We start from the raw sequence: 72,089 nt of genomic DNA, 5'->3' as shown, positions 1-72,089 counted from the left end.
GAAATTAAAACACAATTCTATTGAACAGGTGCTTGAAAATGCACAGGCAGCTTTTGATTAGAGAGTTTGCGTTCGCTGCTTTCTCTGCGTCATTTGATGTTTGACAGTGAACAACTAAGATGTCTCTTTCCAAAACGAAAAAAAAAAAAAAAGTGGATCATGAACACGGACAGTTTCAAGACAGATGGACATGACAGTATGTTGCAGTATGTTGCAGTTGAAGCAAGTTGTGTTGTGAGTGAATTAATCGTGAAAGCAGGAAAGCCATTCACCGAAGGACAGTTTCTGAAGGATTGCATGTCTGCAAGTCGCTGATATTCTATGTCCAGAAAAGAAGAGCTTGAGCTTGAAAAAAATATATCTCTGTCGCCAAACACAGTGGCAGAGCGGATTAGCGGGTTATCAAGTGACATTTATGATTAGTTACGCAACAAAAGCTAGAGCTTTCACTGCATATTCTGTGGCATTGACAAAAGCACAGACAAAACCAACAATGCTCAGCTAGCCTTTTTCTTCAGGGGCATTAATGACCAATTCAAAGAGTTGCTCAGTTTGTGTCCAATGCGCAGCCATACCACAGGCAAGGATATATTTCACCAGCTGTGCGATGCAATTGAGTGTGCTGGTTTGCCATGGAACAGACTGGTAGGCATTACTACTGATGGAGCCCCATCCATGACAGGCAAAAGACGGACTGGTATGTCTGTGTAAATGTATCAATGACATCAGGTCCAGGAGTTTACACCACCGCCAGTTCCGGGCCTTTTTAGAAGAAATTGAGTCAGCATATGGTGATGTACTTTACATTAGGTACATAATGAATAATGAGGTATAATGAATAGAAATAGATATTGAAGTATTGAAAAAAGATTTGTTCTATACATGTAACGTATACCTGTAACGAATGTTACAGGTATAGAAACTGCTGTTGTTTGATGAAATATGATGAAAATATGTTGATTTGATTTATTATTTTACAAATAAAAGTCAGCAATACTCACAGCCTCAGGTTTTGGTGAACGTCACAAACCACATGACAAAGAAGAAACATCCACACACAACAATAAATAACAGAAATAGAAGCAGAAATACTCAGTTCGGAGTACCAGTGGTAACTACACAAATCTAATGCGTATGATGTGTTGGCCCACGCTCTCTTTGTTTTGGCCCGCCAATGGCATTTGACTAATGCGAGGAATAAAACTGGGGTTAAATGTGTCGATACTAGGCCTACCGGTAAATTCTATGACCGTTTGTGAACAGGTGCTGTCCTGGATTGTCAAGAAAAACAATTTTATAAAAATGTATTATATTATTATTATTATTATTATTATTATTATTATTATTATTATATTATTTCCCAAAAAGAGTGGGAACCCTGCAATGGTGGCATGTCTGGTGGGGTATGTGTGTGCATCAGAGCTGTGTGTAAGCTGTCTATACAGACTAGGGTTTTAGAACATTAAAAACATTTTCAAAATGAAAGAAGTGATACTTTTAACCTCTCATCATCTTTAAGCCAGAAGAGTCGGTCATGCATGTCATTTATATTTGCTGCAGGGCAAGCGGATCATCTAACCATGAGTCATCGCAAGAAAAGTAATCTCTGCTCGGACCAGGGGCCATTGGCCGTCATAATGCTAGAAGTCATAATTTTTTAAATATACAGTAGAGAAACTGAACAGGGTGATGGAGAGGTTTCAGGAGAGACAGTTAAGGTGTAGCCTGAAGAGATGGAGGTCTTCAGTCTACGGCGGAAGATAGGGAGTAACTCTGCAGTCACACATATAAGAACATGGGTTTGTGGATGTGCTCCAGGTGTTCCAGGGTTGATCACTGCAGACATGGTCAAGGTGGGGGCAGCGGTGATCGACGTGGGCATCAACCGCGTAAAGGACCACAGCACCGGGAGGGTCCGCCTGGTGGGAGATGTGGACTTCGAGGGTAAATCAGCTGAAATCACCAAACTGTATGAGTTTGAATTCTGTCCATTCAGGAAAAGGATGGAAAGTTTCAGTCAAGACTTGAAATGTATCTTCTTTCTTTTTTTGGTATTGTTACTATATTTCAGTTTGTCACTGTATTAACCCCTCAATGACCACTATTCTGTAATGACCACCCACACACAGGCTAACATTACTAAATTGTGTTACGATTGCCAGGAAGTTTTGATATGCTTGTCTTGATTGGTGTATTAACTGACCTGTCCATCCTCTCTAGGGGTGAAGGAGAAGGCGGGCTTCATCACTCCAGTCCCAGGAGGGGTGGGGCCAATGACTGTCGCCATGTTGATGAAGAATACTGTGACTGCTGCCAGAAATGCACTGACACACTAAAACATGCACACACACAGACACACACACACACATACACACACACACACACACACACCCACACACACACCTTGTCCCCAGGCTATTGCTCACAGCACATACAGTATAAGCCTGGAATGACAACGACTCAGGCCTGGCCTTCGTGGGAATCACACGGCTGCAAGGCTTGGCTCAGGATCAGACACGTGTGTTGAGCACTGGGGGGGTGTTGTGTGTTGAGCACTGGGGGGGTGTTGTGGGTATTTGGTAAAGGAAGGCCAAGTTTGTAGCATTGGTCCATCAGATCTTCTGAGCATTTTTGGTCAGAAGTATCTAGGAGCAAGATTGCACGCACGCGCACACACACACACACACACACACACACACACACACACACACACACACACACACACACATTCACTTACACTAACAGTACATACTCATTTTCAGGAAAACACACACAAATAAACACATTCATTATGCACCAACACACACTCCATATGTCCTGGGATGCTTGCTTGTTGCTTTATTTAACGTTGACAGTTTGTTTTTTCATATTTAAGTTGATTTTTTAGATTTTTATTTTTTTCTACTGAATCTGTTTGTGTTTTGTTCAAAGTATTGAATATTCCAGATTGTTTGACTGGAAAAAGGGAGAAAATAAAAATAGGTTTTATGTTGTATAAGTCCATAGCCTACTGTTTTACTATCTTATATAAGTGCCCTACATATGTTATGCACCTTCTTTGCTGTGTTACAGAGGCCAATGTGAAAGTATCACTGCCACAATACCCCCACTGTCTTGTGTATTTATCGGAACTTCTGCTTTTTCACTTCATGAACCATCTAGGTAGGCATTGTCGACAGTGTATAGTATACGGTATACTATACGGTAATACTCTCCAGGTTTACAAAGCCTTTCAACTAGTAAAAAGTTTGCGTTCGTTATTTATAGAGGAATACAATTAAGTCATCCTTCACTGAAATATCTTAACTCAGGGGTGACCAGCCTGATTAGCCGGGAGCTGGTAGATGTAGGCTTTTTGCTCCAACCAAGCAGTAAAATCAGATTCAACCAAGCAAAAACTGGTGTTACTACTACTGGGAAACTAACGCCTGCGCTCCCACTGACCCACAGCAGATAAGAGGGATACCTATGTCTTATACCTCTTCCTTTTTAGTCCTAAATTGCAATCCCTCTGGAAAGTAGCGGGTGCAAAGTCGGCACTTACGCAAACGCTAAAGAAACCTGGCCACGAATCAACAGGATCCCAATGTGAACACCCTCTTTCCCCTGAACCCAAACTCACTTTCACAACAGCTGCCTTGAGCCAACATTGTTCTGCTTTGATGTAACACTCTAATGAAAGACACGGTACTGGCATGCTTCATTAAAACCTGTGATCTCCAGAGGCTTGCGTGAGCTCACAGACTTCCAACGAAAAGCCGTCACACACCTCTATCCTCATCCCCCGGGGTGAATACCTGCCCCCACCACCTAGGCCAGGCGGCTGTCTCTGCATGCAGGTAACCGGGGGGAACAGGACAGGAAATGATGCGCAAGCGTCAGTGGACCATGCCATTTTGGGGAAAGGAAATACTTATTTTCGCTAAATTCCAAGCATGCGATTGGCTGTGCAAGTCATGACAGGGATGCGTCGAAGGTGTAGGCCTATAAAAATGTGCCACTTTCACTGCACTGCACGCACAACTGAAAGGGAGACACCTAAAGGACTTATTGTCATCAAACTGTCCTCTAACACCCAGAGAAAGACCACACGATGTCAACACTAAGACAGACCGACTGCCTGCAGAAGGGTGAGTATCCTGCTACTTTGTGCTATGTACTGTATGTAGAACTTACAGAAAGAAGTTGCTCTTAACATCACTGGTGTACTCCAAATACAATCTAATACAATCAATCATACAGTGTGCACAGGATATAGATGAAGACGAGCAACCTCCCAACAGTCAACAATGTAGTGTAAATAAAGTGATAGGGATCAAAGAGAATAATAACAAATACACTAGGCAAAAAGTAAATAACTCCTCTAGCCAACTAATGTATAGCCACAGTTGGTTGGCTAATATATACTGTAGCCAATGGACACATTATTTATCAATATCATATATTTGGGCATATTGTGTACTGTATATGGCTTCAACCCAGACACTGCACATGTGTACATCCAGATCTTAGTTGTGATTCAATAGCGGTTAGTTAGCTTGTTGGGTTGAGTGGAAGTGAACAGTGAGTGTCAATGGGGAAGAATATACCTGTAGCCTACTTTCACATGACTAGGGACGGGAATCGGCTCCAGTTGAGAACCGGTAACAAATTGTTCGATGCATCGGAATCGTATGCCTCCGAGGTTATCTATTCCTCTTATCGATGCCGGCATGTTTTGTGCATGCACTGACAGTTGCGCATTGCAAAAACATGTGCGTCATGATGACGTCAAACTCTGAAACTTGCAACAAGGAGTGATGGCGGAGTCTAGGAAGAGACAGAGAAACGTGGCCTCATTTCACAAAGAAACAACATTGCTACTTGTAAAATTATAATTTCAAGTAAGGGTGGAAACACCAGCAATATGTTAAAACATCTTTCGACATGGGCTAAAATTACAGGAATATCATGTTAATGCAAATAATAGCACCACGCAGGCAGGCTTAGCAGATTTTTTAGTAATAGCAAGATTTACTCAAATGTTAGCTTTGTACATTATGAGGACGTTTTGCCTCCCACATTGTTTATGGTCCCGGCATACCATCTAGAGCAGTGTTTCCCAACCGGGGGTACGCGGACCCCTAGGGGTACGTGAGGGGATTGCAGGGGGTACGTGGAAAGATTTGGAATTATAATTTATTTCCCCTTCCAAAAAAATAAATAAATATACAAGTCATTTCATAAACCTGTTGTTAAAATGGTACGCTGCAACTTAAGTTCCTCCCCGACAGGTGAGGACTGTAACACAAGTGGTAGTCACGTCACATTTAAATCATGTTCACGATCATTTTCGCGCGCAAGTCAGCTAGGCCTGTCAGTTGGCAACCTACCGCAAAGATGGCCAGATGGTTAAAACGACCAGCTACAGTAACGGTCAAGAAAACTGAGGCAAAAAAGAAAAAAGGACCCCGCTATTATCTGGAAACATATGTTTTGTGGGGATTTACATGTACACCGGCTGATCCACCACAGCCACAGTGCTTTTTCTGCTGCGAAGTCCTGGCTAATAATTCAATGAAGCCATCCAATTTACAGCGACACCAGAGCACCAAACACCTAGCAACTGTTGGTAAAACTGACGACTTTTTCAAGCGAAAACTGTCAGAGTTCAAGTCAAGTCAGGCTACACTGAAGGAAGCGGCAAGTGTGTCAAGCAAAGCACTGGAGGCGTCCTATGCAGTTTCATTACTGGTGGCTAAGTAAAAAAAAAAAAAATTCAATCACCGAAGATCTGATTTTGCCTGCCGCTATGATTTTGGCTAAAACTATGCTGGACAAGAAAGCAGCTGACGCGTTCAAGTTGGTACCATTATCAAACAATACCGTCTCCCGTCGGATTGATGATATGTCCATAAATATTGTCGGACAAGTGGTGGATAAAATGAAGCAAGCAGGTCAGTTCGCTTTGCAATTAGATGAAATGACCTAGGTTAGTGGGGAGGCTCAGCTGCTGGCTTTTGTGCGTTATAAAGAAGAGTCTGACATAAATGAGCATATCTTGTTTTGCAAGACGCTGCCAGGAAAGACAACTGGCGAGGGAATATTTTAGATTATTGACAGCTTCTTCAAAGACAACGATCTGGAGTGGAAATCCTACAGTCACATCTGTACCGATGGAGCGGCAGCAATGACGGGTAAGGTGCTTGCTTGGGCGTGTGATGAAGGTGAACCCCGAAATTAAGTGGATGCACTGTATTATTCACCGGGAGGCACTCGCCAGCAAAAGGATGAGCCCCGAGTTAAGTGCAGTTATGGATGACGCAGTTAAGGTGATTAACTTAATTCAGTCCCGGCCAATGAACCACAGATTGTTTCAAACTCTTTGTCATGGCAGCGGGTCAGAGCATGAGCAGCTACTGCTTCACACAGACGTTCGCTGGCTGTCTCGTGGCAGTGTGTGTGTGTGTGTGATGAATGAATTAACCATTGAGGTGTTTGGTGGCACATGTATTGGCCAATTAGCTCATGTAGTCTAATTTTGAATGGCAGTGTTTTGAAATGGCAAACATGTGACTTTATGTCAGATTGTTGTGTCTTAGGCAGAGAACCGTGTTAAGTGCATTTAAAAAGTGCAATTTTGAATAGCAAAATGTGTGTAAAGCAGAACATGTGTTTAGAGTTTTGGAGACTTGAGAAGAGGTTTTGCTCTCTGTGTGTGTCAGTTTAAATAATTGTGCTATGCATGTCATTTTATTGTGTTAGCAATTGGAAAAAACTGTAATAGAACACATGTGCTGTGGACAGATAGGCTAGTTAAAAGTCCCAGTGCTGTTATACTGTATATCGGCACTCATGGAATGCCTCTTGTCCAATCAAATTACTTGGTCGGAACTAACTGTTGTATAATAAATGTTATATTTGCAAGTTAGTGTTTAATTGAACATATTTGGAAATAATCAACACGCATGAGTGAGGGGGTACTTCTGGCATGGCAAAACAGCTCAAGGGGTACACAAGACAAAAAAGGTTGGGAACCACTGATCTAGAGGCCTGAGTTGACCAATGGGGAGGGACATGCATGTGCAGGAAATCCGCTTGTCATTATTCATCTTCTGAATCTGTCATCATCTCCCCGACACAAAATGCGTTGTCTTCTAGAGGCTTGCTGACATTAGCTGTCTGCATTAGCTATAGAGATGGATTTCATTAGCTATAGAGATGGATTTCAGGGACGCTTAGGTGGCGTAACAGGTTAAGCGTCGACCACCTTCCCGGTTCGATTCTGGACGTGGACATATCCTGCATGTCATCCCTTCTCTCTCTCTCACCCATCTTTCAATATGAGTGGGACGCCCCCACTCAGAAAAAATTACTTAAAAGAAAAAAGAGAGGGATTTCAATGTATAGAGAGTGCAATTCCCACCTTCATTCTGAGCCTCACCTACCCAAACTCGTCATTGTTGTCTGTCTGTAGATTTGTTTCTCCCTTCTCGAAGTTCTCAAAAGCTGGATCCATTATGTTCACAAGCACCTAATTCGCTTGATACTACATAGTAGAGACTACAGACTGGGGCGGCTGTGGCTCAGGAGGTAGAGCCGGTGTCTAATGATCGCAAGGTCTGCAGTTTGGCGGTTGAAACCCTGGCTGGCCACATGTCGAGGTGTCCTTGAGCAAGGCACCAAACCCCTGATTGCTCCAGGGTCGCCGTCTACGGCAGACCCCTTGCCTAGAGCATAAAATATCAAATTCCAACAATTGACTGACAAGTCGATTAAAAAAAAAAACTATTATTATTACATACCAAGAAAATGACTCTATAGAAAAAGGCTCTATAGGCTTTATACAACAGTGATATGACAAATGACATAATACTAAGCAACAAAACAACTTAAAGAGCTGATATCCCACACTGAACACCAATGTAGAACATGAGTGTGTTAAAACCCAAGTGAGACTTGAAGCCAGGATTTTAGAGCTGGAAATCTGACACCTGGGACATTATGAATCACAGCTTGATGCCATATTTCACTCCCCTTCTTATTCCAGCTATCTCCTTATTGGCCACAGTGCTGATACTGGCACAGTCCGCAGTGACACAGTCTGCAGAACCGTCAGACAACATTCATCTCACACCACCAATGAACACCACAGATCTATCAGGACCCACGGTGACAACGCTAATGGTCAATGGTGAGTGAGTTTACAATTACATTTACATTTTTGGCATTTAGCAGACGCCTTATTCCAAAGCGACTTACAATCAATACATTTGACTAAGCAAGTGAATCCTCAATCCACCAGTCGTAGCAGGAAGAATAATCCAGCTCAGGCCCGGGGCCATTGGCAGTCTCTGTGATAGAGGAAGATTTTTCCTTCTATCACCTTCATACCCAGCCATCACCTTGTCTCGAGACGTCTTAAGACACATTTGTCAATTAATTAAGACATCTTAAGACATCTCAAGACAAGGTGATGGCTGGGTATGTTCTTCTAAACTTTTTTTTATTTTTTAAAATAAAGACTCTGGAGAAACAGAGAAACAGTACAATGGGGGCAATAGAAGTTTAGGGGACACAGTAAAGGGGAAAAGCGGGTGTCTTCAGTAGACGCAGTGCTGGGGGGTAGTAGATGTCTCAGGAGGAGCAGTTAAGGTGTAACCTGAAGAGATGGGTCTTCAATCTCAGACGGAAGATGGGTTTCAAGCATTCATATTCTGATATTCCAAACAAGACACCTTTTCTCACAGGGGAACCTTTGAGAACATTACTACAGATATGGGGTATGAAATATGAAATATCTTGTGCCATCTTGGACACTGGTTCTGTTGGCTGAGCTGATAAGTTGGGAAATGGGAGATTTCTTCTAACTACTGATTAGGTCAGAATTGCCTGTTGTTGCTCTGGATAAAAGTGTCTGCTTTATTTATGTTGAGACAGTCATTTGAGCAAATCATCTTTTAATGCGAAAAGCTGCTTTCATATTTTCTAGTTAATTAATTTTAAAGCATGATGTGTCTGCAATATTGTGTAAATTAAGTGTTACGTTAATTCAGTTTTTTCCGGTGTTTTGTGTGTGTGTGTGTGTGTGTGCGTGTGTGTGTAGGAAGTGTGGAGGGGCCTCGTGTTCTAAGGATGCGAAGACCCTGCAAAGAAGAGGACGCCACCTACTGTGTGAATGGCCAGTGCATGTACCCCCCCGACAGTGATACCCCTGCCTGCATGTAAGACATGAGCTCTCACCTCAACACAGCACACACACGCACACACAAACATACCCACACTGACTTTCACATCAAAAACAAGACACAGGCAAAGTGAGACAAAATGAGTTAATTGACTCTTTGTGTGTGTGTGTGTGTGTGTGTATGTGTGTATGTGTGTGTGTGTGTGTGTGTGTGTGGGTGTGTGTGTGTGTGTGTGTGGATAGGTGTGAGCCCTCCTACGGTGGGTCTCGCTGTATGTTCATCCAACAGCCCTCCCTGACGAAGAGCAGTCATGAGGAGATCATTGGCATCAGTGTGGGTTTGTGTCTGCTGGTCTGCTGCCTCGCCATCCTGCTGTACTGCTGCCTCCGGAGAAGGTGAGCCAAACACAGCCAATCAGGGCCTGACACAGCAGGGGGCCATTCCACTAAAGGTGGATCAGTATAGCGGCGATTGAAATAAATGCGGCGATCAGGCAACTCGAGATTGGAATTCAAGCCTCAGGTGATTCCTCGAACGAGGATCAGGCTTGTGTGATGAGTGTTCACAGAAGACAGGCTTACAAATCTTCGATATGGGCACGTGCACGCAGACATAAAGAGCCCCGAAGAGTCGATCTGTCGAAATGAAGATACTCCACTCTGCAGGGGTCCTACATTTGCGCAGCATTCCGAATTATTGATTTTTATGAAGACGGAAAAATAAGATGTAAAATAGTGCAATACTGCCGCAATTAACAAGGCGAGGGAAATGGTTTGGCAAGAAATTGCTGACCGATTAAATGCGTAGGTCATACTAGCCTCAGTTATTGTTATATGTTCATATTTTAATAAATGAATATTTACTACTGTGGTGATATCAGCAGCAGGCTACAAACCGTCATATCGCCACAATGGCCTAGTGGTATCGACCGCTGCCATAGGATTTATTCGTCATTTTATATCGGTGGTTCAAATCCCTCTTCAGACGCACTTTTTACTGCATTTCGTTGTCTGAATCTAATCTAAGATCTCATCTAAAAAAGTATGTAGGCTATAAAATTATGGTGCAGGCTAATTTACAAGAACTGACACGATTACAATGGTGTTTGAAACCTTTGCATGAAATCTTCGGTTAAATGTAAAAAAAAAAAGAAAAAAGAATCACTTAGTCAAGTCTCGAACTCGCAACCTTTGGAACTCTAGCCAGCTGCCTTAACCACTGCGCCAGCCAGACCACTGTGATGACAGCAATGCAAGTTGAGACAATTACTTTTTTTTTTACACTCTTTTCTTTATTGATCTATCGATCTATCTATCACACTTTCAAAATATCAAGTTATCTATCACACAATCAAACTATCTATCGATCGATCACACTTTAAAAATATCAAATTATCTATCTATCACACAGTCAAACTATCTAATCTATCTATCTCGTGTGAAGTGGGAACTAATATTTCCTAAAAGACACATGAGGAACTGTCGTTCGGGGATGTAGTTTCCGCCTGTGAGCCTTTTTTGACGCACGTCTTACTTTAGCCTGTGTTTTAGCCTGGTCGCGACCAGGCTAATTATATCTGACTCAGAAGGAGCTCAACCAAGCAGCGAATTATTTGAGCCACATTGATGGAACCGAACGCAAGCTAACATTATCGAGGCTTAGAACTTTATCGAGGCTTAGAACTTTATCGAGCTTCGTGGAATAGCCCCCAGATGTTGTTATTGGAGTCGTTATTTCGTAGATTTCAGGTTTTATTTAAGTTACATTCACAAGCAGAGTATTGAAATATGTGCTCCCCTTACTGTGATATCTTTTTTTTTCTTTTAGATGTGACAAACCATCTCCACCGTATAAAACGTATGGCTCAGAGAACTCTGTTTGACCCTACTGGGTCATCATCATCATCAGCAGCAGCAACAGCAACATCATCATCAACAGCATCAACAATAACAACAACAATAACTGCCATCCTCATCAATATCATCATTAACAACATAACAATTATTCTCATCTTGTTCTGCTTCTCCTAAAACTCTGGTCTGCTGGTCTCTTTATAATGTCTTATAGTAACACATTTGTTGTATTTATTGACTGATCTAAAGTATGTTATTTAATGTGTATTTAATAGTTTTGTAATACATCTATGTATAAACTTATGTCAGCACTTAATATGTAGATTTTCAAACGTTACCATCAATACTGTAGTATGTTGGTCTATGGAAAGTGGTAGTATTGGAACTTTAAGTCTTAGTGACTTAATAAATGAATGAATGAATGGTCTTTATGAATGGTCTTTATTGTCATTGATATAGTACAGGTACCAAACAACGAAATTTGGGAGGGGGGGCTCCCCTGGTGCTAGGAAAAGAAAAAGAAAAAAAAGAAGAAGAAGGGAAAAGAGCTGGTTTACATAAATAAAGGCTATGTACACTATCCACTATACTATACTATACAAATAAAACACTGTGCTGTACTCTATGCTATGCTATACCTATTCTAACATTTCCTATTCTCTGAACCTTATGTACCCTAGGGTTGTCATATTGCACATAGTGTTATTGCACATTCATTTAAAGTGTCGCAGTTTGCAGGTTTGAAATGTACACAGTTGTGTTTCAGTATTACACTTGATTTCAATCTAGTAGCTGCCATCAATTTGTCTAGAATGTCCAGGGCCTAGAACCTAGGTCTTTGCTGTGTTCAGGGCCTGAATGGCCCTGGGGTAGAAGCTGAGCTTCAGTCTGTTTGTCCTTGCGAACATGGTCCTGAACCGCCTGTTCGAGGGCAGCCGAGCAAAGTGTTCGTACCCAGGGTGGGATGGGTCTCTGGAGATCTTGGAGGCCTTCCTGAGGCAGCGTGTGTTGTACAGCTCTTCCAGAGAGGGGAGGGGGGCGCCGGTGATGTTCTGGGCCGATCTCACGACTCTCTGTAGCGCATTCCTCTCTGCGGCTGTGCAGCTGGAGAACCAGATGCAGATGCAGTAGGTGAGGATGCTCTCCACTGCGCAGCGGTAGAAGGTCACCAGCATCTCCTGTCCGATGTGGTCTTTCCTGAGGACTCTCAGGAAGTAGAGCCGCTGTTGTGCCTTCTTGATGATGGCTGCTGTGTTGTTCTTCCAGGACAGGTCATCCTGTATGTGCACCCTCAGGAATCGGAGGGTTGAGACTCTCTCCACGCTCCCTCCATCGACGAGCAGGGGCTGGACCTCAGATTTTTTCCTCCTGAAGTCCAAGATGATTTCTTGGGTCTTTGACTGGTTCAGCAGCAGGTTGTTAACCTTGCACAGCTTGCTCAGCTGCTCTACCTCATCCCTGTACGCCGCCTCGTCCCCCCCCGAGATGCAGCCCACCACGGTGGTGTCGTCTGCAAACTTTACGATGGAGTTGCTGGGGTGGACGGGGGTGAAGTCGTAGGTGTAGAGGTTGTAGAGGATGGGGCTTAGCACGCAGCCCTGGGGGGACCCAGTGCTGAGTCTGAGGGCTGTGGAGGTGTGGGAGCCCACCCGCACCCTCTGGGGGCGGTCAGACAGGAAGTCCTTGATCCATGCACATATAGGGCCCTATTATGCACTTCATCAATAAGACGAGGCGGTAGATCTAAACTTAAGACGTGGAGGCGTGGTCAAGGCCACTTTGCTATTATGCGTGCTGTAGTGGGCGCCTAAAACCCGGCGCTAAGCAAAGAAATTAGTCATGGGTGTGTTTTGGGCGTCTTCTCAATCAACCCAATCAGCGTGCCAGGTGCCATTCCCTTTAAGAACCGGCTGCGTTGAGTCATTAGCGCTATGCTATTATGGAAGTCCTGAGAAGGAGGTCAGCGCGCTTCTCTGCCTCTCCCTTCTGAAATAAAGCATTTATACTGTGACCGTAATTGACGTCTTGCCGTGGAGCCACGTGCGTGTTCATGTGTGCCCACATGCATGCGCAAACCGCGGAGGCGCGCTCGTGTTTCAAAACGTGCATGAAGTCTAAACTTAAGAACTTTTCAAACCACTTCTTAGCGATAGGAGCAAAGTCAGATCGCATAATAGCAGGGGCGCCTAGTGCACTTCATTAACATATGAACACTCCCACAATGAGCAATATATGCACGGGAGTTTTACGTCTTATGTGTGGGCGCCTATCGACACCTGCATAATAGCAGTAGCGCGTATGAAGCGCATAATAAGGGTAGGTCTTAACCTGGCGGTGCGTCTTAATTAACACTTAAGACGGCAAGTTAAGAAGTGCATAATAGGGCCCATTGAGTGTGATAGTCCCAGGTCTAGTAGTTTGGTCACTAGCCTGTCTGGAAGGATGGTGTTGAAGGCAGAGCTGAAGTCCACAAAGAGCAGTCTCGCGTAGCTGTTTCCCCTCTCCAGGTGGGATAGAGTGGAGTGGAGTGGAGAGTCGTCGCGATGGCGTCCTCTGTGGACCTGTGGGCTCTGTAGGCGAACTGGTATGGATCCAGGTTGGGCGGGAGGCGTGTGACTATGTGGGCCCGGACTAGTTTCTCGAAGCACTTCATGATGATTGGTGTGAGTGCCACCGGGCGGTAGTCGTTTAGGCAGCTCACCGTGCTTTTCTTCGGGACTGGGATGATAGTTGAGGTTTTCAGGCAGGGTGGGATGGTGGCCTGGGACAGGGACTGGTTGAAGATGTTGGTAAAAACCCCGGCCAGCTGGTCGGCGCAGTCCCTCAGCACCCGTCCCAGGACGCCATCCGGCCCTGAGGCTTTCCTGGGGTCCACCGCCTTCAGCACGCGTCTCACTTCATGCTCTGTGAGGGTGAGGCTGCTGAGAGCTGGAGAGAGTGGTGTTTGTGTTGTGGTTACCTCCGTTCGCCCCTCGTCGAACCGGGCGTAGAAGGAGTTCAGCTTTTCCGCCAGCAGGGGGTCGTCCTCCGCGGCTGTGAGCCTGTTGGCTCTGAAGTTTGTCATGTGCTGAACCCCCTGCCACACCCGCCTGGAGTCGTTGCTCAGGAAGCATTCTCAGGGAAGTACAGCAGTGTGCCCTTCCCTGAGAAGGCGTTGTCCCTCTCCTTGAGCAGTTTTTGGACCTTCCCAGTCATCCATGGCTTCGTGTTGGGGTAGACCCGGACCCGTTTGTCCACGGTGGCTGAGTTGGTGCAGTTCACTATGTGGTTCAGAACCGACGACGTGAACTGTTCCAGGTCCTCATGCTCATATTCCTGCCATGAGGTGTCATTCAGGCAGATCTGCAGTGGAGCGGACCCTGCTGGCCAGGTTCTGACAGTCTTAGTGGTGATGGGAGCACTTTTCCTCATGGGAGTGTAGGCTGGGATCAGGTTCAAGATTCAATTCAAGTCATGAATGACGTGACCTATCCCTGATTCTCATGAAGGACGTTCTCCTTCCCAGATTGTTAGCATCCACATCTGTGGCTCTTAAGTGAAGAGAATTAACAGCTTCAGGTTTCTTGGCGTCCACATCACTAAGGATCTAACATGATCACTCCACACCCACACAGTCATTAAGTCGCACGCCAGTGTCTGTTTCTCCTCAGGTGACGGAGGAGATGTGGCATGTTCCTCCAGATCCTCCCAAACTTCTACAGGTGCATGACTGAGAGCATCCTGGCCAAGGCATCACTGCTCTGCCTCAGGCATTTCGTAGCATTTTATACTAGACTTGACTTGACTTGTAAGCTGAGAATAAGGCACGATCACCATGATACTTTGGAATTTCCAATTTAAAACACCTATCTTGTACCTACAACAGTTTACAAGGCCTCGCAAAAATAATGTCTATGTAGTTTACACAGAGGGGGATATATTTCAAAACATTACCTTATAGTTGAATAACCTTAGTGAACCACTGGTATATTAGCAATCACTATCTTATTTATATATTTTGTTGTCTTGCCCATTTAAAAAAAATAAATAATAATAATAATATATGATGATGCAGTCAATTAGCCCATGGCACCAGGGTCCATATGACATTGTTCCAAAAGGACGACCACTGCTACCAATTTATCCATAATAGGTTTGTTCATTTATAATCTGTGAATGGGCGTTGTGAGGTGGTGGTGAAAAAGAAAGAAAACGTTGGTGTTTTTCATAATGTTAATGCGTGTTATTGGAATGATAGGCTAAATCATATTCAATCATAATCATCTGCCACCCAAAATGAGCACTGGTTGATCTTGGCCACCCGATTTTCAAATTCCTGGAAATTTCCATCAAAAATCCTGAACATCCATTAATTATACATACTAAATCCCACTCAATCACAGACCAGCCCTGGTCAGGTCATTGAAATTACGCATAAAGGAAGATCATTCCATTCTTAATCCACCGAAGGCGACTGTGAGTTGGCTTTTCATACAAGCTCTTACCTGATTGATGCGACGATTACATGAGGCTATTATCATTACCGACCACACCCCATATTGAACCATCTATTTACAGGTCGGTTTTTCACCGTCAGAAAAAAAAGCAGTGTATTGTTGCTCGTCTGGTCTTGGGCTCGTAATACTAAACATGTGTTTGACAGGTCGGAAGTGCCTGTAATCACGATAAAAGCATACCTGTCGGCCCACAGGCGCGCTTCATGGCGCAGGACGTCACGGTCCAGCATGTCTCCTTCCTCCTTGGCACAGCCTCAGACAACGATGAGGAACCTGAAAAAGTTAGTGCTCCTGTCATTTCTAGGTAAGTTAAATTATGACTTTAAATGTGGAAATTATTCGAAAATATTACCATAGGTAGACAGCTGCCTTAAAAGTTCCAAGGAAAAGCCTGCCGACTTTGCGATCGCGGACGACAGAGCAAATATTGTCCACGCCGACTGCCTGCACCACATAATAAACATCTTAGTTAGATGACGACGTTAGCTTGATCTAGACATAATATAGACATATATCTAGACATTCATATACTGTACCGGAAATATTAAAACGTTTTTCATTTGATGCCGTCTTACAAATGAATGTATAAAAAAGATGCATAGCCTATTTGCAATAATACATAATTATATTCTTACAACCCATCTTAAGTGCGTGGGAATATTTAAATAATTGTTATAATATTAACAAACATGTAATCAACAAGGGTATAACATGATTCACAATCATTACTGAAATAGTAATTAATCATCATTGCAAAAGTTGAGTATTATAACATGAATATTCGTGGTATAATAATTAGCATAATTAGTCATCATGAAACTGCTTTGGAGGAACACGAGTCATAAGTGTAAGGCGATATCATTGTTATTTCATTAGCATTTTCTTTGTCAACTATTACACTTAAGACTTACTTAAACTCTTAACACACTTTCTGTCAGATCAGGAACACTATCTGACAAGGGAACACTATCTCATAAGACACCGGTCCATTAGGGTGTCAATTGGTCAAAAATAACAGAATAAAACATTAGAATAACTAATAAAAAATATTTTTTCACAAATATATTTTATAAATTCTGTTTAAAATGCTAATAAAAGTGTTTCCATTTCATGGTTTGAATATAATATAATGTTTCAAAATGTCCAGTTTTTTCAGTAGGCCTATAATAGCTTTATAGAGGCAGTTTGTAGCACCCAGGACAGTTACATAGGGTTACATTGACAGGACAGTTACATAGGGTTACATGACAGGACAGTTACACAGTTATGATTACATTGACAGCTAGTGGTTCTGAGGAGAACTGCACTGCTACTTGAAGTCTATTGCTCCTCTTGGGGCATGGAGTTGGGATGATATTACCAGACAACGAACCCACGAAATCCACAGGAACAATCGATTGCAGAATGCAACAATAGTCTTGATCATCCAAATCATTAGCATTTCTGATGAGTGTGCAGAGGACTCATACCACTGCCCTACCCTTTTACAAAGATTTCCCAGATCTGACATTTTCTCTGCTGCCAATCGTCGTTCAGCCTCCATTGTTTCATCTTGCACAGCATATTATTTTTCCAGATGTCTGACCCTCAAGTAGAGCATGTCTAAGTCTTTTTTGAGAACATCCAATCCAATGGATCTTCTTTATCTGCCATAGGATTCTTCTACATGTCCAGTCTTTAACATGCAAGTTACTCACAGGATTCCTTATTTCTTTGTTTGTCAAATAGGAGTTCGGAATAGAGACCTTTATGCTTAGGATGATATTACCCCAGCTGTTGAACCTTCCTCAGATTGTTCTTCGATTGAAGAAAATGTCGATCCTCAAAGAGTTCCGTTTCATGTTGTGAAGAAAACATTTAACTCCAGACCTCCCCCCTCTTCATCCAATGCTGTCTCCCGAATTATGTGGGAATGTCACCCTTGTGAAATAAGATGTCTTGCAGTTCCAAAAGCGCTTAGTTAAGTAACATGTTTTTTGTAAATTAATTAATGATCTTTATTGTCATTGTAACGGGTACAACGAAATTTAAATGCAAACCCTAGGTGATAACAATCAACACAGTCCTAAGATAATAAAAAAGAAGAATGAGACATAAATAGACATAAATAGTCTTAAAAAGGGGGCCAAGTGATCAGTAGGAATTTGAGAATGTATCTATTATGTAAACTTACTCACTATATACCCTATTCACATGGGGTAGGGGGGAGTTAGCATGTAACTGTGTACTTTTATAAACATATAAACATATGAACTGGTAACTTATATACAGTATATGAAAACCTAAACAAGAATGTAAACATATTGCACATTTATGTTGTTTACATTCTTGTTTGTCCAAGTATTATAATAGTATTGTACAGTATTCCTAGTATACCAGATAATGTAAACCAGTTCACATACCCCTACATGTTTAAGAGACATACATTTTGTACAAGTGATGCCAAAAGTGCGGGTAGTGTACCTGAAAGTGGGAGTGGTTCACAATAGCCTTTCTGTCCGCCATTCAAGTGACAGAGGTGTCTCTGAGGCCCTTATTCACCATTCCCATATGGCGCCGCTTCCCCACTACCGTCCCGTACCGTACCAGAACCCGTGCGCCCGCTTTGTTTTGCTTTCTCCACTGCCAACTGGGCCGTACCAGGCCGTAGTACCCGTACTGATTGTAGCTACTGCTCCTGAGCCGGAGCGAAAGGTACTATCCGTGCTGCGAGGTGACGCTGCAGACCGTTGATTCGTTTGATTGATAAGTGACACGTCATACAGCTGTTGTTTATAATGGTCCGAGAAGCTTGAGACCGAAAGCTGCACAGTGTGCAAATACTGCTTTTTTGCACTCTATTTAATACTCTTCAGCTGCAGCACCCCAGCTAAGTCTGATCACGAATGAGCGGTGGTATTTTCACTATATTGGGAATTTACATGGTGAAATCCATTCTTAGACATGACTACGTCGTCATGAGTACAAAGATGCCACTTGAAATGCATGAAACCCAAGTTTATTTGTATCTTACGCACACGTTTGCCTAGTATTTGACTGCTTGTAGCCCAATCACGAATGGTCCCAGTATAGCTTCGGACAGAACAATTTGGTTGTTATTGCGCTTGCTAGCCCACGATATGTTATTGCTCATATATATTTATTTTAATCCTGTTCTTTTACCAACCGCTAAGACCACAAAATAGACCACAATATAGTAAGCTAGTTACTTTAGCTAGCTAAAGATATTGGCCCCCCAAATCATTTTACAACTTGTTTAGCAATTATGTTACGATGTTTCTGTCGAACCCCGCAGTGAAGTGGGGAAAAAACTGATCATCAAACAGTCAGATCATATATATAAACAGGTTATTTTGATAAACTGGACACATTTTGGCAATATATATGTTACTTTCTCGCCTGAAAACATATTAAAACTTAATAAAATGACATATTAACACTTGAGCCAAAAACCCCTGCAGTAGGATGCCCTCCTCGCATTGGAAGGGAACTTCCCTTCTCTGCTGAGTCACACGTGCTCCTATCCTGGTTGTGTGGGAAGTTAACTTCAGCCAAAGTGGAGCAGTTTGTCAACATGCCGCAGATAACCTTTCCCCATTTTATAGCCTGTCATTACATGCGCCGCAAAATTGTTGTAACCCTCCTTTGGGGATGGCATACCTTGTTAGCATCACTTCCGTTGTTATATATAGACAGTAGACCATGATAGCATCATTAGCATACTGTACAAGCAGGTGTGTTTCAGACATTTAGCATTATTAACACACTGTTTTACAGTATAGTTTATCTTTATTACTACAAAGATGACTCGATTGAATTCATACTCTTCCTGCATGTGGTCTGGGGTAGGTTTACGTGCAGTCATGCCAGTTATATAGCTAGATTTTATTTGATCATCAATCTGTTTCTATTGACTACTCCTAATTTCCTGTGTGGAATAAAAAAAACAGTTGAAAATAGTTTTGCTACCATAGCAGCCAACATACGTAGTCCCCGGGAATGTTTACCTGTGAAGAAGGATTGGCTGTGCTTCTTTGGCTACTATGGCACTTGTTACCTGGTTACATTTGTGTACCTGCACACTGTATGACAAAGCCTATTTGTGTCGTACCCCTTAGAACAGTAGAGGTCTAGACATGCCACATTATTAAGGCTGTCACAGGAATGTGGTGTGGACAAGCAGAGCCACGCCATGTCCCATGAGGCACCCAAACAAAACAGCTTGAGTGCTTGGCAAGCGGGGTGTGCCAGTCTGCCAAGAATGTTCACAACATGAGCTTGAGGTACGATATGGATACGTTTCCATCTTGATCTCAAAGTTATTTTATAGGTATATTAGGCAGTGAGTGAACAGTCAGTTCTTGAAGTTGATGTGTTGGATGCTGGAGAAATGGGCAGGAGTAAACACATGCGGGGGAAGATTTCAACGACTACCCCTGGAAAAAGTGGTGTGTCACTAGTAGGCAGGTGGTCATGATGTTTTGGCTCATCAGTGTATGTTCTGGTTGCTGTTGGGGTTTAGGTTAGGGTGACTTTGCATTTCTGCTTTAATGGGATAGAGACAGTAGAGATTGACAGGAAGGATGGGTGAGAGAGAGGAGGGATGACATGCAGGATATGTCGATGGCCGGAATCGAACCGGGGACCCTGCGATTACATGGCTGGTGCCGTAGGCCCAATCCCATTTCTTATTTTTACCCCTACCCCGCTTTTTCAAGTGCCCCTCGCTTTTTGACTTGCCCCTTGGAGTTACAAGGGGTAGTGGTTGAAATCTTCCCCAATGAAATGGGATACCCCTTCAAGACCCTGATACGTCATCAGTAGTAATCATAGAAAATCATGGACACTCACGATTCGTTCACAACTTATACATTTCACACTATCAATCAATCAAACAAGTCATCAAAAAACATTCATTACCAGGCCAGTTCATGACAGAATAGCAGTGGGTTAGCAATACATGCTCTTTCCCCGCAGTCTACATTGGTATTAGAGAAGTGCAACAACTTCACTGCTGGACTTTAGTTACATTTTGGCTGTCTTTTATTTTTTGTTCTGCTTGTTATAAAGAAAAGGTCTATAATACATTGAAATTACATTAAACTTCGATAATACAATGGTTATTATAACTTTTAAAATCTTTATTAACAAAGAAAATAATTAAATTTGTGGTTTTCTTTTATTGCTTCTTCACCACTATCTTGCAAATGATTCGCAAGGCATTTGAGTGTGTCTCTGTAAAAACTCTGTTTGGTGGGCTACGTAGCGCTGTTGATTTTTTTTTACATATCGCTAGTCAACTAACACAGCTTGTTTTGTGAGCCTGCTAACAATGTAAAGTGGTGTTATAGTTAACTAAGTAGTAGTGGGGATTACTCACCGAATTCATTGCATTGCAACATTTTGGCTTGACTAGCGAGTGTGTCATTGATTTTATAATTTAATTCAACAACGTTGAAATTAATTTCGAATGTTCAGAATAAAAGTCTGAACATTTTGATTGGTTGGTGAGTACTTGCTGTCACATTTTGTCTCTCTCTTACAGGCGTCTTGTTGGTCTGTCCTTATGTGCATACCACAAGTGTCCCCTCTTCACACCAAGCTCTGACCAACCCCCCCATCCCCTGCCAGTCAGGGCTCTGCTCAACAACAGGTACTTACTATACTGTAATAACCTCTGTGCACACCCCCTCCTCTGAGGCCTTCTATATAAACACCACACTTCATAAGAACTTTCCTTGCATCATGTAGAATCCCTTTTCCCCCTGCCCCAAGCCTGCCCAAATTGGGGGACATGAAAATAAAAACAACGATGATACTTCTACTTACTGTACAGCAATTTATCATTCCGTGCTAGGTACATATAATTATTACATACATACACATATACACACATATAGACACTTATCATTTCCAACCACTGCTTGTATTGGGTTTAGAAGTGAATTGGTTAATCAATGATGTATTATAATGTTAATTACATCCTCAGATGTCCACAGGTTAACCCATCTCTCCCAGTATACTACCATTTACTAGAGGTCTCTATTTGTTTAATTTATACCAAAATGTCCCTAAAAATGAAGATGTATGTAAGAGTATAATATTTCCCCCAATGAATGGGCCTGGTCCCTCAGATCCCAACAATATTGATCTGCACACGGATCCTTTTTGGTAGCCAAGCTATGCTTTGCTGTGCTCAGCTTTGCTGCACTGATTAGTGTAGTGTAGTGCACTCTGCTGGTCCTTATTCTGGAGTGTTTTATGTTTACCCTAACCCTAAACCTAGTTGTTTGGTGTTGATGCTTTACTTGTTCTTCTCTGGTGGTAGTTTAATGATTTTTAATTTGCTGATCCTTACCCTCTTTGCACTGTATCTTTGATTGCATTTGTCCATCCTGTCATTCTGTCTGTAATGTATTTCAATGGAACACAACAGGGATGACAGACAGTCATTCTCTTATCTATCTGATCCTGCATGTGGTATAACACATTGTTATGATGGATTATGACCTACATTGTGAACAGAAAGTCATGTCAGAATTTGTTGTGTTGACTTGTCATTGTTACGTAATGACCCAGCCCAGGAGGACCACCGGCGCCTGGAGAGGCTGATGGTGCAGAAGTGTGACCCAGGTCTGGAGAGCTACTGCCTCCATAACGGGGAGTGTATGCTGCTACTGGATCTCAATGAGCACCACTGCAAGTGAGAGCAAACTATTACAAATTATGTGTGTGTGTGTGTGTGTGTATATGTGTGTGTTTGTGTGTGTGTGTGTTTAATGGCATTTGCATAAACATAGAACAATGTCGTATCTCTGTGGTCTGTACTCTGTGACGTGGATGACATCATCTCTTCTCCAGGTGTGAGCGGGGTTACTATGGTCCCAGGTGTGCTCACCTGGAGCTGGTTTCCCAGCCAATGAGAGAAGAGCACGTCATTCTCACTGTGGTGTGTGTTGGCTTACTAATCATAGGCATGGCTGGAACCCTCTATTTCTGCTGTACATGGTAAGAGAATGTGGATGTCTGTTTTATACATGATCTGTGTGTGTGCGTGTGTGTGTGTGTGTGTGTGTGTGTTAATTGCTTGTCTCTTTATTACAGGTACAAGAGGAATAGATGTCCACCACAACAGAAACAACAGCGGTACCAGGGAGTACAGATGGCTTGATGTATGTGTGTGTGTGTGTGTGTTTGTGTGTGTGTTTGTGAGTGTGTTTGAGAGTTTGAGACACACAAACACACACACTCACACTCTCTCTCTCTCTCTCTCACACACACACACACACACACACACACACACACACACACACACACACACACACACACACACACACTTGTATTTATTTACTTACTTTTTATTTCATTGTTATTATTATTATTATTATTATTGTCATTTTTATTTTATTTTTTATTGTTGATCTTTCTTTTTTTAATGTTGTCTTTTGCTTCCTTTGACTTTATGTTTATTGTGATATTTTTGTCTGCGCTGTTCTCTGCTGTTCTCTAGGAGAAGGAGGGAGGGGGGTTAGGTGGGGATGCATATTCATGATTGTTTTGTTATGTTGAGTAATTGAATGGTTGCATTACTATGCTGAACAATTCTAAAAGCCAATAAACAGATAAAACAGAAAGAGGAAACAAACAAAAAAAACTCTGATTCCTCTAACCAGTTTGTCATGCATTTCTTTATTCCAACACCATTGATTCATTTCTTTATTCCAACACTCTGGCACATTCATGCCTACCGCTTGGAGAGTGATCCTGGTCTGTGGGACCGTTGTTCTACCTCCTGGAGAGGGTTCCTGATCTGAGGGACAGTTGTTCTATACCTACTAGAGAGTGTTCCTGATCTGAGAGACAGTTGTTTTGGGATGCTTCATAATTATGGTGAGGATTTTTCGGTCATCCACTATAGAAGTCTTGGGATCCCAGCCCAGTGATCGCTGAGCTCACCAATGCTTTTCTTCTTTTTAACACTAGGAAAGCCGTGGGGTGTCATAGGGCACCAGTGAGTACCAAAATAAATCTACCTTTGCACTCGATCAAATGTCAGGACCCTCCTTTCATGACTTTTCCTAGATATGTGCGTTCTACCACCCAGCATCTTTACATTTTCAAAATCGAGTTAGTATAAAGCGATGTTGCAGTATTTCTGTGTGTGTCTGTGTATTTGCCTTGGAATTCGGCTACCATCTTTTTTCTCCAAGGCTGCAATTCTCTTTTATCAGCAGAGGTAGCAAGGGGACACACACTGTGCTCAAACTTCAGGCTTCAGTGCTGAATTAGATACAGTGGATAAGACTGATAAGTATGTAACATAATGTGTTTATATATAGGCTATATATAGCAATGGGGATACATAAGATATGTATATGTACAGACAGTTATGAAAATTATAAACTGTACAGTTGTCTCCCAATCCCTTCAGATTTGTTGGAGCTGAGTTTTTTTTTTCCACAGCGGGTTTACCCAAGTTCCATGCAATAGTGATAAGATATTATGATATGTGTAGCCTATGTACAGTTATGAATGATACACTGCACAGTATGTACCTATCAAGTTGTGTGGTACATGCATAGCTACCGCAGCAAAGTAATTGCAGTAGCCTACATTTGATTATGCATGTACTCATCAACGAATATTATATAACAAACGGATATTTATAATATTGTATATAATGTATTACTATTACAATTAGTAGTCTCCTAATCTCGCTACAGTTTGAGCGAGTCTGTAACTACTTTTGTTTCAGCCCATTCTTGCCTATAGACAACTGTACAATCATTCATATTGAGTTTATTCACCCAATAAAGTAAAGATTAACAATACTGCAATAGGCTACATAGGAATAAGTGTGTTCATATGCAAACATACTCAATGGGATGTAATTAGTAGGCCAATGTTTATCAAAGATGAATCCTGACAATTGAATGCCATTTGAGATTGAGACTCGGTAGCATAATAGTGATAATGAGTTCAATCTGTAAACTGTTATCATCTCAATAGGACGGCCAATGTAATGGGTTGTTTTTTTGATTTTGCATTCCTTGTTTCGTGGTAAACTAATCTCTTTCTGATCGTCCCGTTCACAAAAACCTAAGGTGCCTAAAAAGGTCACGTAATATGGCGAAATAAATGTTCGTTCAGACAATACAAGATATATTGAAAAATATGATGATGAATACATGTGGGATGGAGGTACGGGGATGATATGTGGCATGTCCGCTCGCCAACTAAAGCCCATTCTTTCCTATAGACAACTGTACAATCATTCATATTGAGTTTATTCACCCAATAAAGTAAAGATGAATAATACTGCCCTTCACCTTATTATCAGATGTTCATAGACCTGTGTCGGCAATAATAATAATACACAACAGGCAAGAGGGTTGTACCATAGATATATACGCAGATTAATATTTGTAGATTCGTTTTCGAACATTAGATAGGCCTAGTTGATTTTGGCAACATTGTACATTGTAGTAGCCAATTGTCCGCTCGCCAACTAAAGCACTTGATTGTAAACATACTAGGCTCTGTTTCTAACAAGTAGGCTTCTAACAAAATCACTGTATCGGACAACTCGTTTCTAAAAAGTGAGTTACAATCACTTGATATAGGCCTAATGGTTGATGGGGGGAGGGTTGGTGATGGCTCTCGGTCGTTTCCGATCAACAAACAAAGACATCGGGTTTCCCCCGCTCCACCACGTCCCAACGGTGTGTTTCTGTAACCATTTTCTCCTCCTTGTTGCATAAAAAAAAATCAAGACTCGCTCCTCTCAGGAGACCACTATTTATAAATAATAATCCACAGATAGGCACAGTCACAGTGCTACATGAACATATCTGGCCACACACCACATATCATACCTCCGCCCTATATGTATTTATCCTCATATTTCTCAATATAAAACGGAGGTACGATATATGGCAGATATATGTATGGTATATTATGGCAGTTTCTGGCGCCTGTCCCGTTCTGTTGTTCAAAGAATATTATATAAAACGCATCACATGTTTGTCATTGTGTGAACATTTTTCTGTAGCGAAGAACCTTGGTTCAATCTGGAGCTCATCAACTCCGGACGGCAATAGCACGTTGTGGGTGCAATTGTGCAAGAATAACACTACCGGTATTTACAGCGCTGTCATTTATTGCTATATTTATTACTGTTATATATAAATGTGAACATTACAGATACCTGGTCAACACAGCTTGGGATTCCAAGGAAATTTCATGGAACTATGTGTGAAAGGGATAACATTGCAATATATATTACAGTTATTTTTTAATAATGATAATCAACTTTCATTCGTTAGTAATGAAAACTCCCGCAGTCTCGATCAATCTGCTAGATCAATCTCCTCTCCACTTACGTTACATCTCGGTACAAGGGTGTACCAGGACCACCATCAGGTTGTATTGCTGTCATCTTTATTGTGTTGTTGCATCATAACTGTGCTTAAGATTCTCTTTTGGCAGGACCTGTGCCCATGCTGGATGCAGAACGATGCAGATATAACACTACATTTATGGACAGTGTGTACGCCGATAATATGCAAGGAACCTTTTCCTGGATACATGGTGTACAGGTTTTTCGCCCTTGCTTGCTTGCTTTGCGCCGGTGGTCCTTGGCCTCCCCTTGGGGGCCCCCGGCTGCCCCGTGTGCCTGGTCTGTTCCTCCGCCGGGGCACCTGCTTGGCCGTCCTTGTGCAGGGCCTCTGTGGTCTGTGCTTGCTTGGCTGGGCCGGGTGTGCTGGTGGTGGGGCGGGCTGGGTGTGTGGGGCGGCGGGGGCTCCCCGGGGGGGGGTGTGGGGATCCACCCCTGGGTGCTGGTAGGCAAACTGGCTAGTAGTCGCTCTATGTGTAGAGGGCTGCAAGGGAATTTTCCTGGCTACATAGTGTACAGGTTTTTACTTTTGCCTGCTCGCGCTCTGTCAGTATTGATTGATTGAGTGACTGATTGACTGAAAATGTTCATTGTGTGAAGCGCCTTGAGTTGCATCTTGTAAGAAATGCGCTATACAAATAAAATTTGATTTGATTTGATTTGATCTACAATGGCATGCATACGTTATTATATGTACATATATATATATATATATATATATATATATATATATATATGTTCCTTTTCAGCTGACTCTCTGCTCTGTCCCCGCTTCTCTGGAACTTTATGCATTTTTAGAGGTAGTGTCTTGTCATTTTCTCTTCTTGTCTGACATCGCCATCCAGCGATTTTTGTGCGCCAGTACACACTCCCCCATTGTGAAGAGTGGTCGTGTGATTCGACACCTCTTCGCGCTAAAAGTAGGTTAAAAACACTGTTCTAGTGTTAATGATGTTCCAAACTGCTAATGAAAGCTAAAGAAGCCATTATTAGGCTGAACAAAAATCTGAACAAAAATGATATCTGAAACATAACCAAAACCTTTGGCATGCCACAATCAGCAGTTTGGAACATCATTAAAAAGAAGAAAAGCATTGGTGAGTTCAGCTCCTATTTGCAGTACAAACATAAACATATCCAATGTGAATCTCTCTTTGTTATCGCAGAAGCATCAGGTATAACAATGTCTTGACAAGCAAGGCTATGTCACAGTGTCACCAAATAGGCCCTTTGTTTTCCTCATGTGTTAGGTGCGCTGTCATCTGGGCTATGTTTTCATATGTGTTTCGGGTGCGCCGTCACCATAATGTAATGTTTTCATGTGTTTCGAGGTGCGCTGTCACCATAATGTTTGCACGTGTCGTCACGGCATAATGGGAACGCCCACCTGGCGGGCAAAACAAATCTTTCTTCCGCTGCCTGCCAGCTATTTTATCAGGTTTTTACCAAGTAATTAGTTGTTTGACAAAATGCTGGATAGTTGCTGTGCAATCGGGTGCCCTAACCGAAGAGGAGATGACCCTGGGTTGTGCTTCTACAGAATTCCGTCAGAAAAAGAAAAACCCAGAGAGGAGAAGATTGTGGATTTGTGCTATTAGACGTGTCTCAGTCCCTGTGGAGGGCAAAACCATCAAAGTACACACTCTCTGCAGCGAACATTTCAAAGATAAGCTCAAGTAAACACTGATTATTTTGATTATTTACATAGCCACTTAACTCTATTATACTGAGCCAATTACCACTATTGCACTATTGTCATTGTTCATATTGTATTCCACCCCTGTACATTGTACCGCACATTTCAAATCTTTTATCTAGTATTTTTTGTATATATAGTTATTTTTTAATCTTGTGTCTGTACATATATTGGATTGACTGTACATATAATCCATGTCTGTACATATATTGGATTGACAATAAAGCTGACTTTGACTTTGACTAGCCTAGTTACAGTATTCTATTTTTAGTCATTATCTTTGCATAATCGTTCTGACATGGATTGTTTTTGTGGACGCTACCAGCTTGGAGTTGGTTGTGTAGGTCCTTTAGCTAGCTAGCTAACATTAGCATTATTGACCCATCCAGATGGAAAAAACTGATAACTGTCTGTACTTTTGTACGCTTTCATCCTGGCGGCAGTGAGGGGAAGGATTCTCCACAAGATATATGTAAACATCACCGAACTGCAGCTCTGGCAGCGACTTCGCTGTTTTTAGTGATTGAAAATACTGCGGCGGGTGCTGTATATGGATCGCAAGTGTCCAAAATGTGTAGTTTGTTCACATATGTTTGTTTTTCTTCTTTTGAGAGGTGATCTAAATAATCGTTGCTTGAAACAGGTGGGAAAATGACAGGTCAGTGCTGCAGTTCTATGGAGTTTCCACTATGTTTTGCCCGCCAGGGCTCTGCGCCAGTCACGTGACTGCAAACTATGAATAGGTGATACAATCATCCAGCCTATGTATAAACAGGTCAGTGAAATATTATTGTAGGCTAGTCTGCGCTATTTAGTTTTGTTACGTTTCTGTGCCTACTATGAAATCGAATCCTGCCGGCGCCACTGGTTATGTGTTCGTTAAGCAGGACTACTGCGCAGAAATTGACTGGGTGAAAAAAAGAATTTGGGCCTTTCTGTTGGGCATTTCACTGACCATTAATAGGCAATGTATGGGTGTTAAAAAGCGTGGGGCGAGACGCTCGTTCACGTGCGCAACACTTAGGGTTGATTGGGATTTATAAAGGGAAGCAGGCGTGGGACTAGTGGTGCGCGAATTCCACTCCGTTTTCTAAATCAGAATATTGGTGTGCGTAAATGTTCTTGCTTTGCGTACGATGAAACTCTCTTCTCTCGTCTATATAATATCTATGTTCCAGACTGCATCTACAACGGAGTCAGTTTAACACTTAATCAGCCGTGAGGTGTGATCCCTGTGAGTACCAAAAAATTCTACCTTTGCACTCGATCAAAATTTCAGGACCCACCTTTCATAACTTTTCCTAGATATGTGCGTTCTACCACCTAGCATCCTTACATTTTCAAAATCTAGTTAGTTTTAAGTAGAGATGCTCCGATCTGATCGGCGCCGATCGATATCGGCCGATATGGCCTTGATCGGTTTTGATCGGAGTTCTCAAAACGGCCGATCAAATACGGCCGATCAGTTTACATAGAGAAATGGCGTCGCCAGTCTGGCAATATTACACAGTGTCGGAAAGAGACAACAAATATGCAGTTTGTAATGTCTGCTCAAAAGAAATACCTCGCGGAGGAACGCACGCAAGGTCTTTCAATACCACAAATATCATACGGCATTTGCTGCGTTCGTCGATTCGCTCCGAGAGCGCCGAAGCGCACACTGGGCTCGACGTCATAAAGGGACCGAGTGCTTTGATTGGACGAGAGGCGTTCCACGAGTGCTGGTCAGAGTTCCAGCGCGACTTCACTAGCGTAGTGTAGGTAGTGTTCAGCGACGTCATGTGACCCCGCGAGCAGGAAGTCACTAATGGCGCTTTTCCATCAGCGGCCCGGCTCGGGTCGGGTCGGTTCGGTTCGGGTCGCTTCGGCCCGCTTTTGATCAGTTCTAGTTTTCCAGAACAGACCAGGAACTAGTAGGAGGAGTAGGCGATAGTAGGCGGAGTTACGCGTCATAAAAGCGTGCCATGGTGGTGACGTATATTTTCACGAGACACAACACAGCAACAATAGCAACATGGAGGAACTTGAAGCTATCGTATGCCTTTCCCTCGGCATGTGGTATATTATTAACCGTGGTTTTTTGGAGAGAAAGAGAAAGAGAGAGAGGAAGCTATGTACACATAATAAAGTCATGTTTTTTGAACCCTTAAAACCACTGCCTTCACTTGTCTGCTTTATGAACTGTAGTATCATTGTGTGCCGTGTTATTCACGGGCAAAGACGGTAAACGGAGGCACCCTTTGCAGGTTAATAACTTCGGTTTACCGTGGGTTAGGATAACAATTCCAACGTGTCCGGATAGGGGAGAGGACAGGGAATCTGAAACCATTTGAATGGTGTCGATACAACACTGTTATCACGGTTGACACCGATGGTGAAGTTAGCAAAGGAGTATTGTATTTGCAAAACCATTTCTACCTTTTTACTTGTCCTCGTCCTGTTTGTCCTGTTGCGTTTGCCGTAGCTGTTTTTCCGGGTTCCGAGCACGCTGGCGTCCGCATTGTGACTGCAGCTTCTGTTTCCCGGTCCTGTCTTTTTGTGTCCTGTCCTAAAGTGTCTATGGTTTCTTGTTTTCGGCGTCTACCTTGTTTTGTGTGCCCGTCTTCCCCCGGAGGTCTCCGCTTTTTGTTTTTCTTGTTTTCTTTTCCAAGTGTTTTTTCGCTTTGTTTTGTTAGATTTTTTCGCCGACCGCCGCTGCCTTTCCCCCCGCCATCTCCCGCCTCTCGCCGCCTCCACTGCCGGACTGCAGTACTCACCGCCTCCACTGCCGGACTGCAGTGTTCACCACCTCATTGTTCCTGTCCCCCGGCTCTGTGTTGCCGACCGACCCGCTGCGCGCCGCTCTCAGACATCGCTAGCCTGACCGTGCTCTGGTGCTACCCTCGTCCCGGGAGGTAGCCACCGCTCCCTCCCCGGTTCGGGGGTTGCCATCTCCGCAGGTGAGTCTCGGTCCTTCCCGGCCTTCACTCACTGCTGCGGGATTTGGTCGCTGGCATGGCACGGCTGGGCTGGCCGGCCGCGCGGGTTCGGTCCCAGGCTGGCAATGCTGATGACAACGGCGACGGCGGCACCGCGCTGTCGCTCTGGTTCACTGCCTGTCGTTTTGCCCTGGACTCCCGGCCGTCTCACCTGCCCCCCACCTCCCCCTGCCCTTCTCTCGTCTCACCTATACTGCCACTGACCTACACTCACTGAACCACAACCATCGCCTCACTGCTGCTGCTGCCACCGCCGCCACCAAGGCAGGCATTCTCCGCCGCCGCCGCTACATCCATTGAGGCTCCCAGCAACATCGACACCGGACTCTACACCACCCCCCCCCCTCCCCGTTCGCTGACTCTGTGTTCCATGTTACTTGTTGTTGTTACTTGTTGTTTTTGTGTTTCCCCACGTGTATCCTATATTGTCAGCGTCTTTGAGCCTCGGAAAAGCGCTATATACATTATTATTATTATTATTGTGTTTGTAACACCTCCGGTGTTATTCACGGGCAAAGACGGTAAACGGAGGCACTGTCATGCCAAAACCTGCGCTGCCAAAAGCTGCCGGCCTAACGCGTCACGACCAGCTGGCGACTGTGACGCGTCAGTCTAGTGTTTTTGAAACCTCCGTTTTGACAGCCATTAGCGAAAAGCTGTAATTTGCCTCTACAAGTGTTAATATGTCATTTTATGAAGTTTTAATATGTTTTCAGGCGAGAAAGTAACCATATATATTCACAAAATGTATCCGGTTTATCAAAATAACCCGTTTATATAAAGAAAGAAACGGAGGTCTGATCAGCAGATCATTTCTCATAAAGTTGCAAACGCAACTTGAGCCCTGGACTAAGCATCCTAAAACAATGCACAGCAATTCAACTTAATAAAAAAAAATGCGCGTTTCGTTCAAGATCCATTATAGTAGGACATGTACAGTTATGATAAGTACAGTCATATGTAACTTAGTAGTTGATATTGTAATAAAACGTGCCAATGTCAGACGATGAACAAACACACCACGAGTCCACACTGATTCAGAAAACGGAATAAACTTTATATATATATATATACACAACACTTTGAAAATTCATAGGGGGGAATTCATCAGGGGAATAACGTTTGCAAAAGAACTGTACAGGTTACAATCAGGTATATAATAATAGTTAGGGAGTAACATATCATTCACAACTAGACTCCCGCCATCTAGACAACTAGACAACTAGACAACTAGTCAGCTAGACAGCTAGACAACTAGACAACTAGACAACTAGACAGCTAGACAACTAGACACCAAGACACCAAGACAGCTAGACAGCTAGACAGCTAGACAACTAGACAACTAGACAGCTAGACAGCTAGACAGCTAGACAGCTAGACAGCTAGACACCAAGACAGCTAGACAGCTAGACAGCTAGACAGCTAGACAACTAGACAACTAGACAGCTAGACAGCTAGACAACTAGACAGCTAGACAGCTAGACACCAAGACAGCTAGACAGCTAGACAGCTAGACAGCTAGACAACTAGACAACTAGACAGCTAGACAGCTAGACACCAAGACAGCTAGACAGCTAGACAGCTAAACAGCTAGACAACTAGACAGCTAGACAGCTAGACACCAAGACAGCTAGACACCAAGACAGCTAGACAGCTAGACAGCTAGACAGCTAAACAGCTAAACAGCTAGACAACTAGACAGCTAGACAGCTAGACACCAAGACAGCTAGACACTAAGACAGCTAGACAGCTAGACAGCTAGACAGCTAGACAACTAGACAACTAGACAGCTAGACAGCTAGACAACTAGACAGCTAGACAGCTAGACACCAAGACAGCTAGACAGCTAGACACCAAGACACCAAGACAGCTAGACACCAAGACAGCTAGACAGCTAGACAGCTAGACAGCTAAACAGCTAGACAACTAGACAGCTAAACACCAAGACAGCTAGACAGCTAGACAGCTAAACAGCTAGACAGCTAGACAGCTAGACAGCTAAACAGCTAGACAGCTAGACAGCTAGACAACTAGACAACTAGACAACTAGACAGCTAGACAGCTAAACAGCTAGACAGCTAGACACCAAGACAGCTAGACAGCTAGACAGCTAGACAGCTAAACAGCTAGACAGCTAGACAACTAGACAGCTAAACACCAAGACAGCTAGACACCAAGACACCAAGACAGCTAGACAGCTAGACAGCTAGACAGCTAGACAGCTAGACAGCTAAACAGCTAGACAGCTAGACAGCTAAACAGCTAGACAGCTAGACAGCTAAACAGCTAAACACCAAGACAGCTAGACAGCTAAACAGCTAAACACCAAGACAGCTAGACAGCTAGACAGCTAAACAGCTAGACAGCTAAACAGCTAAACAGCTAAACAGCTAAACAACTAGACAACTAGACAGCTAGACAGCTAGACAACTAGACAGCTACTATACATATCTACTATACATAGTTACACACAACACAACACAACACAACACACTGGACCCAAACACACAACACAACACACTGGACCCAAACACACAACACAACACACTGGACCCAAACACACAACACTAGTCTCTAGGTTGAGTCTCTAGGTTGAGTCTAGTTGTTTAGCTGTCTTGGTGTTTAGTTGTCTAGTTGTCTAGTTGTTTAGCTGTCTAGCTGTTTAGCTGTTTAGCTGTTTAGCTGTTTAGCTGTCTAGCTGTCTTGGTGTTTAGCTGTTTAGCTGTCTAGCTGTCTATCTGTCTAGCTGTCTAGCTGTCTAGCTGTCTATCTGTCTAGCTGTTTAGCTGTCTAGCTGTCTTGGTGTTTAGCTGTCTAGCTGTTTAGCTGTCTAGCTGTCTAGCTGTCTAGCTGTCTATCTGTCTAGCTGTTTAGCTGTCTAGCTGTCTTGGTGTTTAGCTGTCTAGCTGTTTAGCTGTCTAGCTGTCTAGCTGTCTAGCTGTCTTGGTGTCTAGCTGTCTAGCTGTCTAGTTGTCTAGCTGTCTAGCTGTCTAGCTGTCTAGCTGTCTAGCTGTCTTGGTGTCTAGCTGTCTAGCTGTCTAGTTGTCTAGCTGTCTAGCTGTCTAGTTGTTTAGCTGTCTAGCTGTCTAGCTGTCTTGGTGTTTAGCTGTCTAGTTGTCTAGCTGTTTAGCTGTCTAGCTGTCTAGCTGTCTAGCTGTCTAGCTGTCTTGGTGTCTAGCTGTCTAGCTGTCTAGTTGTCTAGCTGTCTAGCTGTCTAGCTGTCTAGCTGTCTAGTTGTCTAGTTGTCTAGCTGTCTAGCTGTCTTTGTGTCTTGGTGTCTAGCAGCTGTCTAGTTGTCTAGTTGTCTAGCTGTCTAGCTGTCTAGTTGTCTAGCTGTCTAGCTGTCTAGCTGTCTTGGTGTCTTGGTGTCTAGCTGTCTAGTTGTCTAGCTGTCTAGTTGTCTGGTTGTCTAGTTGTCTAGTTGTCTAGTTGTCTAGCTGTCTAGTTGTCTAGTTGTCTAGCTGTCTAGCTGTCTAGCTGTCTAGTTGTCTAGCTGTCTAGCTGTCTAGCTGTCTTGGTGTCTAGCTGTCTAGTTGTCTAGCTGTCTAGTTGTCTAGTTGTCTAGTTGTCTAGCTGTCTAGCTGTCTAGCTGTCTAGTTGTCTAGTTGTCTAGTTGTCTAGTTGTTTAGCTGTTTAGCTCACCAAGTATAATTCTCCTCCTTCAATCCAATGCTTCCATCCTTTGTTCTTCTTCTCTCCCCTCTGGACACAGACCAGCTTGTCATTGTCCCACTTAACAGTTGACTGTGTAACATACGTATACTGGTTCTATTATTGTTGAATTTGTGAATGATATGTTACTCCCTAACTATTATTATATACCTGATTGTAACCTGTACAGTTCTTTTGCAAACGTTATCCCCCTGATGAATTCCCCCCTATGAATTTTCAAAGTGTTGTGTATATATATATAAAGTTTATTCCGTTTTCTGAATCAGTGTGGACTCGTGGTGTGTTTGTTCATCGTCTGACATTGGCACGTTTTATTACAATATCAACTACTAAGTTACATATGACTGTACTTATCATAACTGTACATGTCCTACTCTAATGGATCTTGAACGAAACGCGCATTTTTTTAAATTAAGTTGAATTGCTGTGCATTGTTTTAGGATGCTTAGTCCAGGGCTCAAGTTGCGTTTGCAACTTTATGAGAAAGGATCTGCTGATCAGACCTCCTTTTCTTTCTTTATATAAACGGGTTATTTTGATAAACCGGATACATTTTGTGAATATATATGGTTACTTTCTCGCCTGAAAACATATTAAAACTTCATAAAATGACATATTAACACTTGTAGAGGCAAATTACAGCTTTTCGCTAATGGCTGTCAAAACGGAGGTTTCAAAAACACTAGACTGACGCGTCACAGTCGCCAGCTGGTCGTGACGCGTGCCAGCTGGTCGTGACGCGTTAGGCCGGCAGCTTTTGGCAGCGGCAGGTTTTGGCATGACAGCACCCTTTGCGGGTTAATAACTTCGGTTTACCGTGGGTTAGGATAACAATTAAAACGTGTCCGGATAGGGGAGAGGACAGGGAATCTGAAACCATTTGAATGGTGTCGATACGACACTGTTTTCACGGTTGACACTGATGGTGAAGTTAGCAAAGGAGTATTGTGTTTGTAACACCTCCAGTGTACTTCACGGGCAAAGACGGTAAACGGAGGCACCCTTTGCGGGTTAACAACTTCGGTTTACCGTGGGTTAGGATAACAATTCAAACGTGTCCGGATAGGGGAGAGGACAGGAAATCTGAAACCATTTGAATGGTGTCGATACGACACTGTTATCACGGTCTATGACACAGCGCGGAGCGAATTCCCTGGTAGAAATTGTCTGTCCCCCCGCTGATATCCTCCATGACGTGCTGCTGCTTAGAGCAGCGGTGAACTCCCGGTAAACGGAGGCACCCTTTGCGGGTTAATAACTTCGGTTTACCGTGGGTTAGGATAACAATTCAAACGTGTCCGGATAGGGGAGAGGACAGGGAATCCAAAACCATTTGAATGGTGTCGATCCTACACTCCTATCACCGTCGACACAGCGCAGAGCGAATTCCCTGGTAAAACGTTTATCTCCCCCCGCTGTCAAAGGGAGTTTGAACCAGCAGGCGCGGTGCTGCGAGCAGCAGCGAGTGAACTCCCGGTTCATTGAGTTTACGGTTAAAAGCATAACTTCTCGGGATGTCAGCGCGGTGGTTAAGGGCTCAAAATGACCGTATACCGATGATGAAGTTAGCAAAGGAGTATTGTGTTTGTACCACCTCCATAGCCGATGTTATTCACGGGCAAAGACGGTGCATAATAGCGATTTTTGTGTTATGCTTGTTGTAAATAAAAGTTCTGTGATGCATTGAAATTACATTAAACTAAGATAATACGATGGTCAGCATAATTTTTCGAATCTTTATTAATAAGCTATTACAGAAACTGCAGTGACATTTTCCAAGAGCGAATGTGGTATTTCAAGATGGCGGTTAGCGAAGAAATCTATGAACATGGGATGACGATTTCCATTGACCAATCAACGGTGTGCAGCGTCACACGTCACACGCAGCCTGGCAAAAAGGTTCCGGGTCTACATTTGGACCCTGGTATCGAAGGGTAGCTAAAGAAGCGAGCCGAACCGAGCCGACCCGACCCGGGCCGACAAATGGAAAAGCGCCAAAGAAGCAGGCCAGCCCGGGTCGACCCGGGCTGGCACGATAGTGGAAAAGGGGCTTAAGCTAGGCTAAGGCCCAGGGCTGCCAAGTTTCACCAAAAGTTTGGAGTGAGATTTTTTGGCGGTGGAGCGACCCAAAACTGTGCACGTTTTGGCAGCGGCGGCCCCTCTCTCCCACCCAATTATTTGTGCTAGTTTCCTGCAATTTTACATGTTGTTCATAATAAACCAGCACAAGAAATGAAAATAATAAATAATAACATTTTATCAAACAAAAACAAATTCAGACAATATATCATATTTATGAAATCTTAATAAACAAATACAGTAGCCTACAGACTCTAAAAGAAAAATTGGCCCCATCAACAGGACTCAGCCCCTTGGTCAGCAGCAGAAAGACCCGTGGTCATCATCTTATATACAGTGCATTGCTCATAGATGGCTATCATGTTATACAGTACATACCAGGGTTTTTCCTGGGTCAGAATGAGGGCTTGGTGGTTGATCTTGTGCGAGCGCAGCGCGCCCACATTTTTTGGGAGGGACCCCCAATTGTTGTATTTGTATTGTAAATTGTAATTATCAATAATAATTATTATTATTAATGTACCTGGTTATGTTACAGTAGAGAAACAAAAAACAGTTACCAAAACTGAGTATTTACTAGCTAAGATTGGCAAAAGATTGGCGTGGTGCAACCGAAATTAGTAAACAACTAGTTTGAAACTAACTAGTAACAACTAGGGGTTTAGTAACTACTAAATGCCTGCATTTAGTAATGACTTACGCCATATTGGTGCAACCCAGTCCAGTGAGTAGGCTACCAGATACGATGTTGTAATGTATGCACATATTTTGCTACCACGGTTGCCAGACGGAATTGACAATGTCCAGCCCAACCGGTCTAAAAGCTGCCGAATCCACCCGTCCAGTGTGACCAAAAGTAGCCAAATCTGGCAACCCTGCTTGCTACGTTCTTGCAGCTCGCGTGAACACAGGTTCTTCCATCAGCGCTCGCCTGCCACTTCGATTGTAGACTCAAGTTAACGCGCGTGCAGAAAGATGCCACGAAACTCATGTCCGGTAGCTTTCTTTCAAGGAATTTCAAAAATAATAGTTTTAGAGGCAAACCAGCAGAGGGATGCAGGGTGGTATGGCCATCAACCATCAACTACACACAGCAGTCACACTGTCAGAATCAGAATCAAAATCAGAATCAGAATCGCCATTATTACATCTTACTAGGGATGGGACGATACACTCAACTCACGATACGATGCACCTCTCGATACAGGGGTTCACGATACGATACAGTCACGATACGATCATAAATAAAACAAGATCAGTGTTTCCCCTAGGTTTGCTGCCTTGGGGGGGTGGCATGGACTGCGGCATGGAGCCCCCTCCCCAGGGGGTAAGACCCTGCGACATACCAGCGTCATGTCCAGGGGGTGTACTTACACATTAAGCTGCCTCACACTACGGAAACAGGAGATAGGCTCCTGCCCTATGGGCCATTAGGCTCCAGAACCATCGGTTCTCAAGGCTACTTACTTATGTGGTCTTGACGACCTGTCCACTTTCTCACCTGGTTCTTGCTGTCTCTCTCTGGTGTGCGGACACCATCCTGCTCTCTCTCCTTCTCTCCCTCTCTATCCTCCTCTGTCCCTCTTTTGCTGTCAACCAAAAGGCAAACATAACAACCAGAGTATTTATAATCTAATAAGAGGTATACAATGATCCATATCAATTTATAACATAATTATAATTGAATATTGGATTGCTGTGGGCAACGCAGTCAGAAAATGTCAATTTGACTTTACTCTCTCACCTGAAAAAAATGTGTATGTCCAACTATAAAAAAACAGACAATGCTTCAATCCACTGTCCATGTACTGTAAATATGCCATTATGGTATTACCATAAAGCCCAATTCTAGCAGAATAAGAAAGATTGTACTATCTTGTTGTATCTTCTTTAAGTAAAATAACAAAATGCATCTAGATAGCTCTTTAGCTGGCAAGTGTGCAGCAGACTAGCTCATCTCATCACCTCTGAGCTAGCTAGCTAGCTTGCTAGTTCTTTGACACTATTTACACTATGGAATTATAGTCACAGACTTTCTAGTCACAATAATAACGACCAATGTTAACCAACGTTCTCTGTCAGAACACTCAGCAATTATATTTGCTAACGTTTCAACTTGCTTACTTACTTTCCATCTGCAGACATCTCACCCTGCAAAAACTCTCTCGCGTCGTGCGCACACACTCGCGCAAAATCTTTTATTATTCTCCAGCACTGGCACAGCGCGAAGCGAAGTGTGGAGATAGGTCTGGCTATGTGAGACTACTGGCGGACTAACGTTACCAACGAGCCCATGGGCTTGCCACTCGCCAGATTCGGGTTGGGTGCGTTTAACGCCTGCCTCCCCAAGAAGTGTAGCTAATAGAAAATAAAACACAGTTTATTTCGCGATCCATTTTTCTGCAACACGATGCGTATCGTCACGTTTTTGTATCGCGATATATCGCCATACAATATTTTGTCCCATCCCTACATCTTACACAAGAGTCAAATTCTTTGGTTCCTCAACATTGACATTGCAGCATTCAGATATAAAAAACACAATAATAATAAAGTAAGTAAATAAAAAAGTAACCCTACATTTATAAAGTAATAAAGTTATGGATTTTACAGTGGCTTCAATAGTGCAGAAATGCTGTGCTGTCTAGTATCATTATAATGCTGTCATAATGTTACTAATCTAACCTAACCAACCATCAACCACAGCACAAGGACTGACTTCTGTACACGTTCACTCCATCTTCCAAGTTAATGACTGATCACAATTACTATACACAAACACGTATGCACACGCACACGCACACACACATAAATTACACCACTCCTCTTCCTACACATCATGACCAATGTAGTCAGAGTTAACAACCCGTGCTGTAAGACTCCACTAATGCCTCATTACAAACTAACCATGTTAATGAGTGAACAGGATCACACAGAAACATTAACTCATACCTCCTTTACACTTCTCATCTAACCATCATTAGATACACACACACACACACACACACACATACACATACACATACACATACACATACACATACACATACACATACACATACACATACACATACACACACACACACACACACACACACACACACACACACACACACACACAAACTTAACGTCTTTAAATGCTCACTAACACACCGTAGATACAGTAGGGCAATAAATTGCATAACATATTGTTATATCCTGCATGCAAAGCTTTCCTGAAAAACTATTTGCCTCCATTATTAAAAAGTATTTTGAATTTGACTTCAGGGACTTGTGGGTACAGGTATGACACAGCTTTTTGTGGGTGTTAAGATGTATTTGCATTGATTCATCTGTACATACCGCATTGATATTGTATGGACTTTGCGCACTGTGCCTCGATTTCAAACAGATAGGAAAGTGGTCAGAAGGACTTTGGGCTGTATCTGGCCTGGCGCCTCAGTGTCTGTGTCTAACCCACTGCTGCTCTCCTGAGTGTGTGTGTGTCTCTCCTGAGTGTGTGTGTCTCTCCAGAGTGTGTGTGTCTCTCCAGAGCAGGGGGAGAGGATCAGAGCCACTGACTCAACATCTTTAGACTCTCTGTTTGACAGCGGTGATAAGCCTAATTCTAGAGGAATTTGATTTATATTTATTGTAAGCATTCATATTCTCTGTAACTAAAATGATAGATTACAATTACAAGTGTTTATGTTGAGTGAAATTCTGACTGCAATATTTTTATTTTTATTTATTTTCAATTGAAAGTTATACAATGCAATGAATTTGTCATTCTAAAGTTTTGAGAGTTGTAAAAAAAAATGTGTTCAAGCAGTCAAGAAAAGGGATAGAAAACCTATATAAATATTGCATCTCATTTGCGAATATTTGAATGTGGGCCTATGTGTGTGAGACTGTGTAAACTTTGTGTGTGTGTGTGTGTGTGTGTGTGTGTGTGTGTGTGTGTGTGTGTGTGTGTGTGTGTGTGTGTGCGTGCGTGTGTGTGTGTGTGTGTGTGTGTGTGCCTGTGTATGTGTGATCTGCTTCTTCAGAGTTTCCATAATGTGGCACCTGTGACATATTCCAAATGACATTCAAGATATTCAAAATATTCCCCTAATGAAGGTTGGTGAATATTCCCTTCAGGGCTCCTTTATAAACAAACCCTGGCAGAAGCACTGACTCATGTCCTCCAGGAACGTGCCAGACATCGCCAGCATTCATAGAGAGTGTTCCGATGGGGATGGGGCGCTAACCTGATAGTCCAGTTCACTATGTCCACATGAGTTTGTAAAACATTTTTGGGGAGTTGGAAAACTATATATTTTTTAAAAACTGAGAGCATAACAAATCAGAAAATGCATGATTCAATTTTCCCAGAAGCCAATGTGGCGTCTATCTTGGACTTTTAAAATGGCGACCTTTAAATACAATTTCTTCAATATCTTCACTCCTCAATTATGATTTAGGAGTGAATCATGATTCCACTGGCTAAATCTACATTTTGGGGGGCAGGGAATCCAATGGTGCTAGTTAGAAATCAGTACAGCTGAGCACAGGTTTAGATCGCCATCTTGGATTTTTTATGTGCATAACTGAAGTTTACTCTTATCTCATTATCCAGGCTCCCAAGAGACCTAGGAACCTGATTCAAAAGGAATCGAATGACCTCCAAACACCTCTCTCTTTGTTAGAAACAGCTCAAAACGATAGAACCTAAATATGATCAGGAAACCGAAATCTAAATCCCCCACTCGGTATTTAGACACTGATTAAAAACATTTCCAAAAGAACACTTTGCGAACAACTTAGTAGCAACATTGTGTTAGACCACAAGGACTCATACAAGGTTTGTTGAGGAGAAAAACTATATTTTGAAAAAACAGTTATTTAGAATGAAGTTACATGAGTTACCTTTAATGGGTGGTGTTTTCACTTGCTTATTGTAGACCTGGGGCCTCATTTACAGTATAGAACATGCTTAGATCAAATTACCCGTGTCGTACGTAGAAAACCACGTCAACGTAGTGATTTATACAATTTCAACGTGAGTCAATTTGACCGTGGAAACGATCGTAGCTCTACGTCGAATATTCATTTGCTTACGCACATTACCTACTGGTTATGCAGAGTTATTACAGGCATGTGAGCCGCACTGGAAAAACGTTGCCTACTGTAATTCATGCGAAGTTTAAGTGGCTCGTAATAAAATTAACGATGTTGTTATCTGCCGAGAAAATTAGTTTAATTCAACATTTAAAGGGAACTTATGTTTATGATTGTATTTCAGTCTTTCTTTATATCCCTCTGGAGCTGTCTATCTCCCCTTCAACGTGCATAGTGCGTTCCACAACGGACCTTGCCCGGCCACGGGCTAAATTATACTGGAGTTTCTCCGGTGTCTGGGAGTTCGCAAAGGGAGTTCGCAATCATGTTTTCAATGTCACCTGATAAGAATAAGACCATTATATTATTACAGTATAAGCAGCACTCGAGTTGAGGCGGGATGAAAACAGTCAAAATCGTCCCCCTTCTAAAACTGCCCTCCCCTCTTTCCATACGTTATGTAATTTATCAATGAACGTGGTATTACTGCTATTTCAAGGTGCGAGGGGGCACGCACACATGCAATGACATTTTTACTGACATGAAGTCACTGACGCTGAGGGGATGCTAAAATTGTCCTCATATGATAAAATCCATCATCCCCCCTGATTTTCTTTTACAACTCGAGTAGCCTACTGAGTATAAGCATTTGCCTGGTTAGTTGTCATGATCAAACGTTACAAACGCAACTTACCGAGAAGCCACCCTTCTCTGCCCTCTCCCGCTTCCAGACGAACGCCTACCCTATATTATAGCACTTAATTCAGCCGCTATAATTGAGCCTCTATCACAGGGCGTTAATACAAACCTCGTTCACCTGCGTTCAATTCCAAGTATATTTGGTATTTATAGAAGGAAGCACGTACGCAACTTTAAACCATCTCAGCCCATTTTATAAATAATGCTTACGTCCGTTTATAAAAATGTGCTTACGTGAAAGTCAAAGATGATGTTCAAGTACTTTTTTTTATAAATGAGGCCCCAGTATTAGAGCAACATGAACAAGAAGCCTCAGCTTTGTCAGCTTGGAGCAGAAAGACAGGCTGAGGAAACAATTAAGTGGAAGCTGTGCATACTCTGTCAATCTGATGACCAAAGTAAAGGACATTTGGTATTACATCCTAGACTAGGTTCCTACCAGAACATACTAGACATAGGCTAGTAAAGGAGAGAACCAGGGGCCTCATTTATAGAAAGTACTTTGGATCAATATTGATCTTAACAAGACCGAGCTCCTCTTCATCCCCGGGAAAGCCTGCCCTCTCCAAGACTTCTCCATCACAGTGGAGAACTCTACTGTAACCCCCTCCCTGACAGCCAAGAACCTTGGAGTGATCCTGGATAACCGACTATCCTGCGCGGAGAACATTGCAGCAACGGCTCGCTCCTGCAGATTCCTCCTCTACAACATCAGAAGGATACGACCATTCCTTACCAGAGAGGCAGCGCAACTCTTGACCCAGGCACTGGTCATCTCCCGCCTGGATTACTGCAATGTACTCCTGGCTGGGCTCCCCGCTTCAGCCATTAGACCTCTGCAGCTCATCCAGAATGCTGCTGCCCGGCTGGTATTCAACCTCCCCAAATACTCGCATGTCACCCCTCTCCTTCGCACCCTGCACTGGCTCCCGATAGCAGCTCGCATCAGATTCAAGACCCTGGTGCTTGCATACCAGGCAGAAAAAGGGACAGCCCCTGCCTACCTGAAGGAAATGGTAACCCCCCAAACCCCTGCCCGCTCACTCCGTTCCTCCACCTCGGCTGGCCGACTGGCCCCACCTCCTCTACACAGCAGTCGGGCTGCCCGATCACGTCTCTTCACAACACTGGCTCCCCGCTGGTGGAATGAGCTCCCCACGGCCGTCAGAACGGCAGAGTCACTACCCATCTTCCGTCGTAGACTGAAGACCCATCTCTTCAGGTTACATCTTAACTGCTCCTCCTGAGACATCTTCTGACCCTCACCACTACGTCTCCTAAAGACACCCCCTTTCCCCTCTACTGTGTCCCTAAGAACTTCTACTGCCCCCCTTGTACTGTTTCTCAGTTTCTCCAGTAAAAAAATAAAAATAAAATAGTAGAAGGCGATAATAGGGAGAAGGTTTTTCCTTCTATCAGTGGCCCCGGGCCCGAGCTAGAGTACTCTTCCTGCAACGAATAGTGGACTGCTGATTCACATGCTTAGTATTCAAATGTATTGATTGTAAGTCGCTTTGGAATAAGGCGTCTGCTAAATGCCAAAAATGTAAATGTAAATCTTACCTCTGTCGTACGTAGAAAACCATGTCAAAGTAGTGATTTATAACATTTCAACGTGAGTCAATTTGACCGTGGAAACGATCGTAGCTCTACGTCAGGTATTGACTTGACGTACGCACATTACCTACTGGTTATGCAGAGTTATTACAGGCATGTGAGCCGCACTGCCTACTGTAATTCATGCAAAGTGAAAGTGATATAAGTGAAAGCTCGTAATAAAATTAATGATGTTGTTAAAATGAGTTTAATTCAAGATTTAAAGGGAACTGATGTTTATGATTGTATTTCAGTCTTCCTTTATATCCCTCCGGAGCTGTCAAGGCAACGCCATCTCCCATGCCTATAGTGCGCTCCACCACGAACCTTGCCCGGCGATGCGCTAAATTATACTGGATTTCTTCCTGTGTCTGGGGGTTCGCAAAGGGAGTGAGCAGCCATGTTTTCAATGTCACCTGATATGAATAAGACCATTATATTATTACAGTATGTATAAGCATTTGCCTGGTTAGATGTCATGATTAAATGTTGCAAATGCAACTTACAGAGAAGCCACCCTTCTCTGCCCTCTCCCGCTTCCAGACGAACTCCTACCCTATATTATAGCACTTGGCTTAATTCAGCCGCTATAATTGAGCCGCTATCACAGCTCATTCACCTGCGTTCAATTTCAAGTATATTTGGTATTTATAGATGGAAGTGCGTACGCAATTTTAAACAAGCGCAGCCGTTTTATAAATAATGCTTACGTCCATTTAGAAAAATGTGCTTATGTGCAAGTCAAAGATGACGTTCAAGTACTTTTTTATAAATGAGGCCCCAGATTGAATGATGGAATCTATCTTGAAATGCAAAGGCGGCTCAAGGACATAAACAATGAAACACATTTGAGGTTTTCTAGAATAGGCAAAGCTACCTGGCTGAACATCCACCTCAAAGCAGATGATCGTGTCCTCAAGGCTCTGCAGACACTTTCTCAAACAAACCAAGTTACAGAGGATGGTCAGATGTCAATGTAAAGCAGACTGTTCTTCACACAGATGTTCGTGCAATTCAGTGGAGCTACCCTGTTTCAGTGTAGCACTGACTGCCAAAATGATGAGGACTCTCAGGATATCACACTTGCTAGTGACAGTGACGGTGGACAATGGAGATGTGTAGACAGGGTGGGTGGGTGATGTGTAGATAAGATGGGGAAACAGTGTTATGGGGTTAAGGGGATGTGGTTAGTGGGTAGTTGGGTTGGATTGGATAAATAATGTGCAAAATGTTCGATGACAACAGTTTATTTTTCTGTTTGTACACAATATTAATAAAGAGAATAACACATATTTTAAAATATAAATATCCTGATTAACAGTATAGTCATTTCAATATGATTATGTCCGAGATCATGTTTACCGCAATATAAATGCAGCTATGCGTATTAAAAATGCAAGATAGCCACCCATATGTGTGTCATTGACCATCTATATCATTTGTAATTAGCACCATTGGATTCCTTGCCCCCCAAAAATTAGATTTGACCATTGCAATCTTGATTCTAGGTAATCCAGGAGGCGAGATATTGAGAAATTTGTGTTTGAAGGTCGCCATTTTTAAATGACCAAGATGGCCGCCATACTGACATCTGCGAAAAATGGAATCAAACATTTTCTGGTTTGTTATGCTACAACTCCCCAAAACATTTAAACACAATTACACAAGGAACCTGACTATGAGGTAGAAAAGACAATGTCGCAACCACACCCACCCTCCCTCACTACAATAACCATAACACTGCCACCGTACCACCCACCCTCGTTTATTACATCTTACTGTACAAGTACACAAGAGTTATTACATCTTACTGTACAAGTACACAAGAGTTATTACATCTTATTGTACAAGTACACGAGAGTCAAATTCTTTGGCTTTGGTTCCTCAACATTGACATTGCCGCATTCAGATACAAAAAAACACAATAATAACACAATAATAATTAGTATTGTAAGTTTAAAAAGTAACCCTTCGTTGATTTGTGTGTGTGTGTGTGTGTGTGTGTGTGTGTGTGTGTGTGTGTGTGTGTGTATGACTGTGAGTGTGAGTGATATATCTATCCCTATATATTCATGAGGAAAACATTGTGATCATACTCTAATGGGCATGTTGTCAACATCACTTTTCTGGGAAAGATCAATATCAAATGAGATGGGTTATTGCCTAATGTTCGGAAATGTTATCTAAATATGTCTCAAAATATTTTTGGTTGTAAGTCACTTTGGATAAAGGCGTCTGCTAAATGCCAAAAATGTAAATGTGTTGTGTACATTTCAAGAATACCAGACTATAGTTATTTGGAAAATGTTCTGTATATTTTGTCAGATCTAGCAAGTATTTGGTATCACACATAACAATGATTCTATGACAACTCTTCTCTGACCTCTATGACAGAAATAATCACCCTGGCAACCTCCTCTGTGTCACTGTGAAGGTGTGTTTGTGTGTGTTTCAAGTTGTATTGTTATGTCACATTACACAAGTGTAAAAGAGTCAAGATTAAATAAAGTGACACTGGTGTGTGTGTGTGCGTGTGTGTGTGTGTGTGTGTGTGTGTGTATGTGTGTGTGTGATGGGTGGAAGGTTTATGCAATGGTTATTTAGTCATGTTTTACAGCCCAATTCAGAGGGCTTGAGCCTACCACGTACACTCAGCAAATATATGAACAGAGAGGGAGAGGACCGGAGGTAATTACATTAATGAAAGTGGAAAACCTTTTGTGTGCACGAATGAGGTGACTAAATAGAATACATCCATGGGTTTGTGCCTGAATGAGTGAACCTTACTCATTATTCTCAAACAGAAGCCAAGGGTTGTCTGAAGTGTCAAAGAACATGAAAACATGAAACGCATAAATACATCCCCTAAGGCTAGGCAGGTTAATCATTACACACACACACACACACACACACACACACACACACACACACACATTTCCTTGGAGAGGCGTTGTCTATAAAAACTGCACCCAGCCACAGAGGAGAGAGAGGAAGCAGAGACAGCAAGGAGCGGTCTCACTCAAAACACGCACAGTTCAGATCTTACACACACACACACACACACACACACACACACACACACACACACACACACACACACACACATACACACTCCTGGGACATGAACACCTTCATCCTCTCCTCTCTCCTGTGTTTGGGTAAGTCTGAACTTGCAGATAATATACGACTGTGGACTGTTTATTCTGGGATATGGTAAAAAAAAAAGTTGAAGTGTTCTGAACAGCAATAGGGACAGGGAGGGTGGACGGAGGGGAGAGGGAGAGGGAGGGTGGACGGAGGGGAGAGGGACAGAGAGGGTGGACGGAGGGGACAGGGAGGGTGGACGGAGGGGATAGGGAGATTAGAAGCCAGAAGGATATGCAGGACGGAGCACTGAAACAGGGGAGAAAGACATGTCACAACCTGTAAAGACTTGTCAGAGACTCGCCGTGTGAAATCAACTCAGCTCATTTATATCATGGTAGAATATTCTGTTTTTTGTACCATAATATGTCTGACAGCTATCTCACAGAGGTCTTTGAGAACCCATCCTAACTGTGAAATTGGGTTGTACAGTAGTCTGGTTGTAAGACGTTATCAAGATTTGGGGAGGTCTGATTGTAAAATCTTGAATTGCAGTTTTGTCATTGTAGTTTTTGATGTTGAGTCTGATTGAGGTGGTGTGATGTGGTTGTAGTTTGTAGTGCTCTGGTTCGGTGTGGTCTGGTAGGAGTTTTTCTGTGTTCTGTGTTTGATTGATGTGGTTGTGTTGTGATTTTGAGTACTCTGTATCTGATTTGTGTGGTCTGGTTGTAGTTTTGCAGTGCTCTGATTGTTGTGGTCTGCTTGTAAGTTTGTAGTGCTCTGTGTGGGATTGAGTTTCCTGCGTGTAAGTTTGCAGTGCTCTGTGTGTGATGGTGGTTTGTGTGGTTGTAGTTTGTAGTGCCCTGGGTGTCCTGGGATCGGTGGTCACATTCTCCTCCGGGCTGAGCCGTGCGCCAGGGGTGACATACTCGGGAGAGGGGCTTCAGAGTTCTCTGGGCGAGGATGAGGAGCTGGGACTGGACGAAGATCTCTCAGGAGGAGAAGTTCCAGACAACTCGCCCCATGGTAACTGAACAACTCGCTCAAGTTCTCCTGGCAGCATCCCACTGCCATGTTTCCACATTGCTGACGTATATAATACATCTAATTTCTCTCTTATAAGGAGCTGGTCGTTCTGTATCATAAACCTAGCCCTAGCTTAATCGCAATCCATTTTCTCAACCACAAACCTAATGCTTCATGTTTCCTCAAACAAAATGTAAATGATCTCTAACCCTCTCAAGCTGGATCTTCAACCCCTGTATCAACCTTTAACCCTAACCCTAACCCCTGTATCAACCTTTAACCCTAACCCCTGTATCAACCTTTAACCCTAACCCTAACCCTAACCCCTGTATCAACCTTTAACCCTAACCCTAACCTGTATCAACCTTTAACCCTAACCAGAGACGTATCTCCAAACCTATCCTTGAATCTCGTGTTTTCTCACACACACAATCCTAACCGCCTGTCATTTCCCCGCTACAGTTCTCCGACTCAGTAAAGAGGAGAGAGGGAGGAAGAGGAAAGGCAAAGGCAAAAGGAAGAACAACAAGAACAAGAGTAAAAGCACCACAGCGTTCGTGCCCGACAACAGGTACCAGACGGGCGGACACACGCCTGGCCTCATCACAGCCGGGGGGGGCACGGCCCTCACGTCCGCTGGTGTCACACTAGACCCCTGCACCACGTCTCACCAGGGCTACTGCATCCATGGACACTGCAAGTACATGGTGGACCTGAGGGAGCCTGTGTGTGTGTAAGTACAACACAGATCTGTGTGTCTGTGTGTGTGTGTGTGTGCGTGAGTGCGTGTGTGTGTGTGTGTGGTGCGCATTTGAAAACATCAATGTTTACATATATGAAAGCCTATGGGATGTGAGCCAATGACAAATGATGTCCTGCACTATTGTCACTTTTTTGTTAGATCTTGAATTAAGCCTACAGCCTTATTGTCTGCAAATGTGTCACTTTTTTTGTCATCTTTATATGCGATTATGCTTATTGCCTAATATTGCATAATAGCCTTATTGTCTTGTGCTGCAATTTCAGAAACCGAAGCTTAAGAATTTTACTCTCTTACACTCATGTAATGTGACGTAACAATCCAGTTGTTAAGTCTGACGTCAAACGTGACGTTATGCAATTTCCGGGTCCAAACCAGAAATTCTCCGCACCAGAATACCAGTGTACAACAGCGGTAGAATGACAGTTTAATAGTTTTTTAGACTCGGATCTATTCATACAACAAGGGACACAGCACTTTCCCGTTTTCCCTATTGTCAGGGTATTTGAGCCTCGGAAAAGCGCTATATAAATATAATTTATTATTATTATTATTGCGGCATTTCGAAGACAGTGCCTCAGCCAACTTTGGACCCGGAAACACGTCACGACTTAACATCCGGATACACTTGAACTTGAAATGGTGTGTTTGATTCAATCATTGGTTGGTTGACTGACTGAGGGCCTAATGGAGCTGCTGTGTCCCCAGCTGTCTGAAGGGTTTCGACGGGGAGCGCTGTGGCATCCAGCTGCTGGAGACCAGGGACCAGGGGGAGGAGGAGGAGCGCAGCAGTGCAGAGGTGGTCCAGACGGTGCTGGTGGTCCTGGCCGTGGTGCTGTCCACCCTCAGCTGCTCCGCCATCCTGCTCATGGCCTGTGCTCAGTAAGTAGACCTGATCACACACCATAACACAGCCCAACACCGCCTAACTCTCTGAACACTAACACACATCGACACAGCATAACACACTCACAACCCAACACCGCCTAACTCTCTGAACACACATTCTTAGTGGGCATATTCTCTCCAAGGCTTGTGTTACTTGTATGTACTGGTGTACATATACCAAGGCATATGTACAAACTTGATAGTTTCAATACCCTATAGTATGGAGGTATTCATTTGGAACTGAAACTGATTTAGGTGGCTTTCATACCAGGCTAGTTTGGAGTGTGTTTCCGGAACCTCTGTGCATTTACCACATTTACCAGTTAGTTTGATTGACCCATAGTGTTATGGTTTACCGTAGTAGGATCAACAAGTCGTATTCCAGAACATATCTAGCTCCATTCCTCATCAATCAGTAACCACATCCTGTCTGAATGTGCAACGGTCAATAGTCCAGGTCAAATCAAATATGATAAATAGCAATAAAATGGAATGATTTTATTGCTCAGATAGGCGCAGTGTTAAAATAGTCTGCACACAGGTTTTGTGGTTTGAAGTCTATTATAAACTGTTGAGCTCCAGCACTTCATCTACCCTCTAATGAAATTCTCCTCTCATAACCGACGTTCTAACCCTCAAGCTACCAACAGGTTTAGCATACATTGTTTACAGACAAGGGTCTGGCCAGACCCCAAAATAAAAACATAAAAACATATTTTTCTTTCATAATCGTTTATAATAACAGAAAATAACGTTTTTCAATTTACACATGTTACTAGTTCAGAAGATAACACAAACAGCGAAGTCAGCAAAACAGACCCTAAATGGGGTCCAATGTCCCTAAACAGGGCCCAAGATTTCACATGCCCCAAATGTGTAAAATCACATGAAAACTATTATGACACATGCAGTGCCCTGACAAGTTGTACATGCCAAAATGTTAATCAAGATTTTATTTGTTCACCTCCCTTAGGCTAAATTGGGGACAAATTGTGTTTAGTTTTTTTGCTCACCCATAACATTTATCATTTTCTGAATACCTAATTAAAACTTCACACCAAAATAACATCATTTGAGTTGTTGGGGACATGTATTCAAAGCTTATAATGTATACATATATATTAATACATTTTTTACACCCTCAAAGTAACATATGGAGTCTGGTCTAGTTTTAGGGTTAACTGATACTACTATCATATAATGTATTCGTTTTTTTGTCTCATGGTATGATCTTATTTAGATTACGAAACATATTTTTTTGCCATAGCACGTTTACAATATATTTGTCACAAAATTCTGACCTAACCCCACAACAGAGCCACATACATCTAGCTGGCTGGGCATCATATTGTTTCATAGTATGCTCATACATTATTACTGTATATATTATTGTATATTCTATTCTAGTTATGCTACCCCTTCAATAACCTACTCTTTGATCTATGCCTTGCTAACAACAATTGTCACCAATAATAATCAAGCAATGTTACGTAGGTACAATAAGATGTTTCTGTTATTAAGTGGGGTAATGTCATCTGTGATCTCCTTCAGTTACAGGACACATAAACACTTCATGGCTGCGTACCTGGGCTCTAACACTGAGAAGGAGAAACTGCAGAAGCCCACTAGTGACATCATGGCATGAGCTTCAATAGGTAAGCTACACTGTACCTCTCTGTATACTTCAAATGGAAAAGTAAACAAGGTGAACTGTAAAATATGGTAAAGAATGCTGCACAAACATTGTACTGTACACACACCCATGTGCGTATGATGAAAGAGTGTGTGAGAGAGGAGAAAGGAAGGGCAGAGGGGAAGGAGAGAGTGTAGACAGGACGGCTGTTGTTATTGAGCTTGACGTTGAGTCACATGAGGAGGTGTAGGAATGCACGGCTCCTCTGGATTACTGGATGACTCTCTACCTGGCTCTACCTGGCTCTACCTGGCTCTACCTGGCTCATCCTGGCACGCACTGCAAAGATGCCCACGATCAGCCCACGCTCAGCACACACACGCACGCACGCACTGTCGCCCACATACAGAAATCCTAGCCTAAACCAAAACAATGTGGCTATGCAGCATTCTTCTCATACTTGTCAGTCAATTATACAGTAGACACCACATTTAATGAATGCCTAAGACGCAGTGGTTAGAGAACTTTGTGAGACTGTGAACCATACAGGCATGTCCCAATACTCCCTATTCCTATTCATGTCATTCTATGTTTCTATGACTAGTCTACTCTCCTCTACTGTGGCTGGGCTGATTTTGGCTAATTTTGTATCTAAGTAAATTTCTTTGACTGGTCAAGTCGTGTCAGTTTAGTGGTCAACAAGGGAAGGAGACGAGGAAAGGAAGTGATTAAAAACTGTTGGGATGAAGGCTTGGCCTGAAAAAAAGAAAAACCCTGAAGACTAACCACCTGCTCTCCTCTTCTCTCCTCGTTCTCATTCCCCAGAGCCATGACAACCTGAGACTGGACAACCGGCCCATGTCCAGAAGCGTAGAACTGCAATGTTATTTATTTGATTGTAATTATTTATTGGTAAATGCTTTTTATTTTACTACTTGTTTAACCGTTATTGTGTTAGACATTTCTGGTCCGAAATGCTGAGCAGGAGGTCCATCTATGTACTTTAAGTTATTTATTTATTGCACTGCTGTACCTAGGTCACATTTTCTTACTCTAAACTGTGGGAAAAGTATCAAATTTGATCACTAATAAAGTCTCTCAGTGTTACTAAAAAAGGGCGTGCCAGCATTTGCGTGTGTGTGTGCGTCTGTGTGTATCCGTTCAGTCTGGGCTGTGTGTTTACCAGAGGAGGCTGGTGACTTCCAGAATTGAGGAGGCCAATTTATTTCCGCTTGCTCGCTTCACTCGCGATGGAATGTTCCCTGTTCTTCTTATCTGTCTTTGTGCTGGCCAAAGGCATACTATTTGGAGTGTAAGCTACAATCAGAAAGTTCTGATTGATGGAATTCATTGTGCAGAGCTTCGCCTATGTGCCTGCCTGAAGAAATGACATTGCTGTAAGTCTATGAGCCTGCCTGATAATTAAGTTGAGAAATGACATTTGGATGTAATATAAATGCCCAGTGAACATGTGTAAAAGGCAGGAATTTGATAATTATGTGGTTAAAAAAACATTTTGTTTAGCCTACATTTTTCATTCTTCTTCTTCTACAGTACAGCTTCAACATGTAATCATCAATTTAATCAAGTTTAGCATATAAAAAAGATAAGTAACAGTTTATTTATCAAATGTAGTTTTATTCGACTACATTAAAAATAAAACTGTTCAATAAATCCTAAATGTTGTCTACCTATTCGATGTATAAATCGCGCCAGAATCTCGCCGACTTCCGAGGTCATTTTAAGCAAAAGTATTTGGCCAAATGAGTTATTATTTTCAGGGATAATAGCCATGGGTGTTCTAGACGTGTCCTGCAAAGGCGAATTCTCAAAATGGCTTCATGTGATTGGACGAACAAAATGTCAATCTTTCAGCCCTGGACTCAATGCCAGGCCTCCCTTGCCCACCCATTTTCAGTGATTTGGCCAATCACATATTGCCATGAAAAAAATTGCATTACATTGACTTCTATGAGAAACCACTTTCCTGGGGGAGGCCTGGCCTCCCTCAATACAAACGGATAGGGATTCTGGCCTGTAGGTGCTTTACAGTTGCAATATTGGGTTTTAGCCATGGAAAAAAAAAAAAGATTTATGAACAAAACGGAAATAATATTAATATAAAAAATATTTAAATATGTTTTTTGTTAAATGAAGAAATAAAATAAATATAATTATTGCTTTTTTAAATCTCTCTCTCTTCTCTCAAATTATTGGGGAGGCCAGGCCTCCTCCACCTCTATGGAGGAGCCTCCACTGGTGTTTACATACCCCGGCCATCCAGTTACACAAACACAGCGCTGATGTACCCAAACACAGAAGCAAACGTGGAGACAGAGAGGATAATAACAAAAATAACTATGAGCACTGTGACATCACAAAGGAATGTGCATGCATTGTGACATCACCGAAGTGTGACCTCAGAAAGGACTGGAACTGAACATTGGGGCACCTGGTTCTTTAACCTTGTACCGCCTTGTCTCTTTTAACGACATACTAACAGTTCAATTGTCCATGTTATGTAACACAAACATAACTTAAACAATATACTGCACAAGCTACAAACTACAAGCAACACCTTATTTGGATAGTTGCTTTTAGTTGGTCTACAAGTGTTCACACTACATTATCCATAAACTATCATACAGTATTTGGATAGTGCCCTTAAGTTGGTCTGTTCACACAAGTATCAACAAACTCAACTCTGTTAATATGCAATAAGGTTAGGTAGGTTAGGTAAGGATTAGGATTAGGGTGAGGGTGAGGGTTAGGATTAGGGTGAAGGTTAGATTTATGGTGCTTCTCCACTACCATCCAGCACGTACCGGAACCCGTGCTCCCACTTTGTTTTGCTTTCTCCACTGCCAACTGGACCATACCGGGCCATAGTACCCGTACTGATTTTAGCTACCCTTCCTGACTCGGAGCGAAAGGTACTATCCATGCTACGATGTGACGCTGCAGACTGTTTGATTGATAGTGACGCGTCATACAGCTGTTGTTTACAATGGTCCGAGAGCCTTGAAACCGAAAGCTCACAATAAACATAATGTTTTGCACAGATTTGAGTGTGCAAATGCTGCTTTTTTGTACTCTATTTGATACTCCTCAGGTGCAGCAACCCAGCTAAGTCTGATCACGGATGAGCGGTGGTTACAAAGTGATTACAAAGATGCCACTTGAAATGCATCACGAATGGACCCAGTATTGTAGCTTCAGACAGAACAATTTGGTTGTTATTGTGCTTGCTGTAGCAAGCCCACGATATGTTATTGCTCATATATATTTATTTTAATCATGTTCTTTTACCAACTGCTAAGACCACAATATAGTAAGCTAGTTACTTTAGCTAGCTAAAGATATTGGCCCCCCAAATCATTTTACAACTTGTTTAGCAATTATGTTACAATGTTTCTGTCGAACCCCGCAGTGAAGGTATCTAAGCAACATAATGTAGCTAGCGAACAGAAGTGAGGAAAAAACGTCAGATCAGATATATAAACGGGTTATTTTTATAAACTGGACACATTTTTGGAATATACTGTATATGGTTACTTTCTCGCCTGAAAACATATTAAAACTTCATAAAATGACATGTTAACACTTGTAGAGCCAAAATTAGAGCTTTTAGCCAATGGAGGTTTAAAATGGAGGATTTAAAATCCCCGCTGCCGGCCGGTGCGAAATGCATTCTGGGAGGCAGGTCTGTTGTGTATAATGGAAAAGCGTTTCTGAAAATACGGTATTCATCAGAGCAACGCATCCGGGTACTTTCCCCTCCCGTAATGTCCACGCCCCTTTTTGGGTGATAGAAGAGTAGTTGACTGGTGGTCAATGGGAATTTCTGGTCTTTGCTCCTTTAATCCGATAAAATAAGAAAACCGTAGTGCTTTTGAGATATTAAGAGCCCAAATCCGATGGCCAGTTAGGCAAACTATTATATAGTGTCATTGCCGATCAATGATCGACGTCGTTATATAGAGAAAATTAATGAAATAGGGGTTGATTCATCAGAGCAGTCATACGTCATCTCCCTGTCATCAGGGATTTGTAGTTCTTCAGTTGATTCTTGTAGTTCTTTCAGTACCCAAAGCCTTTTTGGTAAATATTTGTAAATATTCATGCTGATCACTGATTACCCCTTAATAATATTTTTTTATAATTACAAAATATAGTTTAATTAATACATTTTAAAATAAAGGATACATCATTATCAAATCAATAGTAGTAAAATGTGTTATTTGCACTAACATATATTGCTTTTTCTAAATCTTTGTATTTGGACACGTAACTTGAGCTCTCGGACAAGTAAAAGCTAAGTACATATAAACCTGAAAAAGCTTAATGTCAAGCCCTGGCACATGTAAAAATTGAAAGTCAACACACCCCTTCACTTTTTCCACATTTTGTTTTGTTAAAGACTCAATTTAAAATTGATTAAATAAATTAAAATTGGCAATCCACAATCCGCAATCCACAATCCACACACAATACCCCATAATGACAACATGAAAACACGAGCTCCTGTGCGTGGCCGGTTGATGGTGGAGTGATGTTGCTTCCACTTAAGGATAATGCCCCCAATGGTGCTTAGGCTACTGGAAGATTCAGAAGTTGTGAAATATGTCTGTAGCCAATTCCATTTTCATGTTTTGCAACAATCTGGTTGCGAAGGTCTTGAGACAGTTCTTTGCTTTTACCCATCATTAGATGTTTGTTGTGTGGCACCTTGGTAACAAAAGAAAATTAGCACAGATTGGAGGTAGAGCTGCCTCCTAATTAGTTATGGCTTTCATCTGGTTCCTTGCTGTGGTGTTTTTTTAGATTAGATTAGATTAAACTTTATTGTCATTGTAAAGTACAAGTACCAGACAATGAAATGCAGTTTAGCATTTAACCAGTAAGTGCAAATAGTGATATAAAACATGATAGTGATAGGTTCAGTGTGGCAAGTACGGTAGAGGTATATACAGGATATGGATAGTAATAAGCTATGCACAGTTAAGGTAGCTATGTACAGATGGGCGTCTACAGATGTATAAATAGAGGCTATATCAAAAAGAGGTATGCAAAAATATGGTATGCGCAAAGTTAGTATTTCTAAACAGCAGTAGTGCAATGGGTAATTGATTAAGTATAACCTCTCCCTCCATCTCTCTCTTTTTGCTTGTCCCTCCTCTACCTTCAACACACAGACCTCTCTGTTGTCATGGTGCAGAGTTGTTTTGAATGACAAGGGTGACGTCTTCGGCTGAATGTGCATAAATAGCCTAGAGTGTTTGGACTGGGAGTGCCAGAGCTATTCTGAGGAACAATACTGTCCAGGTGAGAGACGCCTGTTCTCCTTAAACACACACAGGCCGGTCACTTGAGAGGTGCCCTTAATTACAACTCCAAGAGGCCACACTAAATCACAAAACATACACACACACACACAAGACATAGTACACATTTAATAGTAGTATGATTGTGCTTGTACATATTTGTGTGAAGCATCCGTGCAGGCTTTATAAAAGGTTTATGAAGGCTTCATAAAGACTTCACAAGTTTTCATCTCCAGGCTCTGGGGCCTCATTTATAAAGCTTTGCGTACCTACGCACCTTTGCAAAGCAAGAACATTTACGTCGCCAACATTCGGATTTATAAAACGGTGCGCACGCCAGTGGAATTTGCAAGTTCCACGCCTGCTTCCAATCAACTCTGTTGCACACGTGAACGATCGTCTTGTCCCACCCTTTTTGACGCCCATAGTTGCCTATAATAATAATAATAACTTTAATAATAATAATAATTTCTATGGCACTTTTCCTGCAAACGTTGCATATAAATGGTCAGTCAAACGGCCGACAGAACGCTGAAAAAAAATACGTCTCACCCAATCAGTAAATTTCCACGCAACGAACGTTCTCGCCAGACCATATATAACATGTTCCAGACTGCATCGACAACGGAATCAGTTTAAACGTGATTCGTCCTACTGTTAACCTTATTATTTATGATAATGTCATAACATCCAAGTATTTGTATAATATGTATAATAATTACAGATCCAATATGATTCCTGATTAAACTACATCATTTAAGAGGTTGTTTTGCAAAAACAGATACCTCGCTGTTATTATACTAAATAATTTCTCTTTTAGATTAGATTAGATTCAACCTTATTGTCATTGAGAAGTACTAAGACAAGGAAACGCAGATGCATTTCATGTTTGTCGCCCCAGACCGAGGGCGATTGATGGTTATTTTGTCTTTCTGTCATTTTCAAATAATCGCACAACAGTAACAAGCTGCTTGCTGATGGTCTTGTAGCCCATTCCAGCCTTGTGCAGGTCTACAATCTTGTCCCTGACGTCCTTATACAACTTTTTGGTCTTGCCCATGATGGAGAGGTTAGAATCTGATTGATTGATTCTGTGACTTGCGTACGTACATGCGTACGTAAATCCTCCCGCAAATTTGGGATTTATATAAAAAGGAACTTGGCGTGAAACTGTGCGCACCTCTAAGCACACTGGGACCCATGCGTACGCATAGAAACTGGAGAAATGAGCAACTGCGACTCCGCTGGCAGAAGGATGAAAGAGGAGAAACGCTTTGAAATGGATACCATTTCCACCGACATAAGAAATATTGCCTCTCACGTATTATGAAGGAGTGCACACAAAGGATACGTGCACACTGCACATATCTTATTCGTCCTTGTCCTGTACACATCACACTATATACATATATCTTTACTGTACATATCATATTGATATTCATGCAAATATACATAAATATGTATTGCACGTAGCGCGAGGTTGACCACCGTCCGCATTGACTTCACAGTAATGTACGTCTTCATAAGGGTAACATTCCCGATAAGTCCAATGATTGCAATATCCATACAGTGAAGAACATGAACAGGCCCACTGTAGACAATTGACTATCATCCCCAAGTAGGCCTACACCCCATCCCTATGTATACGGACTACGAAAACTTTAAGCGCACAGATTACTGAACTATCTATTATTACTAGTTGCATCACTAGTGTATCCTGTCTTAGCTGTAATATTGTCACCTTTATCTTGTATTATGCCTATTGCCTTATGTCTTGTGCTGCCATGTCAGGAACCGAAGCCTATACGAATTTTACTCTCTTAAGTAGGGAGTGATTTACAATGCCTAGTATGTCATCAGACACAGATTCAAAAATGTCCTTAAAAAAGGTGGTAGGAATAGGGTCAAGAGGACACGTAGACGGTTTAAGCTGTGACACAATTTTACCTAATGTTTCAGTACTAATCATGGTGAACATGCTCATAGTCATGTTCTGTGGTGGCGGATCTACAGTGTTACACAAATCGAGTCTTTCCTGAGTAATACACATTCTAATATTTGTTATCTTATCCCTGAAGTGGGCTGCAAATTCCTCGCATTTGGTGACAGAGGCTGCGCCGTCTAGTGTTCTAGGAGCAGGGTTTACAAGGCAATCAATTGTCGAGAACAAGACCCTGGGGTTATTCTTGTTTGTAGATATTATATTTGAGAAGTGATTTTTCCTAGCATTTCGCATTGCCAAGTTAAAGGCAGATAGATGTTCTTTAAAAATATTCTGATCAACCTGTAATTTGCTCTTTCTCCATGTGCGCTCAGCTTTCCTACATGTTCTCTTAAGGAGATTTATTTCACTGTTACGCCATGGTGCTCTCCTCTTGGCTCCAACCTTTTTTAGTTTGGTAATTACTAAGTCGTTTTCATATAACGTGGGAGTGATTACTGTTCATTAAAGCTTTGAAATTCTCAGCCACTGCAGGGGTAAGATAACGTTTTTTAACAACACGTTCAGCATTGCTTTCAGCTTTACGTGTTACAATGGTAAAGAAAATACAGAAATGGTCAAAGAGGGCCAGGTCGCTGATACCTGATATTGAGACCTCAAGACCGTTTGTAATCACAAGATCAAGGGTATGGCCATGATTGTGAGTGGGTTCATTGACATGTTGGATAAAATCCATAGATTTCAAGAGGTCAATAAAATCCCTAGCCCTCAAGTCAGCCTCATTATCAACATGAAAATGTAAATCTCCAGTGATAATAATCCTATCATAGTTGGGATGGATAATGGATAGGAACTCAGAGAAGTCAGGTAGGAAGGTAGGGGCTGGTTTCGGCAGCCTGTATACAGTTACCGTTAGAATAGGTGGTTGGCATGCCATAACTGTGGCATGATATTCAAAGGAGGAGAATATATCAAAGGATATGCTCTTGCAATTTAGATTATTTGAAGCTATGGTAGCTGTTCCTCCCCCCTTTTTTCTATTTCTGATTGATTGGAAAAAACTGTAGTTGGGGGGAGATGCCTCAATAAGGGCTGCTGCTCCATTTGTATCTAGCCAGGTTTCTGTGAGTAGCATACAGTCGAGTTTTCTATCACAAATGAGCTAATTTATGATAAATGTTTTTTTGTTCGATAGGGACCTGATATTCAAAATTGCCATGGAGATGTCATTTTGACACTGGGACTGACTCGAGGGAATACTTAATGAAATGGGTACTACGTTTCTCATATTTGCGCCATGTATTACCTTATTTGTGGTGGTGGGAGTCCGGTGGGAGACAATAGTCTGGATGGCATGTTTGGTGTTAGAGGAATGGATCTGACTCATCCCACATCAGGTTCGACTGGGCACCGGCCAGGTCCAGGGCTGGACAGCGAGGTCCATGGACAGGGACAACAGGCGGGCACCATACCTGTTTGGGTGAAACCTATCTCTCGCAAACAGATCTGTACGGTTAAAGAATGTGGTGAAATTGTCTATAAATGGGATTTGCATACGACAGCAGTATCCCTGTAGCCAAAGGTGAAGAATTCGAATTCTACTGTATTTGGTGTCGCCATACCTGGGACTCGGGAAGGGGCCCGAGATGATGCAGGTTTACCTGTGTCTTTGACGGTGGTGATGAGGGCTCGGAAGTCGTCCTTCAGCTCCTCCGACCTCTCCCGTCCGATGTCGTTGGCACCCACGTGGATGATGACGGAGGTGGCCTGGGGGTCATCTTCCACCAGCATCGGGACGACCGCGGCGACGTCCCTCACCTTGGCACCTGGGAGGCAGTGGGTTCTGGCCTTCGGGACTGCAACATGGCGGACCATGGACGAGCCTATTACAAGCACAGCGGGGGGGGGGGAGACACGAACTGTAGTTTCCTCTGCTGGCGGCGTGATGGACCTGTAGGGGGCACAGGGTGGGAGAGGGGGAGAGAGAGAGGGAGGGGGGGGGGGGTGGTGCAGGCCCTGGCTCTCTTCGCCTTCGGTGTGGACTGGTGGCTCTGCAGCGCCCCGAAGCTGTTCCAGCAGGAGGGCCTCAGGGGGGTTGGTGCCAGAGGAGTCGATGGTACGACTCCTCTTCCTGACGGTGGTCCAAGTCCCTAGTGGTGTAGGGACAGAGTGAGTTTCACCTAGGATGGGGCTTACAGGTGGAGGTGGAGGCTTTGATGTTGATGTTGTGGTCTGTGTGCTTTCTGTGTCTATAATTATTGTTTCATGTAATGTGTCAAAAAATTAATTAAGAAGCGACTCCCTTTGTCTGATCTGGTGGAGAGTTGTGATTCGTCCCTTCATCTCCTCAACCTGGAGGCTAAGCTTAATCAAAACAATTTGATTATGGTGAGCTAGGAGTATTACGGAAATATGTGATATAAGAGTATATAAGGTTGTTAGTAATTCGGGGAGGTATCCCGATAAAAAACGCCCTATTTAAAAAGTGTAAAGGTGGCTAGCTGGTTAGCCGCGGTAGCTAGCTAATAATGCTGGTAATCCCGACTCAGCCTCCCGGCGTCGGATTCGGAGGAACGAGGTCCCGATGTTATATAGGATAGGAAAGCTATTCATTTACAAAAAATGCTTTCTGAAATGAATGTCATCACAAGAGCATGACAAATTAAAACGGTTTGGATATGATAATACATCTATCTACTGAAGGAGATTTATGACAAAGAGGGGAGATACGTAGTGGTTAAGGGGAGGATGGAAGGGCAAATTGTCACGCTAATTAATGTATATGAACCCCCAGACAGTGATAGGAAATTCTTCGAGGTTATATTTGACATCATAACTGAGGAAGCTGAAGGCATTCTAATCTGTGCAGGGGATTTCAATGTAGTGCTTAATTATAAACTAGACACGATAAGTATAAAGGAGAGTAAGATACATATTATTAATAGATACATACATTTGAATGAATGAATGAATGGTCTTTATTGTCATTGCTATAGTACAGGTACCAAACAACGAAATTTGGGAGGGGTGGCTCCCCTGGTGCTAGGAAAGAAAAAAAAAAAAGAAAAAAAAAAAGAAGTGAAAGGAGCTGGTTTACATAAATAAAGGCTGTACACTATCCACTATACTATACTGTACAGATAAGACGACTAGGGTTGTCATATTGCACATAGTGTTATTGCACATTCATTTAAAGTGTCGCAGTTTGCAGGCTTGAAATGTACACATTTGTGCCTCAGCACTACACCTGATTTTTTCAATCCAGCAGCTGCCATCAATCCGTCCAGACTGTCCAGGGGCCAGAGCCTAGGTCTTTGCTGTGTTCAGGGCCTGGATGGCCCTGGGTAGAAGCTGAGCTTCAGTCTGTTTGTCCTTGCGGCCATGGTCCTGTACCGCCTTTTCGAGGGCAGCCGGTGTTCGTACCCAGGGTGGGTTGGGTCTCTGGAGATCTTGGAGGCCATCCTGAGGCAGCGTGTGTTGTACAGCTCTTCCAGAGAGGGGAGGGGGGCGCCGGTGATCTTCTGGGCTGTTCTCACGACTCTCTGTAGCGCATTTCTCTCCGCGGTTGTGCAGCTGGAGAACCAGTTGCAGATGCCGTAGGTGAGGATGCTCTCCACTGCGCCGCGGTAGAAGGCCACCAGTATCTCCTGCTTATTGTGTTCCTTCCTGAGGACTCTCAGGAAGTAGAGCCGCTGTTGTGCCTTCTTGATGGTGGCTGCTGTGTTGTTCTTCCAGGACAGGTCATCCTGTATGTGCACCCCCAGGAATCGGAGGGTTGAGACTCTCTCCACGCTCTCTCCGTCGATGAGCAGGGGCTGGACCTCAGATTTTTTCCTCCTGAAGTCCACGATGATTTCCTGGGTGTTAACCTTGCACAGCTTGCTCAGCTGCTCTACCTCATCCCTGTACGCCGCCTCGTCCCCCCCCGAGATGCAGCCCACCACGGTGGTGTCGTCTGGGGTGAAGTCGTAGGTGTAGAGGTTGTAGAGGATGGGGCTTAGCACGCAGCCCTGGGGGGACCCAGTGCTGAGTCTGAGGGCTGTGGAGGTGTGGGAGCCCACCCGCACCCTCTGGGGGCGGTCGGACAGGAAGTCCTTGATCCATGCACATATAGAGTGTGATAGTCCCAGGTCTAGTAGTTTGGTCACTAGCCTGTCTGGAAGGATGGTGTTGAAGGCAGAGCTGAAGTCCACAAAGAGCAGTCTCGCGTATGCACCAGAACATAATGATTGTTGGAGACAGTGTGGCCAAGTAGGGGCACACCACACGCACATATTCTGGAAATGTCCAAGGTTGAAGGAGTATTGGGAAGAAGTGTGGGGGACATTGAAGAAGATTTTGGGTTATGAGGTACCAATGACGGGTTTAGTATTATACTTGGGGAATTTGACGGAGGAAAACATACAGGGCGGTGACATGTATATAACCAAAATTATGCTGGTTGCTAGCAGAAAAGCAAGAGCATGGTATAAGACTGACCCACCTACGAAAGAACAATGGCTGAATGTGATAGAGGAAATATACAAGATGGAGAGATTCACACACATATTGAGGGTGAGAGAGAAAGGGTTTGACTCTAAATGGGCAAAATGAACTGAGTACAAGAAAGAGGAACAAGTATAACATTAAAGAGACACCACTAATATGGAACTCATGTATGATAATGCTGAGTAAATGAGAGGAAGCCCACATGTCACAATACTATTATTTTATTATTATTAGTTTGTCCTTTATCCTATTGTTTTTTTCTTCTTCTGTGAATCGATGAGTGTTATTGTTGATGTGAAGTTGTGATTTTTTGTATTTGCAGAAAAGTCAATAAAAATGTAAGTAAAAAAAAAAAAAAGGAAACATGAATGTGTCCATAATGGGCCAAGGGCCCGTACGCTGTCTGCTAGGTGCACACGAAGGTGTACATTTGCAGTCTGATACCGCTCACTATAGAGATAACCAAATTGAGAAGTAAAGTTCCACAGCAGTTTCTCAGCATGACTGACCTGTTCTACGGATATGGATTCCATCAGTAGAATGAAAATGGCTTCGCTTAAAAGGAGGAAGTGATTGTAGTAAAGTGTTGCAAGAACACCACGGAAAACAACGGGTCCAAAAAAGATCAAAATATCACGATATTCTGATGCTTTAAAAAACATTCGATGCGATGCCACTGACCGTGGATATCGTGTTGAGGATGGAGGAGAGATATCTCGAAACCGCTTGTCAATTTCTTTAGTTTCTTTTGACATGCTGAAGGGCTGCCTAGAAAACTCTGTGGAAAACCACAGCACCATCAAAAGGCGCATCACTCCAAGAAGAGCAGAGTGCATGTAGTCTACACCAGTGCCGCGGATTACATCATAACTTTTCAGTTTGCTAAGGCAACAGGGACCCTTCACATCACTTACAGTGGCTTTGGTCTCATTTGCGATTTTAGCATCATCAGCAAACTTTTCATTTGTGCGTGGTGGCCCTTTTGGATCCATTCCTTGGAATGGAAATGCATGAACATGTCCCCTGTCCCCTGTCTTCACAGTCTTTCCAGGCTGCTCACATTTCTGACATCCAAATTTCCCGTTGTATTGCACTGTGTTAAGTACTGAGGCTTTGGCAGGCAAGTCACATGTTCCGGCAATTGTAAGCACTTTGCCCACAAAAGGTTCAGACGCCGCCTCAGCGGTTGCACAAGAACTCCTCAAGTGAACTCAGTGTGTCACACCGGCAAAGAACCGTGCCGGTTCGCGTTCGGAAACCTCCGAACCTTGGTGCTGTCTGGCGAACGAGCCCGCGTTCATACCAGTGTAACCTGAACCATCCGCGTCATCAACGCTGGGTGATGAAGGGGTGGGATAAACAAACATTTCACAACTAGATGCAGGGCCGCTTGGGAGATATGCGAGGCCCTGTGCGAAGTCAGATTTGCGAGGCCTTTTATAATGATGTAGGCTAAAAAATAAAAAATAAAAGTTTTTTTTCCCCTTTTTTTTTTTTCTTTCCTAACACCAGGGGAGCCACCCCTCCTAAATGTCGTTGTTTGGTACCTGTACCAGTGGCGGATACAGAAAGTGGCTGATGGGTAGGCCTGGAAAAATCTGGGTGGGCCTGAGTGAAACTCATCACCGCACGTTTTAGACCTATGTATGAGCAGCCAGATGGATGGAACACAACCGGGCTCGCGATCATAGGCGCCGATTTATGTTTCTGCCCGTGGGTGCTCGAAACATTTGGGTACGACCAACACGCATGCACACACGCAAAATATTCGCAGGGACTGGAGGAGATCACTATGCAGACCATGAAACGAACGGAAAATAAATAAAGTACCTGTCTACCCAATGCAACGGACAGCCAAACAAGTTATTATAATACACACGCAAGGCATTCAAGCGCACGCAATTCAATGAATTAACCAATAACCATCAACTATGGAGGACCAAGTCTGACAGAATTAACAATAAATATATATTATAGGTACATAAATGAATGTATGAACAAATAAATGAACGAATACACACAGGATCCTCTGTGATATTCCTTGAGCAGACAATTCCGCAGTTTCCACAAAGCCTACTGCTCGTTCTTTAATTACCCCTCCATGAATGAATCGAATACAGACAGCAACTAGCTCGCGCTTGGATAGATCTTTATACTCATCCGCAAGTATGGCATAATATGTGGATTGCTCATGCAGTTCAGACTTTATCTTTCGAATTAGCAGTGAGGCTGCAGCCTCAAGCAGCTCATCCTGAATGTGATGGCTTAGGAGCGTGGCATTTCGAGGCAGTTCCTTCAGTCTATTTTCAATTTCTGGATCATATTTTGACATGAACTTGAATAGCTCCAAGAAATTACCTTTATTGAGCGCCTCTTCCGTTTCTCTGTGACCTCTAAGTGGAATTTCCAACTTGGCACACAACATAGCAATGTCTAACACAACTTGAACGTGTTGCCGGTTTCGCTCTATGAATGAAACGGCATCACCGTGCATTTGATTTAACACTGTCCCACGGCTTTGGGGTCCATGGCTTTGCCCATCCAACTTGGTGAGGGCAACAGCATGCGGCTTGCTAGACTCGTGTTTGTCACAGGCCTGCCGGAGACGTTTCCAATTTTTGTATCCATCTCTTATAAAAGTGAACTCCGTGTGCGCCTCTGGGAAATGTCGACACACTTTACAAAAAATTGCGTCTCTTTCTTTACTATATTCCATCCACTTGAACTTCTCGTACCAATTTCTACTGAAGGAGCGCGATTTCCCATCTATTACAGTGGTAGTAGGGAATGTTACCAGCTTTGGTTGAGTGGCTGGTTCCTCCATGGCTGACAGATCCGACGGTGTAGTCCTACCAGTTCTTCACAAGCCGGTGGCAATGACGGTCGCAAGACAAAACTATTCACATTACAGTTAGTTAGTGAAAATTAAACTTTAAAAATATTTTATTATTAAAAAATATGTATTTTTATGAATCTGACTGGGTGGGCCAGCTGTCAATCTGGGTGGGCCCAGGCCCACCCATAGATCCGCGCCTGACCTGTACTGTAGCAATGACAATAAAGACCATTCATTCATTCATTCATTCATTCCATTCATTCATTCATACTGTTATAACCGCGCGACACGCACGCACCGATATATTGCAAGAAATGCGCTCACATGCTGTGCTGATAGACAATAGCATATCTACTTATTTAGATAGTTTACAACCATGTTTGTTTCATTTCAAACCTTTTATACTCGTAAAGGATTAGGATTTAGGATAAAGCAGTCATCATACCAGTGGTGTAGTCTACGTGATACGCAGGACTACGCCGTATACCCACTAGGAAAGGACAAGGATTTGCGTATACCCACTAAAAAATGCGCGAGGATACGTAACGGCGTTTTGTGACAGAACTTTCACTTTCATTCATAACATTCACCCCATCTGTGTTACGAAGCACTTACTTCGAACTTTCTGACATGTTTGTTATCGCATAACCAGTCGTTCAGAATGCTAGTGGAAAAAATAGTTTATGAACAGGTCGATAGGTACCTTACCGAAAAAAAGCTGATGTATGAATTTCAATCAGGATTCAGAACATCCCATTCCACTGACACATGCCTTCTCTATTTGAACGACCACATCAACCATGAGGTGGACTCGGGCAAGTACTGCGGCATGGTCATGCTGGACCTCCAGAAGGCCTTCGACACAGTAGATCACCACATATTGTTAGATAAACTGAAAGCAATTGGGTTCGATAGAACATCGGTGAGCTGGATGCAATCCTACTTAGAGGGGAGGGAACAGGTGGTTAGTGTGAACGGAACACTGTCCCCCCCCCTCCCAGTGACCTGCGGCGTTCCACAAGGAAGCATATTGGGACCTTTACTGTTCCTAATATATGTGAATGACATGTCATCAGCATGTAATTGCAATTTGTTCCTGTTCGCGGATGACTCGGCTCTGCTGGTCTCTGACAGGGACATATTGCAGGTGGAAAAAGCGCTAAGCACTGAACTGAGTAGAATCTGCATCTGGCTAGCTGACAATAAACTATCAATACACCTAGGTAAAACTGAAACCATCCTATACGGATCCCCATCTAAACTCAGAAAGGCTAAAAACTTTAAAATAAAAGTGGGTAACATTAATATCACAAGAAAAGAGGATATTACATACCTGGGCTCCATCTTAGAGGCAAATCTTTCTGGAGATAAAATGGCAGCAAAAGTAATCAAAAAAGTGAACCATAAAACTAGATTCTTGTACAGGATATCCTCACTTGTCAGTAAAAACACACTGAGGACCCTATCAGGAGCTCTCATTCAATGTCACTTCGACTATGCCGTAACATCATGGTACTATAGAACCACAAAGGCCCATAAAACAAGACTCCAGACAGCCCAAAATAAACTGGTTAGGCTTCTGCTAGGCCTCAACCCTAGGACACATCTAACCGCTGCTCATTTTTTGAGCCTTGATTGGCTACAAGTAGTTGACAGAGTGCAGCAGCTTGCACTGGGCCTAGTCTTCAAGATACGCTACACCACAAAGACACCCAAGTACCTGTCAACATACTTCCAAAAAGTGAACAACGTCCACACTTACAACACCAGAGGAAGCTCCACGAACCACGTTCAACCGCGTTGCACCACAAACAAGGGTTTAAACTCGTTTGCAAACTATGCAGTAAAGATGTGGAACGCCCTTCCTATAATCTTAAAGGAGTGCAAAACACTGCCCACCTTCAAAACCACTCTCAAAAAACATTTACAGGAGGCTGCAATCCGTAACTGGACCCTCTAAAACAAAAATCAGATTAAAAGACCTGAACTACCCACTGTACATACTTTGTGTTTTGTCCCCCGCCCCCACCTGTGGTGTATGTCCCCACCTGTCCTACCCGCTGTACATACCTTATGTTTTGTTGTATTGTTCTTCCCATGATGGATGTACGTTTATCTTGTAGATAGTAATAGTTATTTGTCTGTATTATCATGTAGATAGTACTAGTTCTTTTCTTATGTCTGTCTTACATGTAACGATGAATTGAAAATCAAGGACCCCAATTGAAATAAGCCAGTGGCTTTCTTGGGTTTTTATCCTCTTAGTTTGACCTTGTATGTAATATGTACTTTCATGTACCTACTTCTGCAAACATTCTAATAAAGTTTTCAATCAATCAATCAATAGTCTCAGTATTTCCCCTACAGAGCCTTGGGGTGGGCGGGCCGCGAATTTGCGAAACCTAGGATGGTAGGGGGAGGCAGGGCACGAGTCTCGCCAGCCAATGAGGGGCAGTGGTGTAGTCTAGTTTTTTCTAGTGGGTATACTGTGATTTTGCCCTCCCAGTCAGAGCGACACCTGTCCCGTAGCGACACCCCATAAGCACCACCACACTCACTTATGCATACAGTATGCATCTACACCGGTGTTTGCTGCCTTGGGGTGGGCATGGACTGTACTTGTACATCAAGCTGCCTCACGCTACGGAAACAGGAGATAGGCTCCTGCCCCCTAAGGGCCGTTAGGCTCGAGAACCATCGGTTCTCAAGGCTACTTATGTGGTCTTGACTACATGTCCACTTTCTCACCTGGTTCTTGCTCTCTCTCTCTGGTGTGCTGACTCCATCCTGCTCTCTCTCCTTCTCTCCCTCTCTATCCTCCTCTCTCCCTCTTTTGCTGTCAACCAAAAGGCAAACATAACAACCAGAGTATTTATAATTTAATAAGAGGTATAAATTGAATTCATATCAAATCATAACATCATTCTAATTGAATATTGGGTTGCTGTGGGCAATGCATTCAGATACTGTCTTTACTTACTCTCTCACCTGTAAGAAAATCGTATGTCCAACTACAAAAAACAGACATTTCCAATGAGTGAGGGTTTGTTCCAATGCTTCAATCCACTGTCCATGTACTGTAAATATACCATTATGGTATTACCATAAAGCCCAATTCTAGCAGAATAAGAAAGATAGTATATCTACTTTAAGTAAAATAATAAAGTGCATCCAGTTAGCTCTTTAGCTGGCATGTGTGCAGCAGACTAGCTCATCTCATCACCTCTGAGCTAGCTAGCTTGCTAGTTATTTGACACTATTATTCACACCATGAAACTATAATCAGACACTTTCTAATCACAATAATAACGACTAATTTGAAGTTACCAACCTTCTCTGTCAGAACACAGTAATTATATTTGCTAACTTTTCAACTTGCTTACTTTCTTCTACAGAGCTTTCACCCTGCAAAAACTCTCTCGCGTCGCACGCGCAAACAAAACAAAAACAAAAAACATTCTCCAGCGGCACGAAGCTGTGTGTGGAGGTCTGACCCGCCCGCGAATTTGCGAAACCTAGGATGGTAATGGGAGGCAGGGCAATACCGCTACCTGATTGGTTGGCGAAGCACTCCCTCATTGCCCCCTCATTGGCTGGCGAGACTCGTGCCCTGCCTCCCCCTACCATCCTAGGTTTCGCAAATTCGCGGCCCGCCCACCCCAAGGCTCTGTAGGGGAAATACTGAGACTAGCATTCTGAACGACTGGTTATGCGATAACAAACATGTCAGAAAGTTCGAAGTAAGTGCTTCGTAACACAGACGGGGTGAATGTTATGAATGAAAGTGAAAGTTCTGTCACAAAACGCCGTTACGTATCCTCGCGCATTTTTTAGTGGGTATACGCAAATCCTTGTCCTTTCCTAGTGGGTATACGGCGTAGTCCTGCGTATCACGTAGACTACACCACTGATGAGGGGGCAATGAGGGAGTGCTTCGCCAACCAATCAGGTAGCGGTATTGCCCTGCCTCCCCTTACCATCCTAGGTTTCGCAAATTCGCGGGCGGGTCAGACCTCCACACTTCAAATTAGTCGTTATTATTGTGATTAGAAAGTGTCTGATTATAGTTTCATGGTGTGAATAATAGTGTCAAATAACTAGCAAGCTAGCTAGCTCAGAGGTGATGAGATGAGCTAGTCTGCTGCACACATGCCAGCTAAAGAGCTAACTGGATGCACTTTATTATTTTACTTAAAGTAGATATACTATCTTTCTTATTCTGCTAGAATTGGGCTTTATGGTAATACCATAATGGTATATTTACAGTACATGGACAGTGGATTGAAGCATTGGAACAAACCCTCACTCATTGGAAATGTCTGTTTTTTGTAGTTGGACATACGATTTTCTTACAGGTGAGAGAGTAAGTAAAGACAGTATCTGACTGCATTGCCCACAGCAACCCAATATTCAATTAGAATGATGTTATGATTTGATATGAATTCAATTTATACCTCTTATTAAATTATAAATACTCTGGTTGTTATGTTTGCCTTTTGGTTGACAGCAAAAGAGGGAGAGAGGAGGATAGAGAGGGAGAGAAGGAGAGAGAGCAGGATGGAGTCAGCACACCAGAGAGAGAGAGCAAGAACCAGGTGAGAAAGTGGACATGTAGTCAAGACCACATAAGTAGCCTTGAGAACCGATGGTTCTCGAGCCTAACGGCCCTTAGGCAGTGGCGTAGCGCAAAATCCCGGGGCCCCCCCGCAAGGTAGCGGCGGGGGCCCTTTCGCAACGGAGTAAAAAAAAAAAAAAGGCCGATGCGTTATTGACGTTGCGAAATTTCGCAATATGCACTCTACATTCTAAATGCTTGACTTAGCAAAAGTTACAAACAAGTGAGAGCAATAGCCTATAACTAAAACCAAATGGTAGACTACACTACATCAGTAGAATGTATTATAAGTAGAATAGTACAAGCTTTATTTCTTTTAACAAAGTGTGGTGTGCACAGCAGTGTGGTATCTGTAAACATACAAGCTGTAGACTCTCCGCTAAGGGTTGCCAGATGGGATTGAGAATTTCCAACCTAAACAATCTAAAAACTTCTAAATCCACCAAAAACCAGCCCATCTGGCAACCCTGTCTCCGCTGCATCAGAGTCTACTTGTTGCGTACAATTGGCCAGGGTTAGTCAAATCCTTTGTTGGACATCTCGTTTCTTAAGTCCTGGTATATTGTGGCATTTCTTTACTGTTTGGAATCTGGTCTAGTCCCTAGGAATACCCAGGGAGACGCAGACAGCAGAAGTAGAATAGAATAGTAGAATAGAAAAAGAAACAGCTATATATAGCCTAACCATGCTGAATTATGTACCTGTATGATGCACTGACAGCCTGTGACTGTGAACCTGGCCGGACCCTGCCCTTCTGCCTGAGTTTCAGTATGATGCTGCCCAAATAAATGTTATTGTTTAGTGATGCTGCCCAAATGAATGTTATTGTTTAGTGCTGTACGCTTTCGTGGTATTATATTGTGTGAATTATCATCTGTATGTTGTTTTTCTTTCACTCGACTAACCGCCGAGATAATAGTTGAGACATGTACTTCCGTAAACATAAAAAATTTGATTTGATTTTTTTACAATATCGGACCGACAGTCCCACATATAGCGGCTATAATGTCCGAATAGAGAATCTACCACCACCTAAAGAATGCTTATTGTACTTTGTATTGTATTTTCGCTTGCTCATTTTCCTTGTGTCTCGCTGCCTACGTGTGACGTCAAAGTCATATTGCTATTGGATACGGCTAACTATGTATATATTTTTAAATATAGGCCTATATATTAAAATTAAGGTTGACACAATGAAGGGCCACTTATTTTCTTTGTTTTATATTTTTTTAAATTATAAAAAAAAAAAAAAAAAAAAAAAGGGATCCAATGTTAGGGGGCCCCCTAGTGGCTGGGGCCCCCCCGCGGTGCGTCGCTTGCGGGCCCGTCCGCTACGCCACTGCCCTTAGGGGGCAGGAGCCTATCTCCTGTTTCCGTAGCGTGAGGCAGCTTGATGTACAAGTACAGTCCATGCCCACCCCAAGGCAGCAAACACCGGTGTAGATGCATACTGTATGCATAAGTGAGTGTGGTGGTGCTTATGGGGTGTCGCTACGGGACAGGTGTCGCTCTGACTGGGAGGGCAAAATCACAGTATACCCACTAGAAAAAACTAGACTACACCACTGCATCATACCCAACATTAAATACGCACAAGCCATTATTGACATGAATAGAGATGTTACTCACCACCATGTAGGCCTATCCTTTATGTTGAAAAGCTTACAGCAAAAGCAAAAAGACATGTCCCGTTTTTGAGAGTATACAAGCCACTTTCTTTCTATTTTTTCCCCATTTGGTAGTTTTCGGAGAAATAAAGTTTCACTAAAGTTCCTGTTC

At 42.9% G+C, this 72,089-nt stretch overlaps 3 protein-coding genes across 3 annotated transcripts in view; all 3 read left to right on the top strand.

Annotated features, from left to right (window-relative positions):
- Positions 1-2,336, top strand: part of mthfd2l (methylenetetrahydrofolate dehydrogenase (NADP+ dependent) 2 like) — a gene marked incomplete at both ends in the record, with an annotated part of 27,326 nt that extends 24,990 nt beyond the window's left edge. Inside the window, 2 exons of the mRNA XM_080531137.1 lie at positions 1,819-1,944; positions 2,221-2,336. Coding sequence (XP_080387263.1) covers positions 1,819-1,944; positions 2,221-2,336 — 242 coding nt within the window. The remainder of the gene's footprint in view (positions 1-1,818; positions 1,945-2,220) is intronic.
- A 5,827-nt stretch (positions 2,337-8,163) lies between these two features.
- Positions 8,164-11,049, top strand: epgn (epithelial mitogen homolog (mouse); the record flags this gene model as incomplete). Its single annotated transcript, XM_080531598.1, has 4 exons — positions 8,164-8,173; positions 9,086-9,203; positions 9,410-9,562; positions 10,995-11,049. The coding sequence occupies 4 exons, from the start codon at positions 8,164-8,166 to the stop codon at positions 11,047-11,049; spliced, it is 336 nt and encodes a 111-aa protein (XP_080387724.1).
- A 35,786-nt stretch (positions 11,050-46,835) lies between these two features.
- On the top strand, positions 46,836-51,117 carry areg (amphiregulin; the record flags this gene model as incomplete). Its single annotated transcript, XM_080531596.1, has 5 exons — positions 46,836-46,872; positions 47,651-47,824; positions 48,287-48,557; positions 49,293-49,466; positions 51,024-51,117. The coding sequence occupies 5 exons, from the start codon at positions 46,836-46,838 to the stop codon at positions 51,115-51,117; spliced, it is 750 nt and encodes a 249-aa protein (XP_080387722.1).
- Between the last annotated feature and the right edge of the window lie 20,972 nt (positions 51,118-72,089).

Source organism: Nansenia antarctica, assembly GCF_963989245.1.
Source record: "Nansenia antarctica genome assembly, chromosome: 5".
Classification (NCBI taxonomy): Eukaryota; Metazoa; Chordata; class Actinopteri; order Argentiniformes; family Microstomatidae; genus Nansenia; species Nansenia antarctica.
The sequence above is the reverse complement of the archived record's forward strand: the minus strand, read 5'-3'. Positions and strand labels throughout refer to the sequence as shown.